Consider the following 72,089-nt stretch of genomic DNA (forward strand, 5'->3'; position numbering starts at 1 on the left):
TAACTTTGCTCTCCTTATAAGATGAGTCCTTGAGTATAATCTCTTGGATGTGGGAGTTAAGAACAGTTACATTCTGGAAAGATTATTTCTCCTACCTTTTCTCTACAGCAGTAATTCTCCCGAGATAAGAAGTGGGCCTCCAGCTGTCTGGAGTGGATGTTTTTCCTTTCCCTCCCCTTCTTTTTTATATTGGAAGCTATAGTTCTCCTTTTTTTTTAGTCATTACTAGGGAAATACATTTTAACTTTGCCCTCAAGAGTAATGAGTTGTTTAATTAGCAAAACACTTTTAGTGGAGTAAGGCAAAGAACGCCAGAGCGAAAGTGAATCTGCGTAGGAAAGAAATTTTAAGGACCATATCTTTGACGGAGCTTGATTTATAGCTCTGGCTTTAAAGTTCCCCCCCACACTGACAAATGGTTTATACAAGGAAAAAATGCCAGGAGCTGGGCATATCTCCTTCGGCCGACGAATCCTTGCCAGTTGATCAGCAGGCGAAAATTACGCAATACTTCCCCTTTAAATCAGAAAACTCGCCTATATCATCTGTCCACTTGAATACCTTAAAGGCCAGATCTCTTCCAGAAAGTCCTTATGACTGGTCTTTAGATTTCCAACTGTCAAATAAACCACTTAGAGATGCTATTGGAGCTAAGAGTTTGGCGGAGGAATTACTTGACGCGGGCTATAATTGCTCTCTCAGCTCGAAAAATGAAGGATTCCCCTCAGAGGTGATAACCATTGACTCAATACAGGAATTCCAGGAATCACAGGCGCCTTTTTCCTTGTCCAATCTCATGATCAAGCCTGCACTGGGTCCCAAGACTCCCCCCTATGAATGGGGTGAGCTAGTGATGAAAGAACTGAATCTAGTTAAGGCATATATAACTGAAACAAATAGCCTGTTAACCACTCTGGTTAAAGCCATAGGCCCGTCTCTTGGTGCGAAACCTGTAGGCCTCAATTTACCTAATGGTTGTTCTACTGCTATTAAGCCACCTAAACTAGCCCCTAAGCGGACAGGCAAAGCTGCCCCAGGCGCCTCGGCCTGCTAGACAATCAAAAAAATAAAAAAATGTTAAAAACTTCAATCCTGGATTGGTAAAAAAAATGAACTTTAAACCTTTGTTTAAATTACTGGATTCTTCCAATTCCCAGCAATCAACAGTACAACCCAACTCTATCAAACAATGTAAAAAACTGATTCCAAAAAAGGGCTTATCTCAGACGGAAGGAATCAAAATCTCCTTACAAAAGGATAGCAGGCAAGCTTCTACTGGAAATCACCAGTCTATACAGGTGGACCAGAGGCCAACTTTTTTAACGTCTTAAAGTTCCGCAACCCCTCAAAGATCAATTTCTTGGTCCTTAAAATTGATTAGAGAAAAGCTGGCAGTTATGTGCCTGCCATGGGCTCCTGGCCCTTGGCCTCCAACACCGAGTATAGCACACATGGAAAATTGTTTCAGATCATTTTTACCAGCTTCATATCATCAGAACTACATCATGCACATTTTCAAGTTGTTTTCCAACCCGAACTGTTGGCGTCTTATTATCAACTTCTAAACTCCCTTTTTTGTGAACCAGATGTTTAACGCCAGAGACCAGCTGAGGAAACAAGGCATCGCGGTCCAGCATTATTTTAGGGATATGCCCCCCCCTAAATCGCTATACAATTCCCATGAAAAATGGCATGGTGTCCGTGGAACTAAATTAACAATGCCCTCTATTACCTCGCCAAACCTCTCGTCTTCCTCCTCTAGCGTTACCAAGATCCATCAGCAACATTTGGCCCCTAGGCTTGCCCGAGACATAATTCCCACGTTACAAGAGGAATTTGAACCAGAAGAACTGCACCTCGTGGAAACTTATAGTCGTCTACCTGAACCTGAACGTATGGCAATTATTAATAGACTAAAACAACTTATAGAATGCCTAAATAGCGTACGACCAGAAGACTGCTTAGCAACCCCTCAACAGCCTTCAATCATAGATTTAGGCAACTCAAGCTACCTTCTAACCAAGGACTTAGCTGAACAACATAGTCAGCATCCTTGCAAGTCCCCTGAATCCGGCGGAGCTATGCTGACAAGCAACGCCCCCTGCTGTAAAACAGCTCCACCTCTCATGAAGATTGACAGCAATCCCACCTGGACAGAGATGCGCTATTTGCAACCGGAGGAATTGGGCTCGCCAAATAAAAATCACAAGGCCAAGTTGCACTCCACAGGCCTAACGCTACAAAGGCGGCGGAAAACCTCAAACGTAAGCGTCCTAAACCCTGAAATTAATATCATTACTCCCTGCCACTGACAGCAATTTTGCCCTACCCGTAGGACAAAACATCCGATCAACACGTTTGTTCAGGTGCCCAATATAAATCTTGGCTCTCATTGCCCCCCTTTCCCTGAGTTACACCTGAAATTACTTTCTTTGAATATAGCCGGCTGGAAGAGCAAGATATTAGACTTAGAGTTATTACAAGACCTACAATTATATGACATCATTCTCCTGCAGGAAACATGGCTGCTATCGGAAGAGACACTTTCGCTTCAAGGATTTAAAACCCATACTACATTTAGTATGGGGCATATATAAGGGCCTGAATGACAGTGTACATTCTTGTTGCACCAAGGAGATAATGGTATCTCCCAAGGCGCTAACGCACATCTAATTTCTTTCCAAGTGTATAAATATAACATAAATCACAGATAATTATTTCACATCCTGTTTCCTCATTGTCCTAAACACAGGAAAGCTTTTCCTTCACAGCAATTAGTCATACTTGTTAACAATAAAAGTGTGCTTTTCTCCCAAAGGACTCACAGCAATATACATCCAGCACTACTGAGCAGCAGTTACCAACAATAATAAAAACATATAATTTATCCAGTAACATCACAAAATCTGGTGCCCCCAAAAAGTGCCAAAGAAAAATAAAAATCTTCTATCTCCTCAGACTAAAGACATACTTGAAGTCTTCTCCAAAATAATTCCATAGTTTGTAACTGATTTTTCCAAAGCAGTAGTTGAGTTACATTGTGATCCAAACCCAAGATCCGCTGGGATGAGAGAGTTTGGATTTGGTGGATCTTGGGCATTCCTGCCTGAGCTGGGATGATGCTGTCATAATTCTTTCATCCCAACTGAGCCAGAGATATGCTGGCATAAGTCCCTCACCATGGCTTAGCCAGAGCTCTGCCAGCAGAATTTAACCAAGTGTTTAACTTAAACCAGTGTGGGCTGTTGGGAGTAAAGCACCAACACATGTTACAAGTGACCTGAACCAGTGGGGTGTGTGTGCGATAGACAGAAAGGCAATCTATTCTTGCTCATGCTTATTCCTTCTCTTAAGTATTTGATGTTTTTGCAGGCTTTGCTCCTCCCCTTCCTCCCTTCTCTTCCTGCGTTAGTTAGTAATGGCTCCCAGAGCACAGGCCCCATGGCTGCTTCAGCATGTATGACTATACTTCTTTGTAGTAATAAACATTAGGTTTATTAGATATATATAATACACACACACACTGAAAAACTCTTAACAGGGCAAGGAGAGATTTACACTTTTTCTAAACCCCCATTCATCTTGGTCATGTGACCTAGGGCCAAATCCTCAAAACTAGGGCCCACGCTCACCTGTTGGCTCAGCCACCAGTTTCCTCTCTCCTGAAAAGAGTTTGGAAAAGGGGTGTGCTGGGGCAGAGATAGGATATGCTGGGGAGAGGCCAGGGGGAAGATGGGAGGATCCTACACCATCCAAAGGGTGGTGCCCCTTCCCCATATGAAACAATGGGCCAGGGCTGATGTGGGAATACTGGGGCCCCATCCCACTTGCTAGTCCCACCCAGGCTGGCATGAGAGTGCTCTCTGGAGGCAGCAGAGCCTTGCAGCCAATCAACAAATGACACTGGCAGGATAGAAAGTGGCATGCACCAGCCACAGATCACATGACATCTGTAGTGGCTTGGAACTAGACCACACACTCTTCTTATGTGGGGGCTTGGAGTGCAAAAGGGGGCTTTGGGAAATGGGCACTATGGTGAAAGGGCAGAAACACTGAGCCCTTAATAGAAAAACACCATATTGTTGGTGGAGTGACTGGAACAAAGCAGACGGAATCCAGAGATATTTTATTGAGGTAAACTGAACAAGAACAGAGTATGTAATATGAGGAACAATAAACAGAGAAGTTTGTATTTCTTAGATCAGGCCTACACAGAGGGAAAACTTCAGAACTGTACTTTTTCTTCCAACTCCAACTGCCAAATCTCATCTGTCTTGCTCATTAACAACTCAATCCCAACTGACTAGAACCTCCAGCCAATCAGAATTTGCTGCCAGCCCGATTAAGAATCTGCTGTCAGCCAGATTTAATCCTTAAAATTGCTACCTGAATGGTCCCCGCTGTTTTACTTCCAAAACTGACAACATGGAATGCCTGCTCCCACCAAACAGCCAGCACAGAACCAGCACAGCACAAGGTCAGTCTGGAAAAGATTTCGCTCCCTGGGAAACTACCAAGCCAACCCCAATCCATCAATTAAACATTGTAATATATCAATAAATAATAAAACAGCAGTGTGCTTAATCTTAGGAGCCAGGGAAAGCCTGCTTAAACAGATGGGTCTACAGTAGGCGTTTAAAACTTGCCACTGATTCTGCCTCACAAAGAGCATGTGGAAGGGTGTTTCAGAAAGTGAGTGGAACTCTGACCATTGGTCATGCTAACTAAAGCTGATGACAGCTGGAGTGCCGCATAAATGTGTTATGGTTTGCAGGATCACAGCTACCCAGATCATAGCAACAGGACTTGTGCCCCAGGGGCAAAAGAACGAACACCTCACAGGGTTAAGGGGCTGCTTGTCTGCCGTCCGACACTCTACTCTCAACTATCTGCCCACTCAAATATGTTTTGCTTTGCAGGATTACAGCCAGCCAGATCTCAGCAACAGGTGCTACGCATTTGCGCCTGTGGGCATGCTTGCCCTCTTTCCCCATTGTGGCGGAAAATTATGCTCAGTTGCCATGCCAGCACTCAGAAACCCCTACCTCCACAATCCTTTATTCCTGTCTCCCTGCATCCTCTGCTGCATCCAGGGAACTTTTGCCAAGTTTTGGCAAGGTCAGATAGGGGATACACTCTCACACGGCTAGTGGTCACCCTGCAGTATTCTCGTTGCAGCCCTCACAGACTAGGCTGGACCACACTCCTAGCATCCTCTGTTGCAGGAACACATCTCGTAGAAGAATGGGAAGTCCAGTCAAGCCAGAGCTTGGAGACTCCAAACTCAAACAGCCACTGCAAGACCGGCTCTGCCCAGGAGGGGGACACCCAGCAGAATACCTAAGAGAGCCCAAGGACAGGGAGCAGGGAGAAAGCCCCCAAACTGAGAGCAAGGAGGACAGCTCAGCACAAGACTACTGAAATGGAAATGAACTGCCTTCAAGTTGAACCTGACTTGTGGTGGCCCTATGAATAGGGTGTTCATGGTAAGCGGTATTCAGAGGGGGTTTACCATTGCCTCCCTCTGAGGCTAGTCCTCCCCAGCTGGCTAGGGCCTGCTCAGCTTGCCACAGCTGCACAAGCCAGTCCCTTCCTTGTCCGCAACTGCCAGCTGGGGGGTAATTGGGCTCCTTGGGACTATGCAGCTTGCCCACAGCCGCACAGGTGGCAGGGCATGTAACCCCTGAGCCACTCACTGCGGGGTGATCTTTAGCTGGCTCTTGACACCCAAGAGACACGAGCGGGGATTTGAACTCACAGACTCAGGACTCCCAGCCAGGCTCTCCTCCCCACTGCAGGTAGCAAAAACTGAAGGTGACTTAGAAAAGAAGCAAACAGACATTCAGTAGGAGTCCATAGCCAATGTGGTTGGGAACACAGGGCAGGAAAGGGCTCAGGCCATGCGGGCTGTGCTTGGCAGCATCTGTGTCTGTGTGTATGTGTGAAGCCAGATGCAGGCAGCAAGGTGTAGCAGGGGTATAGGTCTGGGACTATAGCAAGCAGCAGGGGTGGGGTGGGTATTCTATGCTAACCAGGCAACAGAGGGCAGCACACATGCAACGGATGGGCAAGGGTCCAGGGAGGAGGAACAAAGGGTATTGGGGGCTTGTAATTCAACATTTGAAGCAAGGCCTCCCAGATGTTATGCTTTACTCTAATCTTGTGTATTGGCTACTAGAGGGCATTGGGTTTTGGTGTGGTAAAAGCAGGTTCAGATCTTTTAGCTGAGCTGTAGATTTTTCTGTGTGATCTTGCACCCATCAGTAAATCACCGTATGTAGTTGGGAGGCTACAATGGTATTATGGCCTCCTTGGACACAAATGCAAGTAATAAAGATCTCCTGCCCTAATTTGTGTGTATGTGTCATGTTTATGTTTGGTAGCGATTCTTTGTATGTGTATTGGTGTAACATCGCTGAGTGCAGGTGGCTGATGTACAAGTGGTTGGCTTATATTGTTGGGCACCACCCCAATCTCCGAGTGGTGAGATTTCAGGGGTCCCTGTGCTCATCCAGGGTTTGGTTTCCTTGGAAAGAAGGTCAGCGGAGACTGTGGTATCTTTATGAAATATGGTTTATTTATTTACACACATTCCAACATGAGCTTAGGATGGAGGGATTAAAGGCACCAGTAGTCCAATATCCAGCTTTTCCATCAGGGTTACAGGAGGCACCCCAAAGCCATAGTGCAGAGAGCCAGTCTCTCTGCCTGCCTCCAGTTCCCAGCCTTTCTCAGACACACTAAAAACACAAGTCTCTCCTCAGCCCTGGGGGGTGGGGAGACTCTCCTAAAGAGTTTCAATGACAAAAGGATCTCCCTGGCCCATTCACTAGTTGATGGGCACCTGATAGACCCATTAACCCACCTGGCCACTCTAGTATATTAACAGAAGAACTTATCTGACCAGCAGAGCGGGCACAAGTCTCCAAATCAGAGACTGGAAGGGGACTCATAGAAATTATCCATCTCAACCCCAAACCCATAACACTACCCCCTTCCCTGACAAAGGTCTGTCCCAGACCTGCAAATAAACAACAGAATAACAGCTTTTCCTATAAAGCTGCATCCCACCCTATAAGACCATTATGGGGCACCCAAGGGGCAAAGTCACTTGGGGATTTTCTCTCATCCATCTCTCCAGGCGCTGGGAGCTCCTCTTGGACTTGCACTCCCACCTCAGGCTTCTCCTGCACTTTTTCTTGCACAGCCATTTCTCCAGGCGCTGGCAGCTCCTCTCGCACACACGCCTCCAACTTTTCTTCCTGCACTTTCTCTTCCACAGCTGGCACACACGGGGTAAAGAAGTCTATCAACAGCTGCCCTTCTCCAGCCTGTAGTTCAGCTTTCTCCAAGGCCTTTTCTTCCTCCTGCACTACTTCTTCAACAGCAGGCTCACCTGGAGCAGAGAAATCTATGAGCAGCATCTCTTCTCCAGCCTCTATCCCACTTTCTTCTGAGACATCTTCCTCTTCATTTTCCATCCTGTTCTCCTTCAAATCTTGGGGCTTTACTTCCAGCTTTCTGCTGTCTTCCCCACGGCAGGCTCCTGGACAATCAAAACATCTTCCTTCTCCGCTACTGACTGCAACTCCTTACAGTCCGAGCCCTCCAGCTGCCCATCCACTTTCTGGATCTCTTTAGCCACCCCAGTCTGGGTGCTCTGCAGCTGGACTTCTGGGTTACTCTCAACCCTTTGTCACGGCTGACCAGTCAGGGCTCTCACTTCCTCAAATGGAGTCTCCTTTTTCTCTCCAAAGCAGCTTCCAAAAATCTCCCCCATTTGTTGCCAGTGTTCCCATTCCTCTTGGCACTCTCATTGCCTTTGCTGCTGGTCCTCCTGGCTATATTTCTCAATCCTTTCTGCTTGCTAATGGAGCATCAATTTAATCTGTTTCAGGAGGGTTGCTGTTTCTCCATTTTAGCTCAGGCACACCTTGCTCCCAATGCTTCTTCCAGGAAACTCAATCCCACTTCTCATACCAGTGTTGGGCACCACCCCAATCTCAGAGCAGTGAGAGATTTCCAGGGGCCCCTACGCTCACCCAGGGTTTGGTTTCCTTGGAAAGAAGGTCAGTGGAGACTGTGGCATCTTTATGAAATATGGTTTATTTATTTACACACATTCCAACATGAGCTTAGGATGGAGGGGTTCAAGGCATCAGCAGTCCAATATCCAGCTTTTCCATCAGGGTTACAGGAGGCACCCCAAAGCCATGGTGCAGAGAGCCAGTCTCTCTGCCTGCCTCCAGTTCCCAGCTTTTCTCAGATACACTAAAAACACAAGCCTCTCCTAGGCCCCAGGAGGGGGGAGGAGGCTCTCCTAAAGAGTTTCAATGACAAAAGGATCTCCCTGGCCCATTCACCAGTTGATGGGCACCTGATAGACCCATTAACTCACCTGGCCACTCTATTAGATTAACAAAAGAAAGTCATCTGAACAGCAGAGCGGGTTTCTCGCCCCCATGTGCAAGTCTCCAAATCAGAGACTGGACGGGGGCTCATAGAAATTATGCATCTCAACCCTAAACCCATAACAATATGTTTGAGGTAGCGAATGATGATAGTGGCTGTATGGAATGGATGGTGAGTGGTTGTATGCCTATGTATTGTGCTGCTTGTTATTTATATTATACTGCCTTGTAATACTCTTTCACTTCTATATTGTGTTTATGTATATGGATACTGTCCATGTGTTTTGCTTTGTAAATTAATTTGATATGGTTTTTATTGTACTTTATGTATTTTGTTGTAAACTGCTTTGAGATCTTTCAGATAGTAAGCAGTCTATAAATAGAAATATAAGAATAATAAAGGTGTGTGTGAGAGAGACTTTGGTTACTAGGGCAGGCGTGTGGCAACTTTTGGCTCTCTAGGGCCTCGAACAGATACTTCACTTCACCTGCTACTTGATCTTTTTAACTGGAAATACCAGAGATGGAACCATGGGCCTTCTACATGCAAAGCATGTGCTCTACTGCATCAGACTTCTCTCGCTACTCCAGCTAATGAACTGAAAGCTGAACATTTTTTACCCACAACCGTCTTAAATTGCAATCCTATACTACAACTCCCACCTTCCTGCTGCTGGCTGGGGTTGATGGGCGTTGGAGTCCTACATCTGGAGGGCCACAAGTTCCTCCCTCAACCTCTGGATGTTCTGTTCAATAGGGATTCATTTTTCTGAGCAGACATATATAAAATTATACCGTAAATAGATACAGCATAATGGAAGAATAAGTATTATACTATACTATGAATCTCTATCAGACTAGGGCCCATTTTCCCAAAGCACCATATCTACTCAGAAGTCAGATTCAATGGGATTTACTTCCAGGTAAGTGTGTATTGAATTGTAACCTAAATCTCTAACTCGGGATTACGTAATGTGTCCGTAGGTGCCTGCTCTCTCTTTAAAAGAAAAAAAAAGACTTCGCGCTTGCGCATGCTCTCTACGCCTACTCCCGCAGAGTCCTCACAGCCGGGTAACTGGAGGACCTTCCCAGAGTGCCCCTGGATTGGCGGTAGGGCCTGTCTACTGTGTCTCGTTGGCAGATAGCGTCGCGTGCCAGCGAGCCCGTCACAGTTTTTCTCTGCAAGAAAAGTTATTGGGTAGCGCCGCCGTGCGGCCTTTCTTTCTGCGGGTGGCGGTGGAGGAGAGGGGTGCGCGCTCCTGCTGGTTGTCTACCGTTGCCGGGAAGGGACATGTGACCAGGGGAACGGGCTCTGAGTAGAACGCGCTGTGGAAGTGGCCTGCTCCTTCTTCCTCCTGTCGCCGCGCGAGGCCTTCATCCAGGAGGATATCAGACGCGCCACAGAGGCGCGGAAGGGCCAGAGTCTCTATGTTGACGCCGCAATAACGGGGCCTCATACCAACTTGCTTCGTTTAGTCGCTCCCTCTAAGGTGCCGTCAGGTAAGTCGTCTCCAACATGCGGGCAGAAGACTATAAATAATAAGGTACAGGCCGGCGGTGTGTGTATGAGAGAGAGACTCTTTGTGTGTGTGTGTAGGTGTGTAGAGGAGACAAAGGGGAAGGCGCAGGCGGCCTCTTGGAGGCCTCCTCTGCTTGCCCTGGCGGAAATGGTCCAGCCTCGTCTCTCGTGATTTGGCGAGGCCTTGTGGGAAAACAGGGCCCCGGCCTCGTCGTGGTCCCGATAGTGGTGGCAAGGAAAGAATGAAGGGACGTCTGATACCTTCCTCTTCAGGGGGAGGAGGAGGGTCTTTGAAAGCTCGCAAAGTCTCTGTGAACAGGCTGCGAACGTCGGTAATACGATCGCGTCGCTTCGGCCCAAACAGTGAAAGTTTCGGGACGGGAAAATACGTTAGAAGTTAGAGACAAATTCCGCGGGCGCGGGCGAGTTCATCCAAGCTCAACCCTCTCGCCTCTTGATACGTAAGCGTAATTAGCCAGGAGCTAAGCTTTAATACTGCTTCTAGTCGTAGTTAAATATTCATCCTGTCCTAGGTATTCCTTTGTTTACCAGTTCTCTGTCTCTCCCACACACACTTCTGTTCGCTGGCTGGAAATCCTGTTTTTACACTGCTGTAGTTATTAATATTTCGCCTAAGGGCTGAACAGAGTCTATTTTCTGAGGAAGAGAAATTTAACAGATGGTTTAAACCGTGGATGTGAAGGTGGGAAGAGAAGTATCATGAATTTCCTTTTAAAGATACTGACATTTCTTGTAGATTGCTGAAAGGCAACTTACATATCCAGCTTTTGGAATATGGGGATAGAAAATTACAGGAAAATATGATGAAATACCCTTATATAAAAAAGATGTAGAATAGTGTTTGCAGTAACAAACACCCCCCCCCCATGGATGCACAAACTATTTGGTTGGTTGGGGGGGAAGACAGAGATTGGTGTTCAAAGGACTAATTAACTATTCATTGTCTAAAGGAGATTCTAAGATACCAATAAACTTTCACTTTCTCATGAAATACAAAAAAATAGAATATTCGGTTATCATCTCTCTCTCTCTCTCTCTCTCTCTCTGTGTGTGTGTGTGTGTGTGTGTGTGTGTGTGTGTGTTTAAGAATTGTTTAAGATCCAAACATCTCCGTACAGTACATGTTGAGGCAGCCAAGAACTGAACACAGATTCCTTGACATGTTTGATGTGGCTTGTGTTTGGTATTCCTGATTTCTCTTTGTTGTAGAATGATTTAATTGGTCTTCTCATGTTCATAACCAAAAATGTCAATTGAGATGGGGGTCTTTTTGTATGTGTACTGTAGGCTTTTGTGTAGGCTCTATAACTTGAAGTGATCACAAGAGTGTGTGTGTAGTCTATAGAGTTCTATATTAGCACAAACATCTTGAACTTCATTGTGCAATTCAGAAACAATGGTACTGTCGTGTTTATGTCAGGGCACAGCTTGATGTTGCATGTTTGGTTGTCCAGTAGCTTTTCAGAATACTTAAGGAAAGATATGAACAAGATATGTAGGATTTAGCAATCATTATCTACTAAGTTTTTAACTCTCTGCTCAGCCTACCGCTGTAGGGATGAAAATTGAATCCTCCTAATCTGAAAAGCAAAGACAGATCTGATCAGGCATGGGGTGGTGGTGTCTTGAGGGGACTGCTGGGGAGGGAGGGCAGATGAAGAGGCCTAATAGGCCAGAGATTCCCAGTTCCTGATCTGCTGTCCTATTATGGGTTTGTTTAACTGAAAGCACATGACACCTGTCACTGGAGTTCAGCGCCAAAAAATTGGAGATGAGAGAGATCCTTAATTTTGTTCATGTTTACGCACATCTGCCTTATTTGTGCTACTGCAGTCATGTCATAGGCACTTATAACTATGTTCTTGAATTATGCAAATAGCTTTCTACCACCACCCCACACACACACACAATCCATATTTAAGCTGTTTGTTGTTGTTATGCAAAGCAAGAACAGGAAGGAAAAGAAAAGTATGTAATTAAATTCTTGGAAAACTTGTGAGGAAAAACAGATTAGTGATGTAAGCTAGAAAATGGGGGGGGGTTAAAGATGGCAGTTCTCTCTTAAGCCTCAGTCCTCAGTAGACTGTGCCTGTGTCATTCAAAAGTAGTATTTTTTCCTCTTAGGGCAGTGATATGTGTTTTCTTGCTTAAGTGTTGGGTCCCCACCAACTGACCCCATTTTGTGCTATTGGGAGAGGAATATTGTCTGAGAGCCTAGGAAGGTGGCCAGAGGGTGACACAATCTGGTCACTCAACCACACAGAGATGCCAACTCTTTTTGATAAACAGCTCCCTGTTCTGCCAAGGTTTGCTCCTGGCCGTAATGTTTTCCCCAGCATTTAGACTGGGTAATTAGTCTGAGCGATTGGGTTGCGAGAAAGCCAGGTCCTTGCCTTATGCTTCTCCACACTTTGTGTAAGAACATAAGAACATAAGAAGAACATAAGAAGAGCCTGCTGGATCAGGCCAGTGGCCCATCTAGTCCAGCATCCTGTTCTCACAGTGCCCAACCAGGTGACTGGGGGAAGCCCGCAAGCAGGACCCGAGTGCAAGAACACTCTCCCCTCCTGAGGCTTCCGGCAACTGGTTTTCAGAAGCATGCTGCCTCTGACTAGGGTGGCAGAGCACAGCCATCACGGCTAGTAGCCATTGATAGCCCTGTCCTCCATGAATTTGTCTAATCTTCTTTTAAAGCCGTCCAAGCTGGTGGCCATTACTGCATCTTGTGGGAGCAAATTCCATAGTTTAACTATGCACTGAGTAAAGAAGTACTTCCTTTTGTCTGTCCTGAATCTTCCAACGTTCAGCTTCTTTGAATGTCCACGAGTTCTAGTATTATGAGAGAGGGAGAAGAACTTTTCTCTATCCACTTTCTCAATGCCATGCATAATTTTATACACTTCTATCATGTCTCCTCTGACCTGCCTTTTCTCTAAACTAAAAAGCCCCAAATGCTGCAACCTTTCCTCGTGAGTCGCTCCATCCCCTTGATCATTCTGGTTGCCCTCTTCTGAACCTTTTCCAACTCTATAATATCCTTTTTGAGATGAGGCGACCAGAACTGTACACAGTATTCCAAATGCAGCCGCACCATAGATTTATACAACGGCATTATGATATCGGGTGTTTTATTTTCAATACCTTTCCTAATTCTTGCTAGCATGGAATTTGCCTTTTTCACAGCTGCCGCACACTGGGTCGACATTTTCATCGTGCTGTCCACTACAACCCCAAGGTCTCTCTCCTGGTCGGTCACCGCCAGTTCAGACCCCATGAGCGTATATGTGAAATTAAGATTTTTTGCTCCAATATGCATAATTTTACACTTGTTTATATTGAATTGCATTTGCCATTTTTCCGCCCATTCACTCAGTTTGGAGAGGTCTTTTTGGAGCTCTTCGCAATCCCCTTTTGTTTTAACAACCCTGAACAATTTAGTGTCATCAGCAAACTTGGCCACTTCACTGCTCACTCCTAATTCTAGGTCATTAATGAACAAGTTGAAAAGTACAGGTCCCAATACCGATCCTTGAGGGACTCCACTTTCTACAGCCCTCCATTGGGAGAACTGTCCATTTATTCCTACTTTCTGCTTTCTGCTTCTTAACCAATTCCTTATCCACAAGAGGACCTCTCCTCTTATTCCATGACTGCTAAGCTTCCTCAGAAGCCTTTGGTGACGTACCTTGTCAAACTCTTTTTGAAAGTCTAAGTACACTATGTCCACTGGATCACCTCTATCTATATGCTTGTTGACACTCTCAAAGAATTCTAATAGGTTACTGAGACAGGACTTTCCCTTGCAGAAGCCATGCTGGCTATGCTGCAGCAAGGCTTGTTCTTCTATGTGCTTAGTTAATCTAGCTTTAATCATACTTTCTACCAGTTTTCCAGGGACAGAAGTTAAGCTAACTGGCCTGTAATTTCCGGGATCCCCTCTGGATCCCTTTTTGAAGATTGGCGTTACATTTGCCACTTTCCAGTCCTCAGGCACGGAGGAGGACCCGAGGGACAAGTTACATATTTTAGTTAGCAGATCAGCAATTTCACCTTTGAGTTCTTTGAGAACTCTCGGGTGGATGCCATCCGGGCCCGGTGATTTGTCAGTTTTTATATTGTCCATTAAGCCTAGAACTTCCTCTCTCGTTACCACTATTTGTCTTAGTTCCTCAGAATCCCTTCCTGCAAATGTTAGTTCAGGTTCAGGGATCTGCCCTATATCTTCCACTGTGAAGACAGATGCAAAGAATTCATTTAGCTTCTCTGCAATCTCCTTATCGTTCTTTAGTACACCTTTGACTCCCTTATCATCCAAGGGTCCAATTGTCTCCCTAGATGGTCTCCTGCTTTGAATGTATTTATAGAATTTTTTGTTGTTGGTTTTTATGTTCTTAGCAATGTGCTCCTCAAATTCTTTTTTAGCATCCCTTATTGTCTTCTTGCATTTCTTTTGCCAGAGTTTGTGTTCTTTTTTATTTTCTTCATTCGGACAAGACTTCCATTTTCTGAAGGAAGACTTTTTGCCTCTAAGAGCTTCCTTGACTTTGCTCGTTAACCATGCTGGCATCTTCTTGGCCCTGGCGGTACCTTTTCTGATCTGTGGTATGCACTCCAGTTGAGCTGGAGTGTAAGCCACAGCCAGTAAAGTTTTAACCCACGTAGTGTCTTAATGTTGTTCTTGCTCTCCCATCCCACCCTACTCCATGCTGAGGGCACAAAGAATGTTGACACATATTAACCAAAGATAATGGGGAGTGTGGTGGCACTTTTGCAAGGAAGAATGGGTTGATGGGAGAAAATAGTACTTTACCCAGCTTGGCTTTCTTATTGTTCTTGACCTTGGCTGAGGGAAAACACTCTAAAATTATCTGGAGGGCATTTGCAGGGCAGAATTGGCAGGCAGATGAAGGGTTAAGTGTCTCCTTATCAGTTCTTTGTTGATTGACCCTAAAATGAAAATAAAGGATTAGGAACCCCATGTTTCCCTTGTAATGTGTCCTTGATCTGCCTATTTTTTCATCTTCTAGTTTTAGGACATTTACTGAGGTTCATTATTTATCTTTCTATTGTTAGGGTGACTTTGGCTCACAAAGCCTCACAAGTGCCTCCGATTTTATTCCTAACACTATTTACCTAAAAACGAGAGTCTACTAGGAAGCTTACTTTATTAATAGTTTACCAAAAAAAATTAAATCTAAAGAACATAAGATCCTGTTGGATCAGGCTAATGGCCAATCTAGTCCGGCATCCTGTTCTCACAGTGGCCAACCAAATGCCTATGGAAAGCCCCCAAGTAGGACCTGAGTGCAAAAAGCCTCTTCCATCACTGCAGTTTCCATCAACTGGTATTCAGAAGCATACTACCCCCAACAGTGGAGGCAGAATATAGCTGTCATGGTTAGTAGTCATTGATAGCCTTATTAAATCTTAGAAGAGGTGCATTGTAAAACATAGAGAAAATCCAAACCACCACCAGACTGTATGAGCCTATTGAGTTTGCTTGTGTTCATTAGCAAGTTGCATTTCACTGTTTACATATTGTTTGGAATCCAGAGTGTTACTTTAGGAATGCTCAGAGATGGCAAATAAATGGAATTTTTGGTTTCTAACAGCACCAGCTTCCTCTCCTCTCCCCATCACCTGGCATGACCTGGCTGAGAACTCTGGAAGCAATGGCTTAAGGAAGAAACTTATTGTTTTTAATGTAATTTAAATATTTATATGCCCCCGAGATGCTCAGGGTTCCTTTTAATATTAAAAGTTAAAACAATAAATTATCCAATAGCTTGGATCCAGCACTTCCATGAATGAAATGGAGGATGTGATTTTCACTCATACCCCATGTCACCTCCCATGCTATTCTGGAGCGTCTCCCAGTTCTCCAAAGCTTGTTTTTAATAGGCTGCAAGTGGAAGGGGGAATGAGCAAAAATCTTCTCCACCGTTTCATTCTCACTCTGTTCTATGAGTGGAACACTGCTTGTGGTTCTCTGATTTCAACCCAGTAACAATTGTTATAGTAGATAATGTGTTCTCAAGTCAATGAGATTAAAACACGTGGACCATATAATAGGCTCAATGAACTAGGAAGGTCTGAAGTTGCACCAAAACACAAACGGGAAGGAGTTAGGTATATAACCTAAGGTAGGGACTTCCAAAGCCTACGTGCTATTATGGAAGAGGCTCTCTCCCACTTATCCATCTACCATACTTCTCTTAGCAGTGTGTCATGAAGCAGAATATATCTTGTTGATGTCAGTGGCTGGATGAAGTTTCAACTTGTTCACCCATATTCATTATTGATTACAGGTACCAATTTAGGACCTCCATGACTTCCCTTTGTGTTTGTCTTTTATGCAATTGCCTATAACAACCAGGTGTAGCTTCTTGCTTGTCAAAAAAGTACAAGTGTGTATGTGTGTGTGAGAGAGGATGCCCAACTATCACTTAATAGATTAGAGCAGAACGTGGGAGGGGTCTCTGAAAAGTTATAGTAAAGCTAGAAAGGTGACCCCAAATTGAGAAACTTTTGAGAATTACTGTTTTGGCTGGAGGAGTTGTTGAAAAGAAACTGACGAAGCATTGTATTTTCTCCTGAGATAAGTTGGACTTAGTTCCTGTGCCAGTTTTCTTATCTCAAGGAGAATAATATGTGCTTGCAATTTTCTGTTGCACTCATGAGTATTTATACAGTTAAGATACTCTGGACTGTGATACCATGCCCTGGTTCTATGCATTGTAACATTGTAGTAAAATGCAGAAAAAAATACTTGGATGTATAAGGGCCCTCAAATAATTACAGACTATATATAACTGTGTGTGTAATATATATCCTTGTTATATCATTGCCTGAGGATTGTCCTCTCTTTTAGTTTTAATACATGATCTTAGAATTTACTACCACATTTTGCATCATAATAATCTGGTATTAAGTTGATATTGCAGGGTGATGTTAGGATATGACGTTAGGATATCTGACTTATTAGGAGAAATATAATAATTATCAATATTTTTACAGGTTGTGTTTCTTAAGACGAAATGAAGAATAAAAAGCAATGTATACAAAATGCTGCAGATGAAAAACATGAAGACACAGAAGGTAGGTTATATTGGGTGGGTATTCTGATATAATACTAGATAAGATAATAAAACACAAAATACATATTGCTACTCTTTACCATCTAACAAAGAAAATCTGAAGCATCCTTTGAGATTTCTGGTTTTAACTAATTAGAGATAATGCCCACAGTTCATAGTCACCTCTGAGAAGACTTCCATACAGGAGATTGTGTCTTAACTGTTTGTAAGAGGTCTTTTGTACTGCAGGATACTATGTCTCCTGTTGATGTTGCAAACTAATATTTGAAAGGGTCTATCCGCATGGACTGTTATCCTGAAATAAGAACTCCTTGAATCTTTTTTAACCTCTGATTTGTTTACAACCCCTGACAAAATAAGATGCTTCTACCTCTATCCTTGACAGAGTGATTGTGTATCTAAAAGGTATTGGGGTTATTTGAGGAACTCAAAGGGTTGTAGAGCTGCTGCACACTTCTCTGGAGACATGCACTGAACATCAAAACAGTGTAAGTCATGGATGGTTAACCTTTTTTCGCCTGAAGGCTGTATTCAGGGTTGGCCAGCTCAAGGGTCACATACTGCAATACAGTGCACACAAATCCATACATGGACTCTCATAGAACGCATGCACACACAAGCACTCTTGCACACAAATCTGCTTTTCATTCACACACACAGGCATGTGCCACACACATATATACGCATATTGCATATTCATCCCCCATTCTCTCAGCCCAGTGCTGCAGTGGGGCAATTTCTTCATCACAGTGCTTTAAACCTCTCACCTAGCACTGGGTTGGAATTCAAATTACCCCAGCCACTTGCCTCAGCAGTGGAGAAATTGCCCCATTGCAGCATTGGGCTGAGAGAAAAGATTTAAACCTTCACTATCCGCTCAGGGAGGGGTAAATTGCAATGCTAAAGAGGCACATGTTTTACTGGGGCTGGTGGGCCACCTGCAGTAGCTAAATGGGCTGGATTTGGCCTGTGAGCTTGCCGCCCCTGGTTTCAGGTGATGTTTCTGAACCATCCTAGAAGTTCTTACCCATGTATCATCTCCAGATAACAATTTCTGAATTCTTGATAGTATACATTGAGTCCCAGGTAAAATTTTAGGTATGCCTATTTTGTTGTTTGTTAGTTTTCAGTCTGATTGGATTTCAATAGGATTTTGAGAAATTATAAGTTCAACTTTCCCCCCCCTGAATATTAAAATCAGACCTGAAATGTTTCATTTTAATCATAGGAAAATTATAGTACTGCTGAAGTTCAGAGAGCTATTTGCAGGGATAAAATATTACTTGAATAAAATTGCATCTTACCATTTTATATGCATGTAAATCAAATTATAAAATTGAACATGTTTGATTTCTTGACATCACAATGATTTGTAATTAATGTGGGGAACTAATTGGTATGTATATTGTAGTGATTACCACCATAACAGTTTTTAAAAAGCTTCAGTAACTCCATGATGGATATGGTTTGTTGTTGTTCGCTACTAACAATATATCAGAACAGATTTCAGATGCACATCTAAAGCTTCTTCTCCCAGGCATTTTAGCATGTGTTTTTAAATTGCTTTTTAAAATGTGTTTTTAAATTTGTATATTTGTTTTTAATGTTTTTAATTGTTGTAAACCTCCCAGAGAGCTTCGGCTATGGGGCGGTATACAAATTAAATAAATAAATAAATAAATATTAATTAATTAATTAATTTATATCCTGCCCTTCCTCCCAGAAGGAACCCAGGGCAGCAAATAGATACCCTTGACTTGCTCTGCTCATGACCTTCTGATTGTTAGTAAAGACAAAATGTTACGTAGTTGGGCCATGGGTAGGAGTATTCTGTATTTTACACTCCAATTCAACATTTGTATTCTTTTTGGCTTCAGTGTCCCTTAACAAGTGTAACTGCATTTCAGACTAAGCTGAAGATACAACATTGAATGTCTTAAAAATCTGAGATGTTTCACTGTCAACTTAAAAAGTATTTAGGAGTCACGAGTGTGAACAAACTTGTATACCACCATGATGTGAATGTTGTTTAAGTGGAAGTTACTACTGCAAACCACTCAAAGCATCTATATTTTATAACAGGTGAAGAGAATGAAGAAAACTGTTCCTGTTCTAGCATTTTATCAGATGAAGATGACAGATGCCCAATCTGTCTAAACTGCCTGGCAGAGCAGGAAGTTGGTTTTCCTGAAAACTGCACTCACATCTTCTGCATGACCTGCATCCTTAAATGGGCTGAAGTAAGTCTAGGTGTTGCTAGCAAACTTGTAAAATGAATACTTAATATCTTAAAAACTCTTTAAGTAGGGTAATACTTTTTCCTTATTAGGGCTGGCATCCAAAGAACAGTACCACTGGTTCCTCATGCCCAAGCAGCCCAAAACACTATTCATGCCACCAGACAATCTGCTTTTGAAACTGAGAGGACTTTCAAAAGCCGTATATAATATGAACCAAGGGATGTTTAAATGATTTTTTTTTTTAAGTTCCAACTGGGCATGCCTGAAGTTGAGTTCTGGCCAAAATGTAACTGACCCACATTTCAGCAAAACAATCACATTACTATATTTGGTAAATGCTAGGTAGTGATCTTTATTTGTTAGAAGTACTGTTGTCAATTCATTCTGCTCTGGTATTTGATAATAAATGGTGGAGTCATTTGTCTTCCTGCATTCTATAGGTAATTATTATGTCTCTGTTCCTGAAATCTTGCTGTAGGTGTTCCAGGAAAGTCTGTTAGATATTGCTCTATAGTACTGGCATATTTTCTTTCAACTTCATAACATTGTGTTATTGCACTCGGAATGTGCTTCTTTCTTTGCCAAGGCAGCCGTGGTTATGATTCACTGATAGGCACAAAACCTTGTGGTTTAAGAATGTACCTATAGCCAACAGATATTTCTATCAAACTTTAAAAAGCAGGGAAATTGGGCAGCTATAGTGAATGCACCAGGGGAGCAGGAGACCTGACCTCCTCTCTGAGATGTTGTACTGTCCTACAAATTTGTCAAAATGCAAACACAATTTGGGTTGGTCTTTCACAGTCCATTCCACTTCCTGTATAGCTTTGAAGAATTTGGTAACGTGCCTCTGAGCATATGGTGAGTGGTGGCAACACCTGCCATCTCCAAAGATGGAGAATTACATTTTTGTATGTTTGTTAGTGTTCTTCTTTCCTTCTTTTCTGTGTTACTACTGCTTCTACAGAGAATCTAACCAAGAAGATTATATTTCTCTCATTATTCATCCCAGAAATCTGTGTCAAATTTATTTTTATTAATTTCAAAGCCTTTTTATTGGTCAATGTCATATGATGGTGAAGAAAGCCTTTTGTGTTTCAAACTGGAGGCTATGCTGTATTTCTATTTTGAGTGCAATAACAGTTGAATCTGAAACTGCAGTTTGATGTAAAATCAGCTCATTACAGTATGTTGCTACTTAAACAATGATGCTAGCTGTTGGAAAATACAAACTTGGCCTGCCCAAGATGCCTGTTTTCAGCCTGCTATGCTTAAACTACTCCACTTAAGGAACGGTGGGCATGGTCAATTAAAAACATAGAGCACACCTAGAATTTTGCTAGAATATATTTCACCTCCCACTGTTTTATCTTGTGCAAGCTGAGACACTCTTCATGTCCATTGGAAACTATTCTGGAGAACAGTCAGTGTCATTATTCCACAATTGTTTTTGGAGCTTTTTTTTTAGTGTTGCAAAGTGTTGCTGTAGTTCACATATTCACAGAAACGGAAGCAAAAGATAATGATTTCCTATAGGAAACTTCACTGAAATTGCAAAGTAAATCAAACATATTTAAAGTGAGTATCTGAACTGTATCAACTGTTTTAATATTGTTGCTTCCTCCCTGCTAAAACAAGATCAGCACAATACATGTCTTGTTTCTGTTATTTGGGCTGATTGCAGATGTTGCCACCACTCACCATATGCTCAGAGGCACAGTTATGAGAATTCTGACAGGAAAAGTCCAAAAGGGGTCTGTTTTTCTCTCTCTTTTTACACTTGGAACTCTCAATTATCTCTTGACTGTTTTGTGTATCGCCATGAAAATTTAGAGGGTTGTTAAGCAAGCATTACTGAATTCAGGACTATAAGTTTTGTAAGGTTTTGTTTTGAAATGAGCATAAGGGAAGCATCAGAATGGCATGGAGGGATATTTTCAATTTAACATTGTGGCGTGCAAAAAATCCATGCTGATTTTAGTATATAGCCACTCTTGTGGCTCTATAATATAAAACATGGTTGCTTTAAAGATCTTGTTTATTATTATGAAGAACCCATGTAATTGTAGCGCTCCAAGAGGCGTTCACAAGGCCATATAGTCAAATCTACATGGTAAAATAATATTGTAACTAATGCTTATTCAGCCTTTTCGAAACCCTTCTTTGGAGAACCATGTCTTCTAGGCTTTAGTTGCTTTCAACACTTACAGATACAAGAGGGTTTTAAAACGTAGAGATTAAATGTATTCCCTGCTTGTCCTATCCTAATCAGTAGGAAAAGAAGTTCCTAATAGTTGCCTTCTATGTGTATGGCATCCCTTTAAATATTTGAAGATAATTATCCTGAATCTCTGTGGTCCTGATGACATCTTTGGGCCCTCTGTCTTAAAGGCACAAGCAAATGGGTCCCCAGGGTAGAGAAACAATGTCACAAGGAAACCCTGTGTCTTCAAGCATTGGACACAGGTTGATCTTGCTTACTGCGCAGAATGTGTGGCTGGAAACAGGCAGGTTCAAAAGAGGGGTTGGGTCTGCAGGGGGAGGGGGAGAGGGATCAGGCCAAAGAATTGAGTGTGTCTGTCTGTATTAGGTTTTATCATGCTAGCCAGTTTCCAGTCTGCATGCCAGGACCTGGAACGGCCCTTGTAGGTTGGTTGTATAAGTGCTTCCTAGTTGCTGAATCTGAGCCACCACTCTGTGGCAGTCTCTGGCCCTTCCTATTCTTCAGAAAGGGTCTGAATTATGACTGCAATAGGGGCAGTATGAAGGCACCTAGTTTCCATTGCACCCCTGCTTCAGCCACTATTTGTAGACTTGGTTTTTTACTACACCACTGTGCTTCCACCATGTTTTCCTTATTTTACATCTCTTTGCCACCATTTAGTTTCAAATCGTTCTTCAGTGCATACGGTATACATGCATGTGTGTGCACGCATATTTGTGTTCTTTAAGAACGCTTGGATGGATGTCATCTGAGCCCAGTGAGTTGTTTGTTTTTAACTGGTCAATAAGGGCTGGATCATCATCTCTTCTCACTACTATTTGCCACAGTTCCTGAGATTCCCTTCTTGAGTAAGTTAGTTCAGACACAGGAATCGGCTCTATATCTTTCACAGTGAGGACTGATGCAAAGAGTTTATTCAGCTTCTCTGCAGTCTTCTTTAACACATCTTGGACTCCTTGCCATCCAAAGGACCAACTGCTTCCCTAGCCAATTTCCTGTTTCTAATGCATTTAATTTTTTTTTATTGTTGGTCTTAATGTTTTTAGTGATGTTCTGCTTTTTTAAATCCTTTATTGTCTGCTTACATTTTTTTTTGTCAAAGTTCATGTTCCTCCTCCCACCCCAATTTGGACAAGACTTTCATTTTGTGAAGGCATCCTTCTTGCCTTTCATTAGCTTCTTTGACTTTGCTTGTTAATCCTGCTGGCATCCTCTTGTTCTTGGTGGTACCTTTCCTGTGTGTCCTCTTCTATAATCTAAACCAACAGCTTTTCCTTATGCCCTCCCCCAGTTAATTGCAGGCCTCCTCAAGGACTTTACCAAAAGTGTTCTCTGGTTAGGGACTCTTTGCTTCTTGAAGATATCTACCACCAGCTGACAGTCTGGCTTCAGTTCTTCTGGAGGATTGCTGTTGGAGTTTCTCTCTCCCTACAGACCTACTCAGCTTCAGCCTACAGTGACTTAAGCTCTGGTGTCTTGGCTGCTTTTTGAACAGCCACCTGCTACCACAAGCATCTCCAGCTTTCAGCTCCACTCGCATCTGGCTACTGTTCTCAGCTTCAAACTCTCTTCAGGCTTGCATTCTATCTCTTTGAGTGTCTTTCTTAATCCTTTAATCCTCTCTCCTCATGGACAAACAGTGCTGTGTCTCTTCACCCTGGACCCTCTTACCAATCACAAGGTTCTCTTTGAAAATCCTACCTCTCACTAAGGACCAATGAGTTCAAATGGAATGTCAACCAAAGGACAACGTGATTTTTCTGATTCTGCTGACCCATATAAAAAGCTGACTTCTAACTCCTAAGTGTCAAAACCTCACAAGACATCTCTTTAGTAACTGTATCAGCCTAGCTGTTTCTTGGCAGACTGCCAACTGAAGAACTGCAGTACAAAGTATCTTCTGAACTTCAGGCAGAAGTAAACTGCCAGTCTTTTCCTCTTTGTTCAATCAACTTGTGGATAGGGAAGTGTGCAGTCCTCCGCCGGTGTGGCCAATAGCCAGGGACAATGAGAGTTGTAGTCCAATGCCATCCGGAGGGCCACAGATTTCCCATCCTGAGTTAACTATTGCAGACAAAACAGTTTTTATAATAGAGAAACATTCTTGTACAGTAGGGCCCCACTTACCGGCGCGTCACTTACTGGCGTTCTGCTAATGCGGCAGCTTTCATTCCCCATTTTAAAGCCGATTTTGCTGCCTTTGCGGCATTTTGCGGCATTTTCGTGCAATGCGCCCCATTATACTCAATGGGGTTCCACTTTACGGCAATTTCCGCTTTACAGCGGGGATCCAGAACGGAACCTGCTGTATAAGCGGGGCCCGCCTAATTTCTCTTCACAATACTACTTTCTTCACAGGCAGTGACACATTTCCTAGCATGACTTATTCTAGAGCCTGCAACAGCTGTATGAAATGAAATTGCAGACCTTCACTCCCCAGCCCATAGGCAGATGGGCTGGATCATGCTAGTTTTATTTATTCATTTTACACTTTTCATATTTTCATCTTTGTTGCCTTCATTGAGTTCTCTTTCTTTTACTATACCTGATCCATCCCATGGTTAAGCTAATCAGATTTGTTCTAGATTATGTATAGTCTTCAGTGAGATTAAGCCAGCTAGTGTCTGGACTGTACCACTTCAGATTGTATGTGGGGGCATGTATTATTGAATGCTCTTCAAACAAAAGCCTAAAATGCTTCTTCTTGACATCTACTTTTATGTGAGCGGCCGTGTGCAGTTTGCAGTGGCACAGCTGAGGCAGCTAAATTAGATGTTTACCACTGGAGTAAGAACTAGGCTGCTATTCCATTGAAATCAATAGGAGTAAATCTTTATATTTACAGCTTTTGGATCAGACTACTAAAATGTAATCAAATATAATTTGGTGCTTAACAAGCATTCCATAGTATTGTTATTCTGTATTACAGAATAAAATGTGTCTTTTAGCAAGGGAAGGATTGCACCTTGAGCATTTTATAGTAAAATACCAGCAGGTACTCTTCAGTGTCATCTGAATAATTCAGAGGATAAAGGTTCAAGATTTATTTTTTACCTCCAATATTAATAAAATGATGCTGTATAAAAATGGAAGTAATGGTGGAAATTCGAGTCTGTTTCCCCAGTCTAAGATCATTGTGTCTTCAGATATAGTGAGCTAGCTGAGTATATATCTTCTTAAGAAGCTGATATACGATTGAGCCTTTTGGCTGTCCATACAGCCTCTTTTCAAATGAGAAAACAAAGTCTTCCATTAAAGCTGTAGGTGCTCATTTTGTCTGAACCAGGAAGCTATGGTTTAGCAATTTGGGGGCAAGCAAGGATATACTAAGCCAAGGTCTGAAGTTCTCACCCACACAAAGGGGCTAAATGTGCAGCCAAAACGCTGATTCGTGTCTCTTGCTTATTAAACCAAGATGTGATTGTCTGAATGCAGTCTCTGGCCTGGTTTGCACATAATATTAAACAAAACCATAATAGCTAAGTGTAAATTAACATGTGTGGCTGCTTTGCTCCTTCCCTGGTCCTGCTGCTGCCACTCCACTCCAAGCAAGGACATGGTTTAGCTTAGTGTCATGTCTCATCCCAGGCTGGTGATTTGTCTTGCTTCAAATAAAACACAAACTGTGGGCCGAGTTCATGGCTTACCACTCAGAGTTTGTATGAGGGAGAAAAACCATGATCCCGGGGTTCAGATGGAACACTAAGTCAAACCAGTTTGGCTTAGTGCTGGGTATGAAGTGGGCCAGCGTTCTCTTCGTATATGACTGTCCCTGTTGATCTGAAATCAATGGATTTGACTAACTTAGATCCATTAATTTTAATTGCATTCTCCTGAGTGTAACTTGGTTGGATACATCCTCCTGTCCTAATGGGTTTGGTTGGTTTGAAATTTAAATAGTTGCGTATCACTAAATTCTTAATAAAGGTATCTTATTGGTTTGTGCTAGAATTAAAACTTTTAACAAACTGCCACTTCTTGCCAGTAGGAAAGGCTGTTTCTAAAATAGCCTTAAAAATTAGGCTGCTGCTGACTTACAGCTCCACAGATTAGTTTACCCTTGCTGATTGATTAACTAGAGCTTTAATTGATTTACTTATTAAGCCAGTTGACACCTGGAGACTTAAATTAATTGAAAGCAAGAAATTCCAGAGAAATATGCATGCAGGTTGGCTTGAACCTCTTGATTTAAAAAAAGGGAAAGGCTATACATTTGTTCTATACATTTTTTAAAAAAAACTTTTTAATATTTATCAGAAAATAGTGAGATCTGAATTTTCTTTCAGACCAGGGCTTCATGTCCAGTTGACCGCAAACAGTTCCAAGCTGTATATAAACTAAATACATTGGAAGACTGTATAAAGGTAAGTTCCAAGTGTTATTTAATTCATATTTTGTGCTTAGAAAATTACCATCAGAATAAACAACCATTTTTTGTTATTGAAAGATCTGAATAATTATTCAGTTACTAAGGCAGGTTGGATGTTAATAGCATGATCTAGCAAACTCTGGCTGTGACTAAGAAAGTTTGTTTAAAGCATTTAACCCTGACAGAAGGAATCTTTCTGTTTGTGGAGGGCAAAATCTGGATCCAACCCAATATTTATATACTGTATAGCTGTTTCTCAGAAGTATTGTTAAAATTGTACATTAGTGCTGAAATTATTTAATATTTATTTGTTGGCAGGTTGTAACTCCCAGCACATCTCAAAAATGAACCTCTAAAGTTTCACTGTGATTGATCTACAGAGCAAATGTTGATTGCTCTTTTCTATTAATTGCAGATTTGAGCAAGGGGAATGATTAGTATCTTTCTCTGTACTGCTTTTGCAGAAGGTAAAATCAGTGTGATACTTGTGCAGCTTCTGCAAATATAAACAAGACTCTCTCCATTCTCCTGAGCCCTCTGCCGTGTGCAGAAGAGGTAGCGAAGGAGACAGACTCCCCCCCCCCGGCTTCCTTCTTGCTCCATTTCCATCTTCCTTCTCTAAAACCCAGTACAAGGTAAGAGAAGGCCCCCTTTCCCCCCTCCTGTCTATGGGCTGAAGGAATCGTGATAATGACAAATAACTTCTGGCTAGTAAGTCGAGCCTAAATTTGTGGACCTGTGATTATTTACTGTTAAAAGGCTATTAATAAAATACAAGTAAAAACAATAAGGCACAAAGATTTTACATGGACATGGTACCAGTTCTGTGGCTGAAAACATAACACTTTGTTTCCAGGCTACATTATCACCATAATTAATTTGAGCCAGATCTGATTAGACCCCCTACACACACTGTTGCATGTATGTAGCTGTACCAAAATTATATCCCATGCGCACAATGGCTTTTGATTTAGTGGAGATGACCACTAATGTTCTAGGAAGTGATTTTCTTAGATTCCCCCTTCCTGTTCTAGTACCCTACACCCCCAAAATATCAGTTCTAGAGGCTTAGGGGATCCTCCTAAACAGCGTGGATGGTGGTGTGGGAAGCTGTGGTGAGAATGGGAAATGTGAGAAAACAGCCTTCCCTCTTACATGAGCAGATTCTTCCACGGGGTCAAAAGCCGTTCCATGAGCAGGATGGCAGCACTGAATTTCACTTTGAGCACTTACTATCTTTAGAACTCTTTTTGACATGGTGAACCATGAGGTCCTCATCGGTTGTATAGTGGCTTATAATAAAGTTATTTGGAATGAAAAAGTGACACTCAGGACCTTTTCAGACAACACCAAGACATATGTATAGTTTTTTGCAGGTCACTGTATCCAAGCTTATGGTTTTGAGCAAGTGCTGTATATGTGTGCACACATACATTTGCTTTGTCTGTTTTCCGAGAATGAGAACCTAATGCCATCTTGATACAAAGTTTCTTTAGAACAAAAGTTCTATGTATCTGCACTGGTATTTATATGCCATGTATTAAGTAAGTGGATAATACTGTAAGTTCAATCAGTTAGCCTCTATGTTATAAATATTAGAGTAAATTGTTTAGGAAATTGCTATACTAATTTTAACTTTCATTGCAGGTTCAAGTAAAGGAACAAGTAAGCAAAAAAGATGACCTACTTAGCTGTAATGAGGGCAAGTATTGCCCTAGGAATATGAAAAACTGCACAAGGTTAGCAATAACCATTCCTTTACTGTTAATGTCATGTCTAGTTCATTAATAAACATTGATTAAATATGTTTCAGATTGATAAGGGTGATACCCAACCAAGTTGTACTCAGTGGAGACCCATTGAAATAAAGACTTCATTGATTTTAGTGGATCTGTTAGAGTAAGACTATCACCCTAAATCTAGACAATTTTAAGACAATCTGATAAGAGAAGAGCCTTTAAATAACAGAGGTTGCTATCTTCCTTTTGAGGAGTCTTCATATTCTTTGGAGACAAGGAACAGTTTTGTCACTGTATATTCTTTAAATGTCCAGATGTTTAATTCTTCAGATCTTAGATATTAAACTCTTTAGAATTTATAGATTTCTTTTTCCTAATGGGCCTGGCCCATCTTTAGCACACACGACTTTTCTATGTGTAACTGATTTGTACGTATTTGCAGAAAAAAAGAAAATGCAGGCAAAAGAACTTTAACAGCAATCTCCTGTAAAGGCTGGAACCAAAAACACAGTAAGTATGTATTTTTGTCACAAACTTGGTCTCCCTTTAAAAATTTTAAAACACATGTTGTTAGTGCATTGAATGTATTTGATACACTGCTATCAAATTAATGATCTCTAAGCCAGTTTCTGCAGAGCAAGGAAATCTTGCTATGTTATGGGAGATAGGAAGTTCTAGTAAATAAAATGCAGGTTCTGACCCAAAGAACCACAGGGGTTCTGATGCTCACTCTTCTAGTATTTCAGGGTTGTGGGAACTATGTGCTGTACAGGGCTTTTAAAGAGAATTGGCAAACTTTCCATACACAAGCGATCCTGCTGACACGTGCACAGACCCATTTGATAAGACATGAGTCTAAATTTAATAAAAAGCATCAAATCCAAGCCTGGGATTCAAAGAGCCTCTTGAGTTTGTGCAAGTATTTAAACTCTGTTCCTGTGTATTTTTTCTTTGAAGCCCTGTCACAAGTCCCCAGAATGTGGGGAACAGGTTTTTATTTATTTATTTATTTATTTAATTCAATTTTTATACTGCCCATAGCAAGGCTCTCTGGGCGGTGTACATCAAATAAAAATATATTTACATTCAATTTAACCACCTAATCACCAAATCAACAATTTATAAACATACAACAAAAGCAAGATTAACATAATAAACCCATATTAAATACAAATCAAAAGTAATTCAAAGGTTGTGTGGTACAAAGGATTCTTTTCATATCGTGTTTCAGGAGACTTCCTGTGTGCATGGAAATGCCCTTTGCATTCTTATTGAAATTAAAAGCCTCTCTTATGTTGGCCCTTAGCTCATCTTTTGACACTGTCAGAAAATATTCATTTCTCCATACTTGTCAATGAGTAGTCTAGATTCTAGGCAGAATATTGGTGTTAGTCTGTTTTGACAAAAACAGGCCTGTGGCACTATAAAAACGAATCCAAATTCCCACATCATCTTGTATACATCAGATGCCTCAGCAGGGGTATAGTGAGCATCTGAAAGCTCCTCTAGGTATACAGTGTTAGTTTTGTGCTTAACTGGATTGCAGCCTGTACTGTAAATTTTTAAATAGATTAAGGAGCAAACAAATATTTTTTGTGCCCTGCTGGTTAACTTGGATATATGCTTTGTTATATGCCTTCAAGTCGATCACGACTTATGGCGACCCTGTGAATCTTTTGGATATATTCACAGGGTTTTCCTGGTAAGAGGTATTCAGAGATGGTTTACCATTGCGTTCCTCTAAGCCTACGGCACCCAGTATTTCCTGGTGGTCTCCCATCCAAGTTCTAACCAGGCCTGACCCTGCTTAGCTTCTGAGATCAGACAAGATCTGGCGTGTTCAGGGTAGTATGGCCATAGGCTGGGTATATGCTAGTAATTTTAAAATCTGTTCAGTTAATTACATTTTTCTTCAAAAGAGTGCATGTTTTTCTGTTTTGAACTTTTGCAGTAGTAAATACTTGCCAAATATTTAGCATAAAACGAATATTTAATCTGTGTCTAATTGCCTTAATGTTCTTAAAGATTAAAGAGACTTTGCATTTTTATAATTATAAAGGTTCTTCAAGTGAGGAAGAAGATAAAAATTCCATGTCTGTGAAGAAAACTAAGGTTTGTTCAACTATTTTATGTTTAAAGGACTAAAAGCTACCAAAGATATTTTTTGTTTAAGAAGGCTTTCCCTGAAGTGTGACCTAATCATTTTATGAAATATTAATTGTACAATTGTAATAATGGCTTTGTGTTTAGAATCTGTATCTTTCGTATTTTACCTTACTGTACTGGTTTGGATTACGAATAAAACATATTTTTCTAGCATCCTGGTTTCTCCTTCTCCCTCTCACATTTCCGGTTTTAGATGCTAGCCACTTTCTTTTCTTCCTTTTAACATGATGCCTAGATAATTTGAGGTGTCTAATTAGCATGAAACAAAAACTCATGATTGACCTTGGTGCCTTGTACATGCAAAGCAGTGCTCTACCACTGTTGTGGTCCTTCCCTGCCACTCCATCCCAGTTTGTAGACCTAGCAAGCTTTAAGACTCTATGTGAAATATGTTGTATGAACATATTTCTGTCTGCCTCTTATTACAAAGTCTAGAGGGCTGTTGAGTCTCTCCTACTTCTGCAGTTATATGACTAGAATATAAATCCACTTTCAAATGTGCTTGCATCTGGAAAGTGTTCTTTTTTGTTTTATGGATCTTAGATGTGGTGGTTACTACAGTATTTTATATTTAAAACTTTATTTTTGCAGCCCAGAAGACAGACATGCTCAAACAGATTCTTCAGAAGTAACTTCTGTGATAGATTTTCCTCTAGTAGTAGTTTCACTGGAGAATCTCCTAATTACCCAAATGAATGGTTAGTATTGAATTTAAAGTTCACACAGACTATTGTAGTACTGTAAAATGTTAGTATCGCTCATTTGACTTTCCAGGGAAATAGTAAATCTAAACTTTTCTCACAGATAAATTGCTATATGTCATGTAACAGAAACTACTTCAGCAAGAAGAGAAATATGCAATTGAACCCTAATCTCTTAAGATCACATTTGAAAAAATTCTAGAGCACTTTTTAAAATCTGGAAGTCTGTCTCAGTACAGAATTTGGATGGCTTTTATATTTGGTCTTCTTGGAACATAGGCCTTATAGTGAGTCAGACCATTGGTCCCATCTAGTTCAGTATTGTCAACACTGACTGGCAGTGACTGTCCAGGGTTTCAGGCAGAAATCCTTCTCAGCCTATCTGGAGATGCTGGAGAATGAACCTGAGACCTTTTGTGCTCTACTAATGAGCTGTGCTCCTTCCTCTACTAAAATGCTATGTTTAGGTTATAAATAAATTGTTTCTGACTAAGGAGTTCTTGAATTTTAAGGAACCTTACATGTGTACCTCAAATCTGCCTGTTTCTTTTTGCTCATCTAGAAAATGCATGAGTAACTTCTCCATTTTGTGTAGCATAGCTGCTTCGTATGTACCCTGAGAATCAGGAACTGCCAGTTCAAATATCACATCTCCCTTCAACAGTTTAGGTGGCCTAAGCAAACCAGTGACTGTGTTCTGACAGAGTGTTAAACCGTGGTGAGAATGAGCCTTGGGCTTGTATGCTCCCCCCTTCATCCTCTTATGGTGTGGCTGGAAGGAGGAGATAAGAAGCTTCTGCTTTAGTCACAGTTTAGCGTGTTGAAATCTTAAACTGTAGTTAATCTTAATGGTAATTTGTAACAAGCCAGCTTCATAAACTATAATTAAAGTTGGTTTGTTTTAATAAACCACAGTTAAGATTAACAGCAGTTTGGGGTTTGGATATAACTGAAGGCTGCATTTAATCTAAAACAGAAGCAAAAACTTCTGAACTCTTCCTTATAGCTATGCCAGAGAAGAAGACTGGGGGGGAGGAGGAGAGGCTGAGCCTTGAGACTTGCCACAGTTTGCCCTTGTAATACTAAACTGCAGTATCTCTGCCTCAACCCATGCATCTGCTGTAAGAGGATAATACTGACCCTTCTTACAGAACTATTAAGGGTTATTGAGAATGTAATATAAAGTGACCTGAATGCCAATAATTTTATTCTGGAAATTTTGAAACATACCTTATTGCACATTGATGTCTTAAATTATTTTTTTCGTCTTGTTAACATGTGCTTACAAAATTAAGGACCTAAAATTATTTTCAAATTTACATTCCAGTATAGAGATCAGCAAAATTGACACTGTTATTGGACATAAGAGAAGAGAACTGGAGCTGTCATGTTCTGTACTAGCTAGCGTGACAAGGTAAAACAACCGACTGGCTAAGAACATTTTTTAAAAATTCATTGAGGCAGTAGTGAAACTATACTATCCAGTCACAATATCTAAAATAATTAACAAATATTTTAAGATAAGCTTTCCAATAGTCTTTGAAGTTTACATACAGTTATACAAAATAAACTATTTAAAGTATACTTTGGTATATAATAGTATAAAAAGCATTCAATGAAATGGAATCTCAATTGGCACATGGTTTGTCTAGGTTTTTGCTTTGTATTAGGTGTATATAAAACGTTATGATCATTATATTGCTCATAATAACAAGACTGAATGCAATAACAAGATGAATGTTATATATTTTTTGTTTTGAGATGTAATGCATAAATCTAACATTAAGAAATATTTTGGGGAAATATGCTCGCAGGAAGATCAATAATCCAGGTGAATAAAAAGCAAGTCATATTTTTCATTTGGGGGGGAAATCCTTTGCTTCTAGTCCACTTAAGACCTTTTAGATGTGTTCAGATCCTCTAAGCCATTAAGGAGTTTGGCCAGATAATGAGAAGGGACTCTCTTAATCCAGCTTGTGGTTTAATTATTACCTATTACCTATTATTACCTTGTGTTTCTGTGTTACATTATGTGACTTTTTTCCCTGTAGTGTTCTTCATGTAACTCTTGTTTTTATGTGGGTTAATTTTTACAGAATCCCTTCCATGTGCTATGAAACAGAAATGACAACCTGTCGTCTGGTTTCCACTGTTGTAGTGGGAACTCTTTTTTCAATAAGTACTTCGCCTTTGGAAAACTTTGGTAAATTTTTTTTGTAAGTTTTATTTATAGTTTATATAAAGCAACGTTTTCACTAAAAGCATGAACATTTTATTCTGCTGAAGACTACAGAATTATTATAGAAAACCCTCCAGCTATGTTACGCCATTTTTTTCTATTTAAAGATATGCCTTAAGAGTTAATTTCACATTTGTGTGAAATATTTTCATGTGAAATATCTAAACAATGTCTAGATGTAAAGCCTTTTCTCACATTGAGGGAGGTGGTTAAGGTAGAATATGTGGCCTTTCAGAAGGACCCACATTAATAAGGTCCTGATTTCTTTTCTTTCCACCTTGCCTCTGATATAGAAAGTTTTTCTTTGAAGGGTATAGCATCTCCATGCAGATAAGCTAGGGCTGAACAGGTACTGATTTGAATCATCTCTTTAATAGATGCATAGATTTCTATTTATTTTATGCTGTCACCTAAACAATACCTGCTTTGCAAACCTTCTTGCTATCTAGCAGTATACAGTGATAACCTTGTGTGCATTGTGCGTGTGCATCTCTATGCACACACCAACATAGGAGAGAAATTATTCATTCAGAACATCAGTCCTTTTGAATAGTCTGTCCATACAATCACTTTCTTAATCTTTAAGAAAAACTAACCCATTTTTTTCTGTTCATAGTGATTCTGTGAACTGATAATAGGAACAGAGGCAGTCCTGGGGGACATTTGGTTGGCACAAGTAGATGAATGCTTTTACACATATTTGGGCTTCATTCCATTTGAGAGTGAGGACCTGAGGGTTTATGGAAGAAGTAGATTTTGCTCTGGACTTTAAGGAATGGTGGAGAGATGGGCCCACGAGCGTTTTGGGTGAGAGAAGGGCAAAAAGAGAACTGGGTGTATTTCTAAGGGAGTAGAAGCCCTTTTACATGTGAATTGCATGAATACCAGGAGCATACTGCTGGCTCCATCTCTGGGCATACACAAGTTGACATGGACTATCTGCAGTGAAAACATGGAATTAGCTGCTCATGTGTAGGCTTCAACATATTTATGGCTGATGGTCTTTGCCAATGAGTTGATGTACAGGGATGGTACTGTATGCTTGGGGTGGTTCATGTCTGAAGTGAGCTCACATGCTGTTAGTGAGCACAGCCACACTATGTGTATTTGGTGCTTTGGATGTGAAGTACATTAATTTAGAAATCTTGATCTGTGTTAACTTTTTCAAAAGAATAAACTATAAAATAAGATGTAAGAGGCAAATGACCCACGAGGAAATGGCAGTAGTCCTAGAATACAGAGAGCTCCTATCCAAAGAGGCTAATATTGAATTAAATGTGAGCACTTCTAAACTAGGTAATGTTTGAATTCACTATATCTCAGCTCAGTACATTGCACTTCCTTCTTTTCTCTTTTAAAATATTAGTGTCTTCAAAAAAAGGGCATGTTGTTACATATGTCCAGGAAGGAGAGGAGAAAAAACAAGCTTCTGGTACAGCTGGCGCAAGAGGAACAAGAAAGAAGGTTTCAGATACTACTCCTAGAAGAAGATCTGCCAGGAATGCTAAAACAGAAACTTTGAGTCCGTCTCAGAGTTCACCAAAATCTAGCAATTCTGGATGTGAGGCCAGTGGTGATGGTAGCTCATTTGTGAGTGCTTCTTCTGCTGAATCCGAGAAGCTGCCTCCAAAACGGAAAGCTAAAAGAGGAGTTAAACAGCAGGAACCTTTAGTTAAAAAGAAACTGAGAAGTTCTGGACGTTATGGAAAACCATCTAGTGACCTAGTAGATGATGAATCTGATACAGAGGTAACTGCAGTATTAGATAAAGACAATTCACCAGACAGTGAAAATACCACGTGTGACTTGAGTCACAAAAATGATGTAGAAACACAGTCTGCCAATGGCTTGGAAAACTCCAAGGACTGTGTAGAATGTAAGGAAGAGCCTACAGGAGATCCTGGTGAAGGGCAGGCTACTTTAGATACTGGACCATGTGTTCAAGATCCTCCTTTGCTCACACTAGGGGGTGACACTGAAAAATGTAACGAAAAAGAAGACACTGAATTTGAAAATAAGATATGTTTTAAAAATGCTTTTGAACAGGTAGATCAAGCTTCTAATCTTTCTATAAAAGATCTCTGTGAAGATGTGGTAACACTTACTCATCAGCCTCAGGATTTAGATAGTCCTGTGAATGAATTGCCAGGGAAATTGGAACCTGTGGCAATAGTAGATCAGCCTTTGGATAGTCCTGGGAATGAATTGCTGGAGAAATCGGAATGTGCTGCAATATCAGATGATATATTAGCTCATCCTGAAAATGAGTTGCTGGGGGCAACAGAAACTGTGGCAATAGCAGACAAGCCATTGGCTAGTCCTGGAAATACATTCCTGGAGGACGTTGAACCTATGGCAATAACAGATGCATCAATGCCTAATTCTAGAAATGAATTCCTGGAGGCCCTTGAATCTGTGGTGGCAGCAGATGAGCCAGTGCCTGGTCCTAAAAATGAATTCCTGGAGGAGCCAGAATCTGTGGCAATAGCAGATGAGCCAGTGCCTGGTCCTAGAAATGAATTATTGGGTGAGTCAGAATCTGTAGCAATAGCAGATGGGATGTTGGAGAAGCATGAGAATGAAACCCCAGAGGAGCGATTAGCTGGACATTCTTTTGGGAATGAATTACCAGAAGGAATAGAATTTGAGGCAGTAGTCGAGCAATTGGATTATACCACAAGCAAATCACAGGAACTTCCAGTATCAGTGGAAATGGAAGATGCTAAAACTGAAGAAAAAGAAGTAAATGCACCCACAGATAATGAAAATCTAAAAGGTAATGATTTATTAATTAGCATTTCTTCAGAGAATACATTTGATCAATCTTTGGAAGAGGCTAGAGAAGAATCCAGTATTAGTTCATCACCCAAGATATGTACTGAAGATACTAAACATTTTAATGAGGACAATAATGAGATAGTAGCTATGGAGTGTGACTCATTTAGCAGTGACCAGAATGAATCTCGGATAGACCAGGCACTAGTGAGTGGCAGTGTAGAGCAAGAGGCAGCCATCTTATGCCATGAAACTGAAAATTCAATATCCTTTTCAAGCTCTTCTGACAAGAAAGAAGACATTGAAGGCTCTGCAGAATTTAAAAAAGATAAAAAGACTCGAACTAGAAGATCAAGATTTCATTCTCCATCAACAACTTGGTCTCCATCCAAAAGAGAGGGGAAAAGATCTCAATCTCCATCTCCCAAAAGGGAAATTGTGGCTGAAAGCAGGTTGTCTAGATCTCCCAAAAGGGAAACTTCCAAAGAATATCGAAGATCTCGATCACAGTCTCCAAAAAGAGATCCTCTGAGAGAAGAGAAGAAATCTCCATCCTGTTCTCCTAAAAGAGATCCTCTGAGAGAAGGGAAGAGATCTCTGTCCCCGTCTCCAAAAAGGGATCCTCAGAGAGAAGGGAAGAAGTCTCCATCTTTTTCTCCAAAAAGGGATTGTCTGAGAGAAGGAAGGCGGTCATCTTGGACACGAGTTAAAGAATCCTCTCCAAGGCACAAATGTAGATCTCAAAGCAGGGATAGAGATAGTGAAAAAGATGGGCAAAGAAAAGATCACGAAAGAGAGAGAGGTAGGAGGAGATGGTCACAGTCACGGTCAAGATCTCGATCTAGATCAAGATCCAGAACAAGAGGCAAAGGCCCTTCGTTCCCTAGAAATGAGAGGGATGGTTATTCACCGCCCAGGTGGAAAGAGCGGTGGACAAACGATAGCTGGAGAAGTCCCAGAGGAAATGATAGATATAAAAGAAATGAACAGGAAAAGCAGACTGAGAGTATGAAGAGAGAGAGAGACAGTTCAAACAAAGATGTTGACAAGCCATGTTATTCTGACCAGTATAGAAAAGATTATCCAGACTGGGTTATGGAAAGGATAAATTCTGTTCCCGAAACAAGGAACAGAGAGAGGGACAATTTTAAAAATCAACAGTGGGAAGAAAATAGGCACAATAATTCAGGGCCTCCATGGAATAGAAATTTTGGATCAGGTTGGAATTCTAATCGTGGCAGAGGTGGCCGCAGTAGAGGTGGCCGTGGCAGAGGTGGCTTTACGTATGGAGATCAGAGTGAGAATCGCTGGCAAACTAAGAAGCCCCACTCGGGGAATGCAAATACTTCTGGAACTGAAAGTTCAAGGTTTCCAGAGCATCAGCCATACAAACGTAAGACGGAACAGGATTTCTCTTTTGATACTCCTGCTGATAGGTCTGGATGGACATCTGCATCAAGCTGGGCTGTAAGGAAGACTTTACCAGCAGATGTACAGAATTATTATTCAAGAAGAGGAAGAGGTTCTACAAGCCCACAGTCTGGATGGACAAAACCAGAGGATGTAGCACCTGAGCAAGGTATTAGTTTTTCCCACATTGACGTAATAGAATGGGCAGATATTTTTTCTTATTCTGTAAGTATTAAACATCTCTGGCTCACTTTAGTTTCTGTGCAACGTCCCAGCTTAAATAATTACAACCGTCTTCAAATGGAGAAACTATGAAAATTGTGTTTTCTGTTCACCCACATGCGTCATGTTTAATGTGGACTAAAACCTGTTTTTTTGTGTGTGGCCTTAAAGCTTCAATAGTTGTATTCAAAAATCTGCTTTATACTACCCTATAGTAAAACATGCTCACTGTTTGTGCTGTGGATAATAGAATGTTTTAAACCAAAGGTAGCCAGAATGAATCCACTTTATCTAACTCTTTAGAAAGCTCTTTTTGTAAGTGGAGTACATGATCATACTTTTAAGAGGATTGTCTTTTGTCTTGTAAGTGTACATCTCTGAAGATTGTTTTCCAGATATCAGAGTTCCCTTTATAACTGCTTAGAAAGCTAAACAATAAATTGATCCTAAGATCTCATGAATAGTGCTCCACTCATCTAAAGGGTGTTGCTGGCACCCAATAATTGATGGGAGGTAATGTTCACTAATTCACCATTCCGAACAGCTTCCTCTGTTCTCCCCCGACACACCCCAAAATATCTGCTCTAGAGGGCTGGTGGACTTTATGGAATAGTGTACAAGGTGGCACGGGAATTAAATCTGTTCAAATCCATAGTCCTATATTTTAGCCTACATTACAGAGATAGCAATACAAGGGCACATGAAATGATAAGACCAGACCACTGTGAATGTTCTTCTGTTGTGGTTTTTTCTGGTTAACAGCTTATAAAATTAAATAGTGGAAGCTAGTATTGGTAACCAAAGGGCTCTATAAGCCAATTGATGCTTTGTTTCTTACCTTTTATAAAACTTGTTTTATCAGCCCATCTGACAAATCTGGTGAATGTTACCATGAACCAGTTGTATAGTATAGCGCCTTACGTCATTATCATTTTGTGGTAATTTGTGTTTGCGGGAGAGAGAGAGAAATGTGGGTCCTTTATTTAAAAGCTTATATGGGATGCTATGTATGGATAACGTGCTCTCTGTTTTGCTTTGTAATTCTTATAGAACCACATATTTTTAAAGTGTCTTTTCCCATCTGATAGATCCAAACTTCAAAGACCAAGCCAACCAACAAGGTGAAAGTTCTCAACTACCAATAAATGTGCTGCAGCCACAGATGAATGTAATGACACCAGTAAATACGCAACATCAGCCTATGAGTATCTTCCCGTATCCAATGAGTGTTCCTGGCCCTATTGTGAATATTCAGCACAATCCATTTAACCTTCCTCCACCAGTGCCCATGCATCTTCATACAGGAGTACCTCTTGTCCAAGTAGCAGCTTCAGCCAGCGTGTCTCAGGGACCACCTCCACCACCACCACCTCCACCACCATCTCAGCAGGTTAACTATGTTGCTTCACAACTAGATGGAAAGCAGTTGCAGGTATATCTTTCATTTTGTAAGTGGACATTTTGTAAGAACATTTTGCCGCCCTGGGCTCCTCCTGGAAGGAAGGGCAGGGTATAAATAAAATAATAAATAAATAAATTTGTAAAAAGTGTAGTGTTAATACTTCTGAAACAGGGTTCAGGTCTTGTTTTGTTTTTGGTAAATATTATACATTTGAGTGAAGGTTTCCCTTAAACAATTAAATGCTCGAATTATATTGACTCTGAAGCCCACTGAAAAAGTTGGCTTGGATCGTTAGACGTTATCTACATGAAAGGAAGATTTCCTGTCCCCTTCTTCCCCCTGCACACTATCCCACATTGTTTAGGAGGGCCCTGGAGGGTCTTTTTCGGGTTCACAGGTAATTGCTGTGGCAAGAAGGGGGTGGTTACATTAACTTACCTTAAGCCATACAAGTACCTCGATTTAACATTTGTGTTCCATCATTCAACCGGGGAAGTATTGCTTTACACATTCCTTACAAAAGGAAGAGAGGAGCAGGAGCTTAAGTTAAGGCCCAGTTTATACACACTGTTGTGTGGCTGTCATTCCATGTGATTAGCATCTGCAGTGGGTCAGGGTGTTCACTATTAAGTTTCCACATTAGCCTTGCCAGCTCCCAATTATGCCTTGCTGACATGGAAACTTAAAACCTTTGTGATCTGCCCAACCCACCTAATTGCTGGCTGCCTACATTGCTGCATCAGAGTAGAGGCCCATATAGTGTGGGTGCAGGGACTGTGCAACAATGATGAATCTGACCAAACTCGTAGTGATTTTAAAAGACTTATATGTATTCTGGTGAGTTTTTTTCCCTATTGCGAAAGAACATATTGGCAGTGAATTCATATGCAGATGGTCTCGGGGATGGGGAAGTGAAGGACAGCAACCAAAATGGTTTCCAAAAGACTAAAATCTGGATGCAGTATGAAAGCCACTCTTATATGTATTTATATTCAATCAACTCCTGTTCTGAGAAGTACTTACTTTTTAAAATATGGAAGTGATAATCTTCATTGTTAAATTCATTTACATCTGATTCTGTATACCCTGACTATTGGATTCCAGTATCCTTATAAAAGGATGCATTAGAATTTACTGGGAATACTGTTCTCTGTTGTGTGGTGTTCTATTTGTCATATTAATGCTTTAATTTTATATATTGCTGGTTTACATGGGGTGGCAAGGTGTTGCTGACTTTCGCAACATAATCAGTGTGTTAACCTCGGGGGTTCCGTCCCAGAAAATCTAATCAAACTGAAACATAACAAAAGCAACTCTGGAACAGTATATGAGAAGAGAGAGAAGGAGGGGGAGAGAGGTATAGCCTTGGAAAACTCTGATGCAGAGAACAGTCTCACAGCCTTGCACTCCCTCCAGACCTGTTGGAATTCTCCCTATCCTCATAAGACTATGTGGACTTGACTTCCCTCCACAACTGAAGAAGACATTTATGCTAAGTCCAGTGTGTGTGCTTCTTTTGTGGTGAATGGGAAACCCGTGTTCTCCCAGGTGATGTCGGACTGCTTCCCACGTCAGCCCCAGCTAGCATAGCTGTAATGGGAGTTGTAGTCCAGCAACATCTGGAGGGACACAGATTAGCCATCTCTGGTTATAAATCACTGTGCACATTCCTTGGAGGTTAGCTTTCCACAAGATCCTTCTCAGCTGCAACATTTCTGTTGAAGCACAAGTACTTGTTCTGTAGTACTCTCAAAGGTAGAGAAGGACCTATGCATTTGCTCTACTAATATCTTCTTGCTAAATGTTTGCTGCTATAATTATCTACTTTTGGAATCTGCTTCCTGCCTGTTCTGAACTTCTCATTATTCCATCTCGTTCCTCAAGCATGTCTGGAGTGAACCAGAGCAGGGTTGCAAGTCACTGCTACTGAAGGAAGCAGGCTGAGGTGTTTAGTTTTCTTGTGTGCTTGCTCCATATAACATCTGGGCAGCACATTTATCACAACTGCCTAATCCAGGTGCAAAGTCAGATAGGAGGGTCTCCATCTGTTACTGGTTAGAAAGAAAGTAGGCATTCCCAAGTTCATAGTCTCCTACTCCTCTCTTTTGAGGATTCCTGTGGTGGTCTCATGGGCCCTCCAACCAGCTGTCAGTAGATTGCTGAAAGCCTGCCTTCTCACTCCTTTCTTCGTACCTGTCCTGGCTAGTGAACTCTGGCTCCTATCCTAGGTGGTAGATGTGTAATTTTTCTCCTTTTATATTGTAAGGGAGTTCAGATCTCTCTTGTCTGCCATCACTTCTGCAGGCTGCTATTTTTTTCTTCTGGTCCACAGAAAAAATAATTTTCACACAAATTGCCATGGTAGTAAGACTGTTGGAATGGGGGGGGTGCGGAATGGTCAGTGCCTGAAATATAATGGATTCTGTAATTTATTTCTGGTGAGGCTGAATAATTATCTCTTTCCACCCATTAACTGTCAGTCCTAGCTCTTACACATGTTAGAAACACCCAGGTGCTTAATGCATTTTGGAAAGTTGCAAAAAATTTTAGTCAGGAGTCTTGCATGGAGCTAGTAGTTAACTTCTGATAACTTTTTTAAACAGGCTATTCCTAGTACTTCCCATGTTGCCAACAACATGAGTACAGCCCTCTTGCCTGCTCCAACAGCAGCTCTGGGAAGTGTGGAAACAGTTCAGGGACCAAATTCTGGTAATGCAACATCGTCAAGTAACATCAAATCTTCTAATGCTGCTGTAAAATTGGCTGAAAGCAAAGTAAGTGTAACGGTGGAAGCCAGCGCAGATAGCTCGAAGAAAGACCAGGCAAGTTCAAAGCCAAGAGAAATATGCATAATAATTCTGCAATGTTAAAATTGGAGAGAAATAATTCTTTGGCCTAAAAAAAAATGGAGAGGATGTAATTGCTCACCTTCGCTATATATCATCTTTTAAGCTTTTTAATACATCATAAGGTTTCTTTTAGGAAACTAATGTATTCACAGTTTCAAATTGGATGTGACAAATAATTTTAGACCGACCTTGCAAATAAGTCCACGAGTTACTATTCCACCTGCTCATTGGAGACATAAAATAACTGGAAATGTTGAGGCTGTAGGAAAAGTTTTTTTCAGGGGGAAAAGTGGAAATAGGAGTTGGGGGAAGACTGCAATACATGCAGTAGTTTTTTTAAAATCAAACCTAAACTTATTTACTGCCTTAACAACATAAAACGTATTTTTTAAACTTGTGATATATAATTGTACTTTTTGGGATATTTATGAAATTTAACACTATAAATGCCTCAGATTAGTACAAACAAAAGTGTAGTCCACTTTTTTCTGTGGGTCTTGGTTAGAGCTCGGTTCTCACTCAGACTTTCAGATTTCTCTGAGGCTTTTGCACCCACAGGGTTTTGCCGTTTCTGCCATATTGCTTCTGATCTTTTTATTCTCCAGCAAGGCAGAGCTGCTTGTTTTCCAATCGGTAGCAAGGTATGTCACAGACATTTGAGGGGAAAGGTGAAAAGATTGACCACAAGGGAGGCACGAGATCAAAATGACAGGCGAATCAGGATGCTTCTAGTATCTCCATACTAGACCAAAGGTCACCAGAAGAAGGCAAGCAACATTTCACAAGCAACCAAGGCCCTGTATGCTCCTCTAATGAAGATGGTAGCACCCTCTAGGTGCAGAAATGCCTTTTGGATTTGATTGTTGTATATGTCAGAATTACCATTCTCTAATGCCATAGATTGTCTTGCAAAGAAGCATTAAGATCTTTAAACACATTTTATACATTCAAAATGATACATTATACTTTTTTCAGAGTCCCCCAAATTTTGATATTTTCCACTGAAAAAATGGAAAAGTAAAAGTTCTCCCTGTCACATTTTTCACTTTTTCCCCTAGGCCTTCACACCTGTAATACCCATGCATACATGAGCTAGTTGCTTTTGGTTAAAAGAGGAACAAAAGATCCAAGTGTTCTGAAAGATGCTTTGCCTGATTGCTTGGAGGTAGCTATTATTCATCACAGGCATCCATGTGGCTGTTTGTGGGGCTGCTGTAGACCACTTGCAGTGTTTTAGTCAAGTCTGATAATCCTTAGTTGAATAAAACTAGAGGTTGCAGTGATTTTGTGGTGTCAATAATAAAGATCACCCCTAAATTAAAAGGTAATACATTTGCAATGATAATCATCTTAAAACAAAAAGGCAAAAGTTGGTCCATTAAAAAAACAACTAAAATCCTCATTTGGGCAATTAACCTTTATTAGGACCAACCAAAATATCATGAAAGCGTGGCAAGCTCTTGAGTTCTCCAGAACTGTTTTTCATCTTAAGTAGTCACTTCAAAAATATTGACGGATATGCCCTTTCCTAAGTGTAACTCACTTTTTTATTTTTCTAGAAACTGCTAATTCAGGAAAAAGCTGCACAAGAAGTGAAGCTTGCTATTAAGCCTTTCTATCAAAATAAAGATATTACTAAAGAAGAATATAAAGAGATTGTGAGAAAAGCAGTAGATAAAGTAAGTAATATACTATTAATATCAGACAGTATTTAGTACTCTGGATTCTATAACCTGAAGCCTATTGAACACAAGAGGTAAGGAGGTGAGGCAAGGTAACAAGCTTTGGAGCTCTGGAGAACAGTTTACACAAGAGTTTCTTAAGGGAGGTGAAAGAAGCAGTTATAATTTAAGCTAGTCTTGTCCTATAATCTTGAAGAATTCTTAGCTAAGAGCATGGTAATAGGATGGGGAGAGAGTGTGGATTCAAGCTTTTTTTCCCCTTGGGGTGTGTCTCCTGTGTTGTGTCTGCAACAGTTTTTCTCTCCATCCCCAAACAGAAAGGTTTATAGCCAAGCTGCTTCTACTACTTAAAAAAAAAAAGGTTCTTGCTATTTGTGGCAATGGTGTGCGGGTTTTTTTTGGGGGGGGGAGGGAGTATTTTCCCATCTTGCATGGAAGCTTGGTAAGCATAGTAAAATATTCCCCACTAGGTACCCCTTATGAGGGTAATTTCTTGAGATCATGTTTGATTGGGCACAAGTAATTACCCATTTTTAAATTGTTTTTTTAAGTATTTTTAAATTTGTATATTTGTTTTTAATGTTTTTAATTGTTGTAAACCGCCCAGAGAGCTTCAGCTATGGGGCAGTATACAAATGTAATAAATAATAATAATAATTTTTGATATATATATATAAAGTAGTTGGTATTGATTAATTTAACGGATGGTGGTTCTGTTTTCATTTAGGTCTGTCATAGCAAGAGCGGGGAAGTGAATTCTGCAAAAGTGGCTAATTTGGTAAAAGCTTATGTGGACAAATACAAACATTCACGGAAGAAAAATCCAGAAGAAGCAGTTTTTGTGGAAAGGAAATAAGTGTAGACTGAAAAATGCCATCACGATGTCTGCAAAGTGCAATTTTGACATGGACTATTACCTAAAAATAGTGGGTTGAAATATGATTTTGATAAAATTATTTTTCGATATAGTGTATAATGTTTTGTTATAAATAAATATAGATCAATGCTGCAACTTCTTTATCCTTTTTCTAAAGGATATGTAAAGAGAAACTAAAAGGAATAAAGGAGAGTGCCCCTCATATTAGTAATATACAATTGTGTTGAATGCCACATGTACAGCATTTTGGTTCAAACAGTAGTGTATAAACACAGTTGTTTGTCAAAATACAGTGATTTGGACAGATATGTACAATATATGTAAATCAGTCGGGAAAAGATTCAAAGGAGATTTTTTTTAGTCCTTCTGCCACTGCCCCTCCCCTTTTTTCAATCCCAATAAAATTAAGTGTTTTGCCTCACTTTACAGGCTCAAAATGTGTGTTTAAAAAGCACACTGTTTGTGAATGGAACTACTCACAAAAAATATACAAAAGCAAAATTTGTTGCCCAAAATTATGGGCATAATTTTCCTATTGTAACACCAAATAAAGGCTATGCTGCTTCTTGTTTTGTGGCTTTTAGTTCTTGGTTTAAGTTGTTAGATTTAATAAAAGTTCTAAAGGCATGGTGCAGGCAACCAAAACTGGCGCTAAATTCTCAACCTATTTTGAGGAAATGACTTTTGAGTACTCCTATGAGTTTGAAAGATATTCTGTGCTTGATTTTTGTATTTGGGCACTAATTGTCTAATTTTAGTTTTGTCTGGTATTCTATACAGTACGCTTTGTTTTTATCTTCCGTCATCTTGCGAAAAATATTTTGCTTTTTGTAAGAGATGTATTGGGTAAACAAGAGCCTTAGCTAAATTACCTGTGGCATACTATTATCAGCTTTGGTGTACTGTAAGCAGCTGTCTGTCATAGGCATGCAAAGTAAAAGCTGATTATAACAAGGATTCTACCATGACAAAGGCTGCATAATAGATTACTATACTCATTCCATTATGACCTCATACTAGTATAATGCTTGAGGCCTAGTCTTATATGGAATCTTATATTTGAGTTGATCTTAAAAGCATTATACAGTGGGTGGTGGTGGTGAAGGTAGTGCAATTGCTGGATAGGGAATTATTCAACATATTGCACTTCTACTTGAAGTGTCTTGGTTGAACTTGTTCTGATTCTTCCAAGGTGTAGAGAAGTTACCACTAGCTCCTTCAAGAATAATGATCAACTAAGGAAATAAGGGGCCTTGGTTTAATACTTCTTTGAAACAAAGTGCTATTACAGAGCAGTTAATCCTCCCGGTGTTTCATTGTAGTGGCCATGGTGTGTACCACAGGTGGTACACAGGTTGGTTGGTTGGTTGGTTGGTTGGTTGTTTAAACAGATGAGACAAACCATTTAGTGATAATTTCCTAAGAGTCCTGTGGTTGGTGGCAAGCTCCCCAGAAGATCCACGGCTGAGTAGAAAAAGAACATGGAACACAACTGTCTAAACAGTTACTTCACTTTATTTTGCAGACAATGACTTGTTTGGCTGTATTTTGTGTGTAACTAAAGATAATATTTATCTTGTGGAATCTTTTTAGTGTGGATTCTTTATTTCTTTTTTTACAGTCAAATGCTGTTTTGGAGTTTGTGTTAGACTAGTAAATATGCCAGTGATCTTTCAACCTATTTTCAGCCCAGACTGACACTTGTTGGAAGGGGGAAAAAAACTGTAACAAATTACTATGCCAATTCTATAATCACGCTATATGTATTTATGCTTACTACATTCTTTCCATTATTAAAGTTGGGGTGGGGTATTGGTATCTCTATTCTATTAGCTCAGTACAGATGTAACATTTCCTGATCTTTGTTGAGCTCAGCATCTGATTATTAGGGTCATCCACTTCTCTTCATCTCTTTGCCCCTCAGACTTGAATGCTCCCCACTTTTCCCTTTCTAATGTGAAGTATGGCTATTTTGTATGCACCAAATTAATTGCTAAACATGCTTTGCTTTAAACCAGAGTTTGAGACATCCTTTTAACCATGGCTAGCTAACTTGGTGCAGATATAAAAATAACCGGAATTAGTAGTGAAAGTGAAGCGGGAGGGAGGGATCATAAGGAAAGGAAGGTCTGAGCCTGAGGCACTCCCAGTCTGTTAATAATGGTAAAGTGATTGCAAAAATACTATCTGCACTGAGCCACAGTTGAGCCTTCAACATAATGTTCCTCTCAGGAAATCTTTTTCTAAGGGTAGCTTCAAGGCATGAAGGTTTAAGATATTCCATCAGTCCTTCTGCATACTTAGGAAATTTCCTTAATATTTTTGTTCTGATATTCCTGCAGTAACATACACAGAGTTTTATGGTGAACTTTCACTATATTTCCAGTCCCAATATTGACCAGTGTGTGTTCACTCTCTTTTTTACTTCAGGGAGGAGGAACCTGTAGCCCCTTATTGTTGGACTACAGCTCCCATCACCCCTGACCATTGGCCATGCTGGCTGCAACTAAGTTGGAGTTGGAGTCCAACATCTGGAAAGTTGCAAGTTTCCCTTCGCTGATTCACATAAATATCTTAAAACATCTCAAAATATGCAGGCCTTTAAATAATGTGTTCAAAACTGCAATGCCATAGCATGTTGGCATTCTGATCCCAGCAGAGTGCACTTATCTCCTGTTCAGTTAGACACCATATGTGAAGATGGGTGTTGTGTGGTTTCAGATTGCATCCATTGCTGGATTAGCAACTGTAAGCACAGTTCTGATCAGAATATTGGTGCTCTAAGCAGTAATGGTGTCACTTGTTGGCCAGTGGGGCATACAGATTGCATCTAGCGCCCCTCCCCCCATGATTAGGGTGTTATTTTTGAAATGCTAATCTTGCATGCTGAGCACTACTTACCCACTGATGGGAAGTGTTTGTATAACTTCATTAGGCCTATCTTTGGGAAAATCAGCAAAGCTTGCTTTAACCTGAAGACATGAGGAAACATGTGCTCCTAGATACATGGGCATTTCTTCATTACAGCAAGGCTGCAACCCTGTGCACACTTACATGACAATAAGTCCTTTTTAATTCAGTAAGAATTCTGAGTAAAGATGCACAGGATCAGCCTGCAAAAGTTAGTTCTGTAGGCCTGTAGCTATTGACTGAAATCTTATTAATCTCTTGGTGTCATTTTTCAACAGTTTCAATAATGCAGGAGCAAACCCAACTGATCTAAATTGCTGTGGAAAAATGGATTAGAATGACTTGAAATTGTATTGGGGGGGTGCACTGAGCACTCCATCCAGTCTTTCAGTGTGCATGTGGCTTAAATATGTCGTAATTTTTAAAAAAACACCAAAAGGAAAAAAAATCAAGAGCACAGTGGCTGATTTAACTCCAGGCTGTGGTGTCTGTAGCATAAGGCTGGAATAAAGTCTACTGAAACAATATTCTAAAGAGTTTTATGTAGTTCAGAGTATTTTCTAATAAATTCTTTTGACTAAGCAGAAGGAGTCGTGACTCTTTTTAACCTGTACTCGTTCAGAAAAGTGCAAAATGGCAGACTTTTCTGACTTATCAGTCAGTGATCTATGTCTTGGATGCTTCCTAACTGGACACTGAACGTGGAAGGTAGAATGGAGAAGGCTGGACTGGCTTAGGAATGCCACCCTATTTGAAGGTGCTGTGTGTGGTGGGGGTTTAGCATTTAAAAAAATAAGTAACCCTTTCTGCTGTCTGTCCCACTGAGATTTGAAGAGTGCTGGATGTCCACTGCAATATTAATATTTCTCTAACCACTCCTTGTTGGCATGTGAGGATCAATCCCTTCTCTTTACCAACTGGTGAGTGATCATCAGCTTTTGTAGTTTAAGAGGCTGTACTGTCATTTTATCAAGCTCCTCGTTGCTTCTGTTGCCTGGTGGTGGTGGTGGTGATGATTAATCTTTGCTTCTGCTTGCAGACAAGGTCTGTTGCTCCTTCAGAGCACAATTGTGATCTGAGGATGGTCTCACAATTGCCCCATTGATGTGCCTTCCCATAGACCGAATCCAGATTTTGTGAAGTATTTTTTGAAATCGCGGTAGAAGAAACTCTTGAGGCACAGGTTCTCCACAAACATTTCAGGATTTGATTTTACCAACATCCCAAGTGAAAACTCGCTTTATGTTTTAAACAAAATATTTTTCTAAATTATTTTGCTGGTTGTTGTTATGTGCCTTGAAGTCGATTACAACTTACGGCGATCTTATGAATCAGTGACCTCCAACAGCATCTGTCATGAACCACCCTGTTCATATCTTGTAAGTTCAGGTCTGTGCCTTCCTTTATGGAATCAATCCATCTTTTCTTTGGCCCTCCTCTTTTTCTACTCCCTTCTGTTTTCCCCAGCATTATTGTCTTTTCTAGTGAATCTTCTCTTCACACCTCCTTCATCTTGGTCCAATCCCGCTTTCTGTATGATATGTTCTGCATATAGATTAAACAAATACGGTGATAAAATACACCCCTGTCTCACACCCTTTCATTGGGAACCAGTCGGTTTCTCCATATTCTGTCCTTACAGTAGCCTCTTGTCCAGAGTATAGGGTGCGCATCTGGACAATCAGATGCTGTGGCACCCCCATTTCTTTTAAAGCATTCCACAGTTTTTCATGATCTACACAATCAAAGGCTTTGCTGTAATCTATAAAGCACAGGATGATTTCCTTCTGAAATTCCTTGGTCTGTTCCATTATCCAACGTATGTTTGCGATATGATCTCTGGTGCCTCTTCCCTTTCTAAATCCAGCTTGGACATCTGGCATTTCTCGTTCCATATGTGGTAAGAGACTTTGTTGTAGAATCTTGAGCATTACTTTTTGCTTGAGATATTAAGGCATTAGTTCAATAATTGGTGCATTTCCTGGGATCCCCTTTCTTTGGAATTGGGATGTATATTGAACGCTTCCAGTCTGTGGGCCATTGTTTAGTTTTCCATATTGGCTGACAATTTTTTGTCAAAATTTGGACAGATTCAGTCCCAATAGCTTGTAGAAACTCTATTGGTATGCCATCTGTTCCTGGTGATTTGTTTCTTTCAAGTATTTTAAGAGTAGCTTTCACCTCACATTCTAAAATTTCTGATTCTTCATCATACAGTTCCTCCGTGAATGAATCTGCCATCCTTGCATCTCTTACAGAGTTCTTCAGTGTATTGCTTCCATCTTTCTTTTACTTCATCTTGGTCAGTCAGTGTGTTCCCCTGTTGATTATTCAACATCCCTACCCTTGTTTTAAATTTCCCTTTTGGAATATGGCTCTTGTTCTAACCCTTTTTGTTGTCCTCTTTTATTTCTATACAATAACCATTGTAATAGTTCTTTGTCCCTATGTACTAGTCACTGTATTGTTGCATTTAAGGTTCTAACCCTGTTTCTGTCTCCTTTTGCTTTCCTTCTCTCTTTAACCATTTTAAGAGTTCCATCAGTCATCCATTGAGGTCTTTCTCTCTTTTTAACTAGAGGTATTCTCTTTTTTCATTCTTCCCTGATAATGTCTCTGACTTCACTCCATAGTTCTGGTTCTCTGTCAAATAAGTTTAAAGCCTCAAATCGGTTCCTTATTTGATCTTTATATTCTTCTGGGATGTTATTTAAATTGCTTTGTTGTTCTTTAGCTTTACTCTGGTTTTCGATATGACCAGTTCATGATCTGTACCGCAGATCATGGTCTTATTTTCGCAGAAAGTATGAAACTTCTCCATCTTATGCTACCAATTATATAATCAATTTGATTCCTATATTAACCATTTGCTGATGTCCACATGTGCAGTCATCTTTTCGGTTGTGCAAAAAATGTGTTTGCGAAAAACATTGGCTTCACAGAATTCAGTGTCTTTCTCCTGCTTCATTTCCAAGCCCCATTTCCACACAATTCCTAGTTCTTCTCAGTTCCCTTCTTTTGCATTCCAGTTCCCCATGATTATCAGCACATCTTGTTTTGGTGTGTCATCAATTCCTTCCTGTACTTCTGCTTAAAATCTCTCCAATTCCTCCTCTTCTGCATTTGCCATTGGATGATAGGATGCACACCTTAACGTGGTGAGGGGATTTGAGAGTGTTGAAGAAGCTGAGAACAATGCCCTCAGGAGTCTAGACCAAGAGACTAGACTCCTAGTAGTAGCACCGAAGGCGGAATGGTCAAAGCTGAGACACCAGACTAAGATGCATCCAAACTCAGAGGGAGGCAATGGTAAACCACCTCTGAATACCTCATACCATGAAAGCCCTATGAACAGAGTATCCAAAATGCAACACGAGATAGTGCTGGAAGATAAGACCCCCAGGTCAGAAGGCACTCAGTGAGCTACTGTGGAAGAACAAAGGACAAGTACGAGTAACGCTGTAACTAATGATGCAGCTGGGTCAAAGCCGAAAGGAAGCTAAGGGGCTGATGTGCTCAGATGTGAAAGGAGAGTCCGGAGTTGTACGACGCACACAATAGGAACATGGAATGTGAGAAGCATGAACCAGGGGAAGTTAGAAATTGTCAAGCAAGAAATGGAATGTATCAACATTACAATACTTTGTGTGAGTGAATTAAAATGGATGGAAAAGGGACATTTTCAATCAGGCAGCTACAAAATATTTTATGCAGAAATGAGATTAAGAAGAAACAGGGTTGCTTTAATAATGAGAAGTGATGTAGCAAAAACAATTAAGAGGTATAATGCAAGGTCTGAGCTAGTTATATCAATGAGATTAAATGGGAAACCTATTAACATAACCCTCATCCAAGTCTTATTTTGTTTATTTAAAGCATTTTCAGCTGAAAAGGCAACCAGACTGGTTTACAATTTAAAAATCAAGATGTTCCTTGCCCTGAAGCTTGAAACCTAAAACATACAACAAAAAGGGAAAAGGGAGGAGCAATCTTGAATACCAGTTTTTAAAGTTTGTTTTTTTATAATGATCAGCTGGGATGGAAACAGTATCCTCCACTCTCTTGGACGGTTGCATGGATTGGGACTGGAGTGAGAAGATAAGTGACTGGGAAGGGTGGGGTACTGACAGCATCTTGCCCAAGCTCCCTTCCAAAAACCTGGAACTAACCCCATGTAAGCCCACCAGATTTATATTACAAATTCAGATCTGTGAACTTCCATTCCATCAATGCTAAAAGTCTCAGCCCTCTGGCTGTTTCTAGCTGAAGTCTCTTAAATTTGGGCAGTAATGTATTGCTTCTGTTCATTCCAAACATCAAAGCCCTGCTCTTTTTTTAAAAAAAAGCAGGTCTCCAGTGAGCTCTGTAACACCCCACACATATTCCTCATGCTGCCTTCTGTGGACAAGTTAGTCAACTTGTATACTAAAGGCTAACAGCTGAGAACTAACATTATACAGTATAAGTTTATTTATTTATTTTATTTATTTATTTTTAAAACTTATATACCGCCCGACTAGCAATAGCTCTCTGGGCGGTGAACATAGATACAATAAAATACAATATAATACAAAAACATCAGTCTAAAATCAAATTTCACAATCTAAAAACAGCAAAGGCTAAAATCAAATTACAAACATTACAATCATTAACAAAAAATTAAAATGCCTCGGAGTAGAGAAAGGTTTTAACCTGGCGCCGAAAGGATGATAGTGTCGGCGCCAGGCGAACCTCCTCGGGGAGACTATTCCATAGTTCGGGGGCCACCACTGAGAAGGCCCTTGATCTTGTCACTGCCCTCCGGGCCTCCCTATGAGTCGGGACCCGGAGGAGGGCCTTCGTAGCAGACCGTAGTGTATGAGCCGGTTCATAGCGGGAGAGGCGTTCTGACAGATATCGAGGTCCCGCGCCGTATAAGGCTTTATAGGTTAATACCAACACTTTGAATTTGGCCCGGAAGCGTATTGGAAGCCAGTGCAAGCGGGCCAAAACAGGTGTTATATGGTCAGACCACTTCGTTCTTGTTAGCAGTCTGGCCGTCGCATTTTGCACCAGCTGTAGCTTCCGAACCGTCTTCAGAGGTAGCCCTACGTAGAGCGCATTACAGTAATCCAAACGTGAGGTTACCAGAGCATGTACTACTGATGTAAGATCCTCCTTACTCAGGTAGGGACGTAGCTGGGTTACCAATCGAAGTTGATAGAACGCATTCCGTGCCACCGAGGCTACATGAGCCTCAAGTGACAGGGAAGAGTCTAGAACGACTCCCAGACTACGAACCTGTTCCTTTAGGGGGAGTGTAACCCCATCCAGGACAGGATATGTATCCACCATCTGATTGGAAAAACCATCCACCAACAGCATCTCAGTCTTATCAGGATTGAGTCTCAGTTTGTTAGTTCTCATCCAGTCCATTGTCGCGTCCAGGCAACGGTTCAGCACATTGACCGCCTCACCTGAGGAAGATGAAAAGGAGAAGTAGAGCTGCGTGTCATCAGCGTACTGGTGACAACGCACTCCAAAACTCCTGATGACCGCACCCAACGGCTTCATATAGATGTTAAAAAGCATGGGAGACAAAACCGAACCCTGCGGGACCCCACATTAGAGTACCCACAGTGTCGAGCAATGTTCCCCAAGCACTATCTTCTGGAGACGGCCTGCCAAGTAGGAGCGGAACCACTGCCACGCAGTGCCTCCAACTCCCAACTCCGCAAGCCTCTCCAGAAGGATACCATGGTCGATGGTATCAAAAGCCGCTGAGAGATCAAGGAGAATCAACAGAGTTACACTTCCTCTGTCTCTCTCCCGACATAGATCATCAAACAGGGCGACCAAGGCCGTCTCAGTGCCGAAACTGGGCCTGAAACCCGATTGAAATGGATCTAGATAATCAGTTTCATCCAATAGCGCCTGGAGCTGGTCAGCAACCACTCGTTCCAAGATCTTGCCGAGATATGGAACATTTGCCACTGGTCTGTAGCTGCTGAAATCCTCTGGGTCCAGGGAAGGCTTTTTCAGGAGTGGTCTCACTGCTGCCTCCTTCAGACAGCCAGGGACCACTCCCTCTCGCAAGGAGGCATTTATCACTTCCCTGGCCCAGCCAACTGTTCCCTCCTTGCCAGTTTTTATTAGCCAAGAGGGGCAAGGATCTAGTACTGAAGTGGTTGCACATACCTGTCCAAGCACCTTGTCCACGTCCTCGAACTGAACCGACTGAAACTCATTCAACAAAACATGATAAGACTGTGCACCAGACACCTCACTAGGGTTAACTGCTATAAAATGAGAGTCTAGGTCCCGACGAATGCGTAAGATCTTATGCTGGAAGTGCTCAGCAAACTCATTGCAGCGGGCCACCGAAGTATCTACAGTGTCCTGAAGGCCCAGATGGAGTAGCCCACGGACAACTCTAAAAAGCTCCGCTGGGCGGGAGAGAGATGCCTTAATAGTGGCGGCGAAATATTGTTTTTTCGCCGCCCTCACCGCTCCTATATACCGCTTGGTAAAGCACAAACCAGCGTATAGTTGCATTCAGCAGGAGTTCGTCTCCATCTCCGCTCAAGCCGCCTCCTATCTTGCTTCATCGCCCTCAACTCTGGAGTATACCAAGGAGCTGAATGAGCTCTGCAAAGGAGAGGGCGTGCAGGAGCGATCGTGTCGACAGCCCGGGCCATCTCCGCATTCCACAGATTAACCAGAGCTTCAACAGGAGCGCCGGTCCTATCAGCCGGAAAATCCCCCAGAGCCCTTTGAAAACCTTCAGGATTCATTAGTCTCCGGGGGCGGACCAATTTAATAGGTCCCCCACCCTTGCGGAGGGAAAAGGTCGCTGAAAGTCTAAACTTCAGCAAGCAGTGATCTGTCCATGACAAAGGGAGAGATGTAAAACTCCCCACATCCAGATCACTATCCCCATGTCCAGTAACAAAAATAAGGTCGAGTGTATGCCCCGATATATGTGTTGGGCCACTAACATATTGGGACAGCCCCGTGGTTGTCATGGAGTCCATGAAGTCCTGAGCCGCCCCAGACAAAGTAGCCTCGGCATGAATGTTGACATCCCCCAGTACTAATAGTCTAGGGGATCTCAACAATACCTCCGAGACCACTTCCGTCAACTCAGTTAAGGAAGCCACTGGGCAGCAAGGTGGGTGGTACACCAGAAGGATTCCTAGTCTGTCCCTCTGGCCCAACACAAGGTGCAAACATTCCAGACCAGTAGTTGTATGGACATGGTGCTTGGTGAGTGAGATAGAACTCTTATAGACCACAGCAACCCCACCTCCCCGACCCTCAGATCTACCATGATGCTGAACCAAATACCCCGGTGGGCAGATCTGGGAGAGACTAACTCCTCCCTGTTCGCCCACCCAGGTCTCGGTTATGCATGCCAGATCGGCTGTCTCGTCCATAATCAAATCATGGACGAGGGGTTTTTTATTATGAACCGATCTGGCATTAAAAAGCAGCAGCTGGAGATCTGAGAGTTGGCTGAGAGGACAACCAACAACCCTGCGGGTATGAGAAGGACGGGAACAAGGCACAGCCACAACATGTCTGGGCCGCGTTCCCCTTACCTGGCACGTCCTTCTCATAACACCATACCTCCCTCTGCCCGTCACTATGGCAATTGGGGCCCCCTCATGTCTTCCCGCTAGATGGAAAGATCTCTTCCCCAGGCACATTATAAACTATAAATACAAAAAGAAAAATACAAAAAACTCAAATACATAAAATACACACTCTCACAACATGCATTCATATAAGCACCCAGAAAGAAAGCAGCAAGAGCAGCAGCCTCTCCTTCCCTTGGGCGATGGTCTCTTCCTCCTGCAGGCACTGGGTCTCCCAGGCCACCTCAGCCAGCCGGCTTATGTATCCCTCCAAAGAGGGACAGGTGGTGAGAATCAGTCCTAGCTGGCTGGGTACCTGGGGCCTGGTCCTGCCAGGCAGAAGTCCCTCAGGGAAGGGGCCTGGTGGAGGTGGTGGTCCCACAGCAGCAGCAGCAGCAGCAGCAGCAGCAGCAGCAGCAGCAGCGCAGCAGCAGCAGCCTCTCCTTCCCTTGGGCGATGGTCTCTTCCTCCTGCAGGCACTAAGCCAATACATGTGCACATATATATAAACAATCCAATTAACAGAACTAAAAAAATTTGGTGCAGAAATCATCAAATTTGAACTAGCCTATGAATAAGTATGTCTAGCAATAAAATCCTTTTGATATCCTTTGCCTTCTGTTCACGCTTTACTGGTATAGCATGAAGGTTTATATTACACTTTGAAGGAAAACATACTTTATTAAGTACCCGTCCTGAGATTGAATATGTTAGTTGCCGAGGATGTGACTCCAGACAGAAATAATACTCTGTAAGGTCTCCCTGCCATGTATAATCTTTGAGAAATAAGATGGTGCCTAAAATGTATTATTCAGTTAGATTTATAGAAATAAAAGTGGGAACTTACTGGAAATGGAACATGTTTTACTTTAAGCATTAATTGGGCTGGTATAAACTCTTATGTGGGATATAAGTTTGTGTATGATACACTCTTCTCTGTATTTGAAAACAATATGCCATACTGATTTCAACACATACAATACAAAAGAAAAGTTCATTTATCCTGGTGGATATTCTTTAGGAAATGGCGTGAAAAGGATGCTCAACCGTTAAAGAGATTTTGAATGGTCTTCTAAAGGAACAGAGCGAGTGTGGTGTAGTGATCAAGGTGCTGGACTCTGACCTGGGAGACCAGGGTTCGAATCCCCACACAGCCATGAAGCTCACTGGGTGACATTGGGCCATTCACTGCCTCTCTGCCTCAGAGGGAGGCAATGGTAAAAACCCCTCTGAATACCGCTTACCATGAAAACCCTATTGATAGGGTCACCATAAGTCAGGAATGACTTGAAGGCAATCCATTTCCATTTTCTAAAGGAACAGTGTCCTTCCCATGATGACGTTATGCATAGTAATCACATCTTTGGGTGCACCTGAGTATTAGCTGAGCAATATCGACAATGGGATTTGAACTACCTGTATCAGAATTGACAGTGTGTTAAAATTCTGAAGGGCTCTAAGTTATTTAACATATAAAGGCATACTGTGTGCTGTGGCAACCCTCAAACTGTCACACTGCAGTTGTCTATATTTTGTTGGCTCTCAATAAACACAATCTGTTCAGTTTTTCTTTTCTTTAAATATAATCTTTTGTAGTGTGACACTTCCTACACTTCTTCCCCTGAAATGTTAAATGTGTATACCCAGATATAAATTGACCATTCTCTCCTTTTTGCATTTTGGTTTTTCCTATCCTTTTTATCAAAGTTCTGTTTTCTGCTTATAAGCAATCTTACCTGCCTCATTTCAGTGTACTGTACAAAGTTTCTGGACAGTTTTCAATCTTTACTGTCTGCATGACAGCACAGTCTATTTTAGAGCTATTTCTGCCTTGCCTTGCCTTCAGTTTTTTCCCCCCACACACCCCCAACGTATCTTTGTTGCTGTGCTTTGGACAGTTGTTAATGCTTGGTGTCCTAATTTGAAATGAACATGAAGATTTGCCCTTATATGCTCTTCGTTATAGATTTTTCCTTATAGCCTATGCTCTTAGTTTTTGCTAGTTTTTGGTGATGAAAATAACTCTTTGTTGGATTACTTCTAGACATCTACCACCTCTTTGTTTATGCAATGATTCCTTCTGCTTCTCTTCACTATACCATATTTCCATGTGCAATCTGTGCTGGATAGGTCTGCAGCTTACTGATATTCCTGGATCCAACACATCTGGATGCTCAGCTGGGGGCAGTGGTGAGGAAGTCTTTTTACCAAATTCACATGATGAGTCAGCTGTGCCCTTCTCTGAGAAATCAGGCCAAACTTTAGTTATTAATGGTGTAGCAATCTCCATCCTGGATAACTGTCAAGTGCTGCCTATGGAGCTGCCCATGAAGACTGTTTAGACACTTCAGTTGGTCCAGGATGTGGCTGCTGGGTGTTTGGCTAAGGCCAGTAGACCATAGAATCATAGAGTTGGAAGGGACCTATAAGGCCATCAAGTCCAACCCCCTGCTCAATGCAGGAATCCAAATTAAAACATACCCAACGGGTGGCTGTCCAACTGCCTCTTGAATGCCTCCAGTGTTGGAGAGCCCACCACCTCCCTAGGTAATTGGTTCCATTGTTGTACCACTTTGTTAGGAAGTTTTTCCTGATGTTGAGTTGAAATCTGGCTTCCTGCAACATGAACCCATTATTCCGTGTCTTGCACTCTGGGATGATCGAGAAGAGATCCTTGCCCTCTTGAACATCCAAAACCAAGGAGCTAAGGTCCAGGCAAATGACCTGGAACTCTAGGCCATCGTCACCAGAATGATTAGCTTGGTGAGATGAGCACCCCAATCAGACTGGCTGGCATATGCGGTAAAGATCAGTCTGCAGTTCCGCTCGCTCGCTCGCTCGCTCGCTCACTCACTCACTCACTCACTCACTTCATTAACTGGAGAGGAATCACTACCACTGTACATTGGATCTGGAATGGACACCTGAATTCTCACCTTTGCTGGAATGGGATCCTGGAATGGAAGCATAAGCTGCTGAAAGGACCAGCAGAGAAACTATAACCATCAGACCAGTTTGTGGCCAGGCACAGCTGATGACAGCCAGGTGGTATCCTGCAATCAGACAAGAAAGAACATGACTAATGGACACCAGTAAAATTAGCTAACAATACTCCTAATACAATATACTTTCTATATGGAGTCAATTATCTAGGGAGGTGGTTCAAGGAGGCATCCAAGAAGCAGCTGGACAGCTACCTGTCGGGTATGCTTTAACTTGGATTCCTGCATTGAGCAGGGGGCTGGACTTGATGGCCTTCTAAGTTGGCCTCTATGAATGTTTTGACATCAGCCAAAACTCGTGAGAAAGAGCTTCTCAGATTTCTGTGTGCTGCCAGAATCTTGCCATGCCCCGGGAACCTGTGCAGTACCAGCCATCCCCATACTTAAACTACTGTTTAAAGGGACATAAAGTACTACTGGAAGGCTTGGGACTGCTTTTCCTCTTAAATATTGAAAAAGCATCTTTTTGTCCTTGATTCAATTAAAAACATGTTAAAAACTTTCCAAGAAAAAAAATAAAATTGTAGTGTATCTTAACTGCCCTGAAGTAGCCCCCCCCCAAAAAATAGCATCTGAGGTTGTATGTACCATTATGTGCAAGGCTTAGCCAAATTACACATATTGTATAGGAAACCAAGCACTGCTGAAGGTGTATATTCCAGGAGCACCTTAGGCCAATGAATTGAAACCATGATAAAAGAGAAGCAACAATGCCTTTTCAAAGTCTGAGGTTGAAGTCTTATGAAACTAGAAAAAGGACAGTTTCATAGATCAGGGTAACTCACAACCATACTCTCGGGGAAGCCCTCATACTCCTCACAGACTCATGAGGTAATTATCTTAATTTATTTATGTCAAACTATACCTACTGGAAAGAGTCAACTGCTCTCATAAATGCTTCCCCGTGACAGGGCCTTCCCCTAAGGCAAAAAATCCCCTTTTGAATCCCTAAGAAAAAACTCCTGAGGGATTCGTATTTATTTATTTACAGACTGGCTCTCTAGAGGGGCCAACAGCCTCTTCTTCTGTTGCCTTGGAAATGGTCGCCTGACCCTTCAGGCCTTGGGAAGAGAGAGTCAGATTTTTAAAGCAAAACAATTTGATACTGCTGTGGGGGCGGGGGGGAATGAGAAGGAAAGGTCCTCCATTAGCAGACTACTCTCGTGTCTCTTCCTGGACATTCCTGTCTGTTCTGAAGGGGAAACTGTCTAACCTCTCCACAGAAACAAACCAGACACCTCATCACTTATGTTTCTGAGGGAGGAGGGAACTGACACAGATAACCTGAAGGTTGACAAGGTTTGAGGCAATGGCCTTATAGCCTCTCAGTACAAGGGGTGCATGTGATCCTGTCAGGTTCCTACCTGCTCGTGGCTACTGCCTGTCACTAGGCACCACCAGGGACTCCACCAGTCCGGACTGTCCTTTATATGGTTTCTCTTCCCGCTCTAGCACAGATCTCAACAGATCCCCCTGCTAGGCAGCACCACCAGTCACGTCCTAATACCAGTATTCCCAGAGACTCTGAATACTTGTGGTGTTATTCTCTTCACCGCTGCCACCATTTGTTACAGTTTCCCTTCAGCCTTGGTCATTACCTTACCCTCCCTTCTGGTCTGTGAAACCCCAGCCAAGGATCAGGCCTTTGGTAAACCAAATTAAGTATTTATTAAATAACACAGATAACAAAGATAACAAGATTTCTTCATAAGGCACATAAGCATACGGTTTTATCTAATACTAATCCGAACTCCACCCCCCTCCTTCCTCACGCTCTCCTGGCAAACAACTCTCTAAAACCCACCAAAACAACCCACTCACTTTCATCACATCACATCCACACAGATTCCACTGTCACTCTTCCTTTTATACGCTCAGCCATTTTAAACACTCAGCCAATCATCCAGCATTCTACTGCCCATTCACTCCCCCTCCTCTTTCACTCCACTTACCATGTATCTTCTATTCAAACAGCACTTACCCTATTTACACTAATACAGGATCATCACATTTCCCCCCCCCTTAACATAACGGCAGAGTATTATTCCTGCTCCAGGATTTATACGTCGAATTAACAATTAAAACAAGTCTCTCTGGGGAAAGTGTCTTTCTTTGTTCCTCCGTCTGGTCACGTCACTGCAGTCCCAGCCACCTGCCTTGACAGTCCATCGGCCAATACATTGTCCTTGCCTTTGATGAACTGGAAGTCCACTTGATAGTCTTGTAGGGCCCAGGACCACCTCTGCAGCATAGTATTATGGTTTTTCATTGTCTGTAACTATAACAAGGCCCGATGATCCGTTGTTACCGTGAATCTTCGTCCCCACACGTATGGGCGCAACTTGTTCAGTCCCCACACGACCGCTAGGCACTCCTTTTGGACCGACGAATAGTTTTTCTCCCTCGGCGTCAGCTTGCGACTCAGATACGCCACTGGATGTCTGGTGCCTTCTCTCTCCTGCAGCAAGACAACTCCCAGCGCGAGGTCCGACGCATCTGTAGCCACGATGAATGGTTGCTCATAGTCTGGTGCTATTAATATGGGTCCTTGGCACAAGGCTTGCTTCAGCAGATCAAAAGCCTTCTGACATTCATCCGTCCATACCACACGCTCAGAACACTTTTTCTTTTTCAACTCATGCAAGGGGATTACGATTTCCCCAAAATTTTCCACAAACTTCCTATAAAAACCAGCCACACCTAGAAATGCCCTTACTTGCTTTTTGGTTAAGCGGATAGGCCACGCTTGTATTGCCTCCACCTTGCTCCATAAGGGGGTGATTTTCCCACTCCCCACCTTATGTCCTAAATAGACCACCTCCTTCAACCCAAACTGGCATTTCTTTGCTTTTATTGTGAGGCCTGCCTTTCTTAATGCCTCTAATACTGTTGTCAGGTGTTGGACATGCTCAGGCACCAACTTGCTATAAATGGCCACGTCATCTATATAGGCCACTGCAAAATCTGACATGCCTCGCAACACAGTATTGATTAGCCTCTGAAACGAACTTGGTGAGTTCTTTAGTCCCATGGGTAAGGTCACAAACTCATATAACCCATCTGGTGTACTGAAGGCAGTTTTGGCTCTGGATTGCTCGTCTAGTTCCATTTGCCAAAATCCTTTACAGAGGTCTAACGTAGAGATAATGGTTGCTGCCCCCAATAACTCTAACATTGCGTCTACCCTGGGCATGGGATACACATCTGGGACCGTGATTTTATTGATTAGCCGATAATCAATGCAAAACCTTGTCGTTCCATCTTTTTTCAGAACCAGGACAATACTTGAGGCCCAGGGACTGATGGATTCCCTGATCACTCCTAGTTCCAGCATATCTTCGACCTCCTTTTTAATCTCACTCAAAACTTTCCCATTCACACGGTACGGCATAGATCTGATTGGGGCATGATCTCCAGTATTAATGGAATGTTTGGCTATACTGGTTCAGCCAGGTGTATTACTAAAGAGATTCCCATAGTTTTTCAAAACTCTCAGAATCTCTTCTTTTACTTCCTCCTTCACCTCCTCTGACCATTCCACTTGATCTACCCCTCCTTTGTCTTTGCTTTCCTGTACCAGATCTGGAAGTTCAGGCCCACTTCCCTCAGGGAATAAGGTAACTTGCAACACCTGTGCATCCCTGGTATGGTAAGGCTTTAACATATTTACATGAACCACTTTGCTTTTGTTTAATTGGTCTGTGGTGATTACATATGTCACTGTGTCAAGCCTTTCTCTGATGGTATATGGTCCTTCCCAGTTAGCCTGTAATTTGTCATGTTTCCTGGGTATGAACGCCATAACCATATCTCCCACATCATACACACGTTCCCTGGCTGTTCTGTCATACCAGTAACTTTGCTTCTGCTGAGCTTGACTGAGATTCTCTTTCACAACTTCCATCATTGATGTTAATTTATTGCGGAATTCCAATACAAAATCTACTACAGATGTTTTGTACTCTCCCAGGGTTCCTTCCCATGAATTTTTTAACAGTTCCAAAGGTCCCCTCACTTTTCTAGTAAACATTAGTTCAAAGGTGAGAAGCCTGTTGTCTCCTGAGGGACTTCTCTGTATGCAAATAAGAAGCATCCCAACCGTTCATCCCAGTCTTGTGGGTGATCTTGAACATAGCTTCTTATCATGCCCTTCAAAACTCCATTGAATCTCTCAGTTAGCCCATTAGTGGCGGGATGGTAAGTAGTGGTCTTTAGATGTTTTAGACCACAACATTTCCACATACATTGCATCACTTCTCCCATGAATACACTGCCTTGATCCGTCAGCACTTCATGAGGGAAACCCAGCCTCATAAAGATTTTTAATAAAGCCTCTGCCACCACAGGGGCTTCTACAGATCTTAGTGCTTCTGCGTCTGTGTACCTGGTGGCAAAATCCACCACCACCAATAGATATTTCTTGCCATGCCTTGTGGGTTTGGAAAAAGGGCCCACCAAATCTATTCCCACTCTATAAAAGGGTTGTCCAATTATAGGAAGGGGCTTTAAGGGTGCCTTAGTCTTTACTCCACTTTTCCCCACCTTTTGGCATATTCCACAAGATAGACAATGTTGTTTTACATCTTTGGAGATTGTTTGGCCAATAATAGTGTGCAGCCAATCTCCTCTTGGTCTTTTTTATTCCCAGATGTCCTGCACATGGGACATTGTGGGCTACCTCTAGCAATCTGGTTCTGTATTTGATAGGTACTATCAATTGCTTCACTGGTTCACATTCATTCTTTCTCTCAGCAGGCATCCACAGTCTATATAAAATCCCATTCTCACACACAACTTGATTCCTCAGCTTGTCAGTGAAAGGAATCTGTTGGGTCAGGGCTTGTTCCTTTATTTGGTTCAAACTTATATCTTTATGCAGCTCTTTCCTGAACTGCTCTGCTTCTTTATTATCAGAGACCACTTGATACAGTTTGTCTCCTTCAGCAGGCCTGCTAGTGGTTGCTATGGTGACCTGAGGCTGGCTAACAGATTCCACCCTATTCTTTTCAGCCTGTGTTAACATGGCTTCTGTTTCTTTGCCCAGCTGCTGTCTGGTCACCACATATATTTTTCCTTGTGCTCCCATAACATCTCTTCCCAGTATCACTGGTTCTTGTTGTTGGGCATTAATACCAACTTTATATTCTCCCCCTTTTCCTCTCCACTCCATTTTCACTAGGGCCATAGGCAAGCTTTCTGGTTGTCCCCTCACTCCTTGGATAGTCACAGTTTCCTGAGGTAATATTTCCTCAGATTTTATTAAATCTGGCCTCAGTAATGTCTGAGCGGCACCAGTATCAAGCAATGCCCAATAATTTGCCCCTTGAACACACACTTCCTCTCTTAGACTCGAATCCAAGTCTGTTACTTTTGTCCAGTTTATCTGGCAGAACTGAACCTTTTTCGCTGTTTCTAAAGCCTTGGGCTCTGTTTTCACTCCCCTTGTCTGAGCAGGATTACTAATGGGGTTGGCAACCTCACATTGAAAACGTAGGTGCCCTGGTCTACCACGTTTGTAGCATAATTTCTCCTCACTTTTAGGGTACACAGATCCACTCTGGGGTGTCCTGTGCCCTTCAGATTTTATTGGAGGACTCACTCGCTGTGGTACCACATCCCTTCTGCCAGCATTATATGGTCTGGGTTTAAAATCTCTTGATGTTTTCCCCACCCAGCCAGTTCTATTGGAGGCAAAGTGATCCGCCATCTCGGCGGCCTCCTGCACCGATGTAGGGGAATGGTCTTTGACAAGGAGCCTTATTTCTGGTGGCAACTGATGGTATAATTGATCCAGTATCATGAGGTTTTTCACCTCCTCCACAGACTGAGCTTTTGCACTTGTCAGCCATTTCCCAAATATGTCCATCAGTTTTGCCCCCAGCTCCACGAAAGACCTCCCTGTCTGTATCTGGCAGTTTCTGAAAAGCTTTCTAAAATAATCAGGCCCCAGTCTGAATCTTTTGTAGACTGCCTCTTTAAACTCAGCATAGGTGACGGGCCTGTCTGAGGGGAAATATTGGTATACCTCAGCCAATTCCCCTTTGATCAGATTTGATAAATACTGCATGTATTTATCTTCAGGTAGCCCCCACAACTGAGCTGCCTTTTCAAAGGTTGTGAGATAAATTTGAGGATCTTGACCAGGCTCATAGACAGCAAAGTCCTTTGGAGTAATTTTTATTTTTGCTCCCTGTCTGTCTTTCCTTGTCTCCTCAGAGTGAAATTTCTCTCTATCCAATTTTAATCTTTCCCCTTGTATCTTGGCATCCACTCTCATTCTCTCAGTTTCCATCCTCAATCTCTCAGTTTCCAACTCCCTCTGTTTATCTTTTTCCTCAGCTTCCATCCTCAATCTCTCAGTTTCCAACTCTCGCTGTTTATCTTTCCCATCAGCTTCCATCCTCAACTTCTCTCTCAAATACTCTATATAAGCGGGATTGCTTAAGTATCCTTCTGGGGTCTCTTCCCTGACAGGTTGTTTTTGCTGGGCAGTTGCAAATCCTATACGTGCTACCCTCAATTCATCTACCCCTTTACCCTCGTGAGGTAAATTGAATGTTATGCACTTCTCCACCAGCTCCTCTCTTTTCATTTTTATATATTCAGCCATGGTGTTTGAGTTCACTCACTCTTTGCCACACACTCTTTGCCAGTCACTCTCACAAGTAATCTTGTTTTGTTATTTCTGTTTGCCACACCACTGTTAGGGATTCTCTAGTATTCGTACCACTGCTACAGCCAACACCTGTGATGTAGTCTCCTTTGTTCGTATCCCACCGCTACTGCCACCACATGTGACGCCCTTCCCCGGCTCTCCCTGTCAGGTTCCTTCCTGCTCGTGGCTACTGCCTGTCACTAGGCACCACCAGGGACTCCACCAGTCTGGACTGTCCTTTATATGGTTTCTCTCCCCGCTCTAGCACAGATCTCAACAGATCCCCCTGCTAGGCAGCACCACCAGTCACGTCCTAATACCAGTATTCCCAGAGACTCTGAATACTTGTGGTGTTATTCTCTTCACCGCTGCCACCATTTGTTACAGTTTCCCTTCAGCCTTGGTCATTACCTTACCCTCCCTTCTGGTCTGTGAAACCCCAGCCAAGGATCAGGCCTTTGGTAAACCAAATTAAGTATTTATTAAATAACACAGATAACAAAGATAACAAGATTTCTTCATAAGGCACATAAGCATACGGTTTTATCTAATACTAATCCGAACTCCACCCCCCTCCTTCCTCACGCTCTCCTGGCAAACAACTCTCTAAAACCCACCAAAACAACCCACTCACTTTCATCACATCACATCCACACAGATTCCACTGTCACTCTTCCTTTTATACGCTCAGCCATTTTAAACACTCAGCCAATCATCCAGCATTCTACTGCCCATTCACTCCCCCTCCTCTTTCACTCCACTTACCATGTATCTTCTATTCAAACAGCACTTACCCTATTTACACTAATACAGGATCATCACAGTGCACACTGGACCTTCAGATAACCACAGTCTGACATAACATGGAGTTATCTGCAGTTATTACGCTACATGTATTCACACCACAGCCCCATGCCTTGCCCTAATCACTTGGCATACACAAAGAAGGAATGGGTTCTGACTTTATGCACTGCAGTCTTGAGTGATTAATACCATCTCCCAGAATCTTTATTAGTATAATTTGCTGCAGTAGAAGAACTCTGGGTAAAGGGACCTAACATCAGGAACAAAGTAAAACTAGACCAATTAAAAAACTTTATAGAAAGAACCCACTCAATTTTCCAAACAGAATTGAAGGCTTGTGTGTGTGTGTGTGGAATATTGGAGGTGGTTTGGTAGGAGCAAATGGGAAAAAAACGTTAGCACCTGTAGCCAAAGTTTGGGATAATGGCTCAGTCTCCTCAGGCTGTTCCTCAATTAACTGCAAAATCCATGTGGCCGTACCAAAGGAGGCAGGGAAAAATTCAGGTACAGATTCCAACTCCTCCCCTGAAAACTCATAGCAGAAGCAGCCACAGACTTCTTACTGGCTGGTTTCACATAAACTGGAGAAAAACTGGATGAGTATAAAGAAGGAAATCCCACAAAACGGCTGCTTGAAGATGATCTGTGGGTCTCCTCCTCTTGTGACTTTTAGAACCAAATTACCTTTTGCCCTTATGTGTTCTGCTCATAGAAGATCTCTCCCTGTCAGATTAGGACAATTGGAAGGGGAAGACCCCTTAAATATATTACCTCTAACCAGGATAGAAACTTAGACGACACCTTTCACAGGACACTGGCACATCCCAAAGGGTAGATACCCCTCCATGCTGATGTTAGCACAATTGATTCATGATCAAATCAGAAAAGTTAAAATGCTTTGTAGCCTCTCTAGAAACTAATTTAGGCTTATTAGGGTTAGCGCATTCAGCTTTCCAGATGGCACCAAAAGCCTGAGGGAAAAGAAATGGTATTAGATTTATCAGAAGTGGAGGGGGACACCTTCTATGCATCCATAAATGAAGTCTGAGAGAAAGCATCCTCAATGGGACCTTCATTTTCAGTCAGCCACAACACCCTCTGTGCTTTTGTCAGAAGGGCTGAAAACCATCAGAAGCAAACAACTTTGGTTGAGGCTTGACCACTAGTATTGCTTCATCAGGAAGTTCACTCCCTCCCCAGCGGGCTCAGAGGTTGAATGATAAAGAGTCAGGCAGTGCTCTCTCTTCCCTTCAGAGGACTGTTGAAGGTGAAAGCATTATCAGCACTAGCCACCCCCTTAGCACATTTCTTAGCCAGCTCCATGATGACAGGAGAAGAAACTTCTGGAATAGGATGAGGAAAGAGACCCCACAGAACTGCTACTTGAGAGAGATCTGTGGGATCTCATTCTCTTAAGCCTCTCAGAATGGTACCTTAATGGTACCTACTTTTCCCTTATGGGCTTCCTGTGAAAAGGACCTCTCCCTCCTGTGTTTACTATGAGGGAGGGAGTCCTTTACCACTTTGTAAATGCAGGGGCATACCCATGAGAGAAACTTGGAAACAACCTGATGACTGACCTAGGAAGCGGTGTTACTCATACCACCTGCAGATTGAGTGGTAGAATGAGAAGTTCCTGCCCCAGAGCACTGGGTACTATCAGAGAAGGGAGGCATTAGAGTCTGACCAGTTCCCTCACGGATGCCCATTGTGGCCAGAGGTGGCAGAAGAAACAGATGAAGCCATCAAGGCCATGTGGCCTAGCTCTCCCCTGCACAGCCAAAAAAGGCAGAAAGTAGCTGGCCGCATGTGGACACTGTCAATCACCCAGCAATTCTCAAGCCAGAGGAAGTTGTAAGAGCTAGAGAAGGTTGAAATTCAAAGCCTCAAATGATGCAGGGACGGAGACATCAAACAATCTAGCAGTCTTGTTGGTTTGGGTGTGCTCAAATGCTTGGTTCACAGAGCAGTTGGGACAGGTGACATAACAATCAAATCTAAATGGCGCTTCTACTTAATCATTTTTTGGTGGAACCTGACAAGCTTCCTGCTCTTCCAGAACTGAAATAAGAGCTTCCTCCAGGATACTCTGATTAAGGCAAAACATCTTTTGCAAAGACCTGACCCCCCCCGACCACAAGGGGAAAACAGGGAGAAGGGAATAACACACACACACACACACACACACACAGAGCGCAAATGAAGTTGTAATGTACTGAGGTAAAAAATGACACCCAGTACAAAAAAAACTGTGGTAGCACCAAAAAAAGGGATGGTGGGAGAAGAACCACTATAAAAAAAAATGAATTCAGAAGATACATGATAAGAAATGCACAATGCTAAGAAGAGGCAAATGCTTGTGAGAGGACCCAACTATCACAAACCACAGGTAGGGTCATCTGGTGAGAGAAATTGTTGTAAACCACCCAGAGAGCTTCAGCTACACAAGCAAGCAAGCAAGCAATAAACAAACAAACAAACAAACAAACAAACTACTCCCTCTGGAATGGCTTTAGTGGACCCTGCCTGTTCCTTCCAGTAGGAGAAATGTCATCCATCACCCTCAGGTAAATGTCATTTTTCTTTCTTAACAAAAAGCAGCTATTGGTGGTGGTGAATTCAAAACTGGATCATAGTGTAGGGCAGCCCATTAGCCCTTTACCCTATGTCATTTTCCTGCCAAAAATCGCTTCTACACCACCATAGCTATTTGACTACAAGGTGCAATTCCTTTTATTTTTAATCACATTTTCATTCCTGTCCCCTAATTATGTAGAAACACTACCTTGTCTAAGGGCGGCCTTATTTCACTGCCCTCTTGGCTGGACCAGGGTAACACAGTTTATGTAAGAACATAAGAAGTGTCCTGCTGGATTAAGTGAAGACCCCATCAGGCCTTGTGTGTTGTGGCACCTACCTTTTGGGTTTCCCTCCCCTTAAATATTAGGCAAGCGCCATCTTTGTTGTCTTGTTGGTGCCTACTGAAGACCTTCCTCTTCCAACAAGTCTTTTAAGTACAGCTTTTTCCCAGTTTACATCCTGGGCTCCTTTTGGGAGGAAGGTTGGGGTTTAAACTTAACAAATAAATCATAGTTCAGTACTCTGTTCTCACTGGGTCCAATGAGAATGCAACAGCCCCACTTGTGAATCCCAGCAACTGGTATACAGAAGCATTTCCCTCTAATAGTTGAGGTAGAACACAGCCATCAGGGCTAGTGCTCATTGATAGCCTTATCCTCCATGAGTTTGTCTAATAAAAGCCATCCAAGTTGGTGGCCATCAAGATACCTTATGGGAGCGAATTCCATAGTTTAACTATGTGAAGTGTTTTTTGTCTGTCCTGTATCTGCCAACATTCAACTTCACTGGATGACACTGAGTTCCAGTATTATGTTGTTGTTGTTATATGCCTTCAAGTCGATTACGACTTATGGCGACCCTATGAATCAGTAACCTCCAGTAGCATCTATTATAAACCAACCTGTTCAAATCTTGCAAGTCCAGGTCTGTGGCTTCCTTTATGGAATCAATCCATCTCTTGTTTGGCCCTCTTTTTCTACCCACTTCTGTTTTCCCCAGCATTATTGTCTTTTCTAGTGAATCATGTCTTCTCATTATGTGTCCAAAGTATGATAACCTCAGTTTCATCATTTTAGCTTCTAATGATAGTTCAGGTTCCAACACCCAATTATTTGTCTTTTTCACAGTCCATGGTATGCGCAAAGCTTTCCTCCAATACCACATTTCACATGAGTTGATTTCTCTCTTACCCACTTTTTTCACTGTCCAACTTTCACATCCATACACAGAAATGTTCACCGCCCAGAGAGCTATGTTCACCGCCCAGAGAACTGTTGCTAGTCGGGCGGTATATAAGCTTAATTAAATAAATAAATAAAAATAAATAAATAAATGGGGAATATCTTGGTCTGAATGATGTTCAGTGATACATGTTTGCATTTGAGGACCTTTTCTAGTTCTCTCATAGCTGCCCTCTCCAGTCCTAGCCTTCTTCTGATTTCTTGACTATTATCTCCATTTTGGTTAAGGACTGTGCCAAGGTATTGATAATCCTTGACAAGTTCAATGTCCTTGTTGTCAACTTTAAAGTTACATAAATCTTCTGTTGTCATTACTTTAGTCTTCTTGATGTTCAGCTGTATTCCTGCTTTTGTGCTTTCTTCTTTAACTTTCAACAGCATTTGTTTCAAATCATTCTAGGTTTCTGCTAAGAGTATGGTATCGTCTGCATATCTTATATTTCTCCCTCCAGTTTTCACACCCCCTTCATCTTGGTCCAATCCCACTTTCCGTATGATATGTTCTGTGTATAGATTTAACAAATAGGGTGATAAAATACACTCCTGTCTCACACCCTTTCCGATTGGGAACCAATCGGTTTCTCCATATTCTTTTTTTACAGTAGCCTCTTGTCCAGAGTATAGGTTGCGCATCTGGACAATCAGATGCTGTGGCACCCCCCCCCCAATTTCTTTTAGTGCATTCCATAGTTTCTCATGATCTACACAGTCAAAGGCTTTGCTGTAATCTATAAAGCACAGGGTGATTTTCTTCTGAAATTCCTTGGTCAGTTCCATTATGCAATGTATGTTTGCAATATGATCTTTGCTGTGTTATGTATTATGAAAGTGGGGAAAACATTTCTCTACACACTTTCTCCGTGCATAATCTTATGCATCTCTAGTCTGCCATCTCTTACTTGCCTTTTCTCTAAACTAAAAAGCCCCAAGTATTGTAACCTTTCATCATTGGAGGCACTGTTTTACAGTGGTTCCGATCCTATCTCCAGGGTTGTTTTCAGAGAATAGCATTGGGTGATTATATTTTGCCCCCCTGGCAGTTGTGCTGTGGGGTGCCGCAGGGTACCATCTTGTCCCCCATGCTGTTTAACATCTATATGAAGCCCTTGGAAGTGGTCATCAGGAGATTTGGGGTGAAGTATCAGCAGTACGCTGATGATACCCAACTCTATTTCTCTGTAACATCTGAATTGCGAGAGGCTGTGCAAGCCCTGGACCACTGCCTGGACTCTGTGGTGGGCTGGATGAGGGCCAATAAACTGAATCCTAGCAAGACAGAGATGCTGTGGGTTGGTGGTTGCTGAGTTCAGATAATTGGTCAGTTGGGGTCATACTCCCTCTGAAGGAGCAGGTCCATAGTCTGAGGGTGCTCCTTGATTCATCTTTGTTGCTAGAGGCCCAGGTTACCTCAGCGGCTAGAACTGCCTTTTATCAGCTTTGGCTGGTAAGACAACTGCAGCTGTTTCTGGACTGGGGCTACCCTTGAGATTGGTCCAGAAGCTGCAGCTGGTGCAAAATGCGGTGGCGATTCTGCTCACTGGGACGGGTATCACCATCATGTCACCCCGCTGCTGAAAGAATGGCTACCTATTAGCTACCCGGCTAAGTTCAAAGTTCTACTTTTGGTGTATAAAACCCTATACAGCTTGGGACCGGAATATCTGAAAGATCATCTTATCCCTTATATCACTGCACTCAGCAGGTGAGGGACTCCTGCAGATACCATCTCATCAGGAGATCTGTTCCGCACAACATAGGAAGCAGACCTTTAGTGTAGTGGCACCTACCCTTTGGAATTCCCTCCCCTTAAATATTAGACAGGCGCCATCTCTGTTATTTTATCGGTGCCTACTGAAGGCCTTCCTCTTTCAACAAGCCTTTTAAGTTGAGACCTTATCCCAGTCTGTGTTGGAATTGATTTTTAATATGTTTTTAAACTTTTAAAAAATGTTTTTAAAGTTTTTAAAAATGTTTTTCAAGATGTTTTGTTTTAATATATTTTAAAGTCTGTGTTTATGATTTTTAAAGTGTTTTTAGGGGTTTTGTTTGCTGCCCTGGGCTCCTACTGGAAGGGTGGGACGACAACAACAACAACAACAAATAAATAATCTTTCGTGCTCCAGCCCCTTTACTGAGCATGTTGGTTGCCCTTTTCTGAATCTTTTCCAGCACTACAATATCCTTCCCCCACTCAATGAGATATAAATGGAAGATCCATGAGGAATCTTGGGAGTGCGGAAGGGAACCTCTTGAGAACTTCTGCAAGCTTTGCCTGCTGAACTTTGAGGCTGAGTAAGAAGCTGCTCATTTAGCCCCAACCCAGTGTGGTATAGTAAGGGGGAGGGAGTGGATTTACCTTTGCTTCCATGCAGTATATGGGCAAATGTAATTGGAAACAGTGAGCACACATCTTATCAGTATCAAGGGCACATCCATTGATACTCATTTCAACATCCTTCCAAAATACTTGTGCAAGTTTTACAGGACTGTGTCCCCTTTGCAGCTTAAGGAACCTTTGGAGGAGCAATAAGTTAGGATCAGAAGAAGCACTTTCCCATTGAACTTCAATTATTCCCTCCCCTGGCTGCTCTTAACTTCAAAGGGGTCAGAGTCCCTAATTTTATAGCATCCCAGATGTGGGAGGAAAATTAAGTGTGTGTGTGTGTGTGTGTGTGTGTGTGTGTGACTGTATGACTCATGGGATGGATGGTTCAACCCTAATCCCCTCTGCAGTGTAATATAAAGTGTCAGGTGCTCTGGCAGACCTTCCTCCCCAATTTTCCTTTTTTTTTTTGTCCTTCCAACTTATGCTCACCTGCCTTCACTGTTCCAAAATACCTAGAAGAGCAATGCTATGCTCTGTCCTCTTTGAGCCACTGCTGGCATCCCTCCTCCTTTATTTATTTAATTTACCAATATTTTCTTCTGCATAACAGTATGTAGAAACCCTGTTTTATTAATGGGTGGTTCCAGTATCTGGGCACTTGACCACCAACTTCAGTCTTAAAAGAAAAAGTGCGGACCCACAACAAAACATCACATTAGATCCAGACAGCCTTGAACAGGAATCTGAACATTGAAGGCCTGTTTGGGACTTACAGGGGTGAGATGGTTTTAGCAAATATGATGGGAATGGAAAAGAGCCATCTTTTCCTTTTCCAAAACCCGTAATCCCTTTTCTCAGCATGTTGTACGTTCAGGTTGGGGGTCGATGGCACTTTAGTGCTAATAGCAGCCTCCATGCAGCCTGGGAGTGATGGGAATTGCAGTCCAAAAGCACTGGAAGGCACCATATTGTGGAGGCTGCTCTATAATGTGTGTGTGGCAGTTCCTGGTGT

The 72,089-nt window shown here is 41.8% G+C and overlaps 1 protein-coding gene and 1 pseudogene across 5 annotated transcripts; one reads left to right on the forward strand and one right to left on the reverse strand.

The window, feature by feature from the left end:
• The first annotated feature begins 9,459 nt into the window (after nt 1-9,459).
• Nucleotides 9,460-45,527, forward strand: SCAF11 (SR-related CTD associated factor 11). Of its 5 annotated transcripts, none has more exons than XM_061639885.1 (15): nt 9,460-9,911; nt 16,969-17,049; nt 19,131-19,288; nt 25,799-25,876; nt 27,529-27,620; nt 28,063-28,130; nt 29,680-29,732; nt 30,378-30,484; nt 31,815-31,901; nt 32,584-32,690; nt 34,093-37,080; nt 38,222-38,565; nt 41,139-41,357; nt 42,944-43,063; nt 43,794-45,527. In XM_061639885.1, the coding sequence occupies exons 2-15, from the start codon at nt 16,989-16,991 to the stop codon at nt 43,920-43,922; spliced, it is 4,611 nt and encodes a 1,536-aa protein (XP_061495869.1). In that variant the 5' UTR covers nt 9,460-9,911; nt 16,969-16,988; the 3' UTR covers nt 43,923-45,527. The 5 variants fall into 5 exon arrangements, with proteins under 5 accessions (XP_061495869.1, XP_061495872.1, XP_061495873.1 ...); XM_061639888.1 differs by having other exon boundaries at nt 41,139-41,309; XM_061639889.1 differs by lacking the exon at nt 43,794-45,527 and adding an exon at nt 41,990-42,151 and having other exon boundaries at nt 41,139-41,309; nt 42,944-43,009.
• LOC133363434 (5S ribosomal RNA) lies at nt 29,364-29,482 on the reverse strand (annotated as a pseudogene).
• Nucleotides 45,528-72,089: the final 26,562 nt, after the last annotated feature.

This window comes from Rhineura floridana, chromosome 8 (genome assembly GCF_030035675.1).
Source record: "Rhineura floridana isolate rRhiFlo1 chromosome 8, rRhiFlo1.hap2, whole genome shotgun sequence".
In the NCBI taxonomy this organism is placed as follows: domain Eukaryota; kingdom Metazoa; phylum Chordata; class Lepidosauria; order Squamata; family Rhineuridae; genus Rhineura; species Rhineura floridana.

What these genes read in the sequence shown, in the direction of transcription:
- SCAF11 (XM_061639885.1), top strand. Translation starts at nt 16,989, where the DNA reads ATGAAGAATAAAAAGCAATGTATACAAAATGCTGCAGATGAAAAACAT. An exon ending in TGTCTGTGAAGAAAACTAAG is followed by an intron (nt 29,733 to 30,377) that starts GTTTGTTCAACT and finishes TTATTTTTGCAG; the next exon opens with CCCAGAAGACAGACATGCTC. An exon ending in GGATGTAGCACCTGAGCAAG is followed by an intron (nt 37,081 to 38,221) that starts GTATTAGTTTTT and finishes CCCATCTGATAG; the next exon opens with ATCCAAACTTCAAAGACCAA.